At 43.8% G+C, this 70,979-nt stretch overlaps 3 protein-coding genes and 1 long non-coding RNA gene across 19 annotated transcripts; 2 read left to right on the forward strand and 2 right to left on the reverse strand.

The window, feature by feature from the left end:
- The first annotated feature begins 28,648 nt into the window (after nucleotides 1-28,648).
- LOC136500786 (uncharacterized) lies at nucleotides 28,649-32,358 on the forward strand. The gene is made up of 2 exons (XM_066496214.1): nucleotides 28,649-28,854; nucleotides 31,727-32,358. The coding sequence occupies exons 1-2, from the start codon at nucleotides 28,767-28,769 to the stop codon at nucleotides 31,924-31,926; spliced, it is 288 nt and encodes a 95-aa protein (XP_066352311.1). The 5' UTR covers nucleotides 28,649-28,766; the 3' UTR covers nucleotides 31,927-32,358.
- Nucleotides 32,359-37,992: 5,634 nt separating this feature from the next.
- On the forward strand, nucleotides 37,993-44,287 carry LOC136501188 (E3 ubiquitin-protein ligase MBR2-like). 2 transcript variants are annotated; one of them, XM_066496683.1, is made up of 6 exons: nucleotides 37,993-38,130; nucleotides 39,276-39,327; nucleotides 40,439-41,171; nucleotides 41,546-41,617; nucleotides 41,720-41,866; nucleotides 43,831-44,287. In XM_066496683.1, the coding sequence occupies exons 3-6, from the start codon at nucleotides 40,452-40,454 to the stop codon at nucleotides 43,975-43,977; spliced, it is 1,086 nt and encodes a 361-aa protein (XP_066352780.1). In that variant the 5' UTR covers nucleotides 37,993-38,130; nucleotides 39,276-39,327; nucleotides 40,439-40,451; the 3' UTR covers nucleotides 43,978-44,287. The 2 variants fall into 2 exon arrangements, with proteins under 2 accessions (XP_066352780.1, XP_066352779.1); XM_066496682.1 differs by lacking the exon at nucleotides 39,276-39,327 and having other exon boundaries at nucleotides 43,831-44,286.
- A 5,864-nt stretch (nucleotides 44,288-50,151) lies between these two features.
- On the reverse strand, nucleotides 50,152-54,371 carry LOC136502292 (uncharacterized). 15 transcript variants are annotated; one of them, XR_010770480.1, is made up of 6 exons: nucleotides 54,176-54,370; nucleotides 53,200-53,273; nucleotides 53,036-53,111; nucleotides 52,864-52,941; nucleotides 51,402-52,772; nucleotides 50,152-50,600 (listed from the first exon to the last, which is right to left on the reverse strand). It is a non-coding gene; the product is annotated as an uncharacterized lncRNA (long non-coding RNA). The 15 variants fall into 15 exon arrangements; XR_010770475.1 differs by having other exon boundaries at nucleotides 54,041-54,370; XR_010770482.1 differs by lacking the exon at nucleotides 53,200-53,273.
- Nucleotides 54,372-56,915: 2,544 nt separating this feature from the next.
- Nucleotides 56,916-61,282, reverse strand: LOC136500846 (putative glucose-6-phosphate 1-epimerase). Its single transcript, XM_066496301.1, has 9 exons — nucleotides 60,960-61,282; nucleotides 59,816-59,890; nucleotides 59,409-59,465; nucleotides 59,173-59,333; nucleotides 58,939-59,079; nucleotides 58,564-58,666; nucleotides 58,391-58,490; nucleotides 58,049-58,288; nucleotides 56,916-57,155 (listed from the first exon to the last, which is right to left on the reverse strand). The coding sequence occupies exons 1-8, from the start codon at nucleotides 61,107-61,109 to the stop codon at nucleotides 58,077-58,079; spliced, it is 999 nt and encodes a 332-aa protein (XP_066352398.1). The 5' UTR covers nucleotides 61,110-61,282; the 3' UTR covers nucleotides 56,916-57,155; nucleotides 58,049-58,076.
- Nucleotides 61,283-70,979: the final 9,697 nt, after the last annotated feature.

Below are 70,979 nucleotides of genomic sequence, written 5' to 3' on the forward strand. Positions count from 1 at the left end.
ATGCTTGTGTGTGTATGTTACTTGTAGGCTTGAATGATGAAATGAAAAAACTAGCATGCATAGGATGATAGTTAGATATGCCTTGTTTGTGTTTTTTCAAGTGATACTAGAGCCTTGCATATAATGTTGATCTCATGAGGTATCTAGTGTTTATGTTTTGCAAGTGATTCCAAGTGGTATCTAACTAACCATGGTGCTAAGGATGGTATTATTGGTGCACTTCGATTGGTAACACGCTTCAAAGGTCCATCTCTTACACCTTAGCATCATTCGGTAGACATTACTCTCTCACAACTCCAATCCATGCATATGTGCAAGCTTCTATCAAACTCTTAGCACATATGTAGGGGAAGCTAATGCTACCAATTTGGGTTCATGAAACTTGTCCAAATCCTTTACACATGGTAAAAATGCTTGGGCAAGCAAGATGAATTCAAAATGATTTCAATTCATATCTTTGTGAATGGGTTGTCATCAATTACCAAAAAGGGGGAGATTAAAAGCTCTAGTTTGGTTTTTGGTGAACTAATGAAACCCTAAGTGCTAACCCATTTCTCTAAGTGAATATGAGATAGGGTAGCTTGTCGATGTTTTACCACCGATAGCCTGCCACGGGGGTACCCGGGGTAGTTTGTTCGGGCTTCAGCATATGCAGAACTCGACAGTAAACGCAAGAGACAGTCGATTTATCCTAGTTCGGACACACGACCGTGATCGAGTAATAGCCCTACGTCCAGTCGGCGTTAGCCTTTGCGTTCGATTGATTGTAAAGTGTTGCAGTCAGTGTTATCTAGTTTAGGAACGTCCGCCTTCCTTTATAGTAGTCAGGAGGCCAGAGTCCTAGTCGGTTTATAATGTAGTTCCTAGTAGGATTATAGAATAATACTACTACTAAGTTTATAGGGAAAAGAAATCCTAGTTAGACTAGATCTTCTCCCTTCTTTATGAGGTATCCGATGGGTCCCTGTATCGACAAGCCCCTGAGCACTTCATGGTTGAGCTCTGGGAGCCTCATCTTGTTCCTTCAGGTCTTGTCGAGTAGGAACAAGCGTTGTCCGAGTGCTTTCCTAAGTGAAACCGTGTAGCGCTTCTTGGGATCTTCAGGTGGTGTGTGCTTTTTTTGAAGAAAAAATACATCCGTCTGGGTGTAGCCCCTGAGCCTCTTGCTATTTGGAACAAGAAGCTAGAGGGTCTTGTCTTGAAATTGTTCTGATTCCTCATCGAAGTTTTTTATCAAAAAGAACTCGGATATTCTCGGTCCGGGTTCTTTTTGACATGAGTCCTTGAACTGGTTTGTCTTGAAGAAATCTTCTTGGTGACATGCGCTTTTTTCAAGGAAAAAAGTGCACTCACTGAGTGTAGCCCCCGAGCCTCTTGCTATTTGGAACAAGGAGCTGGAGGGTCTTGAATCTTATGTTGTTCAAAAGAGCTGAAAAACCTCTTCTGTTGCAGCCCCCGAGCATATATCCGGGTTCTTTTACTAAAAAAGAACTCGGGTGTAGGGTATTGGCATATTCTCTAGTAGTCTGCTATTGTCAGATGTGGTTGTATGGTAGTGGTTGAGTGTAAATGCCATTTGCTCATGAGTTGTATAGTGTTGGTATATCCTTTCGAATATGCTTGTCCTTGAGTACTATTCCTTCACGCCTGAGTCCTCTTTCATTGAATTCTATCTTTTCACTGTGTCCTTTGTTAGGTTTGTTCCGTTGGTGCTCCTGGTCCATGTGCACCGCTTCTTTGGTCTATAAATACCCTCCTGGTGTGCTGTTTTGATTCATCGAGCATTTTGTTGCGTGGTATGAAATCTTCCGTAGCCATGAATATAATAGTTTCTGAAGTAGAGCAGCCCCCGGCATATCTCATAGTTCTTGTATATCTTGTCATAGCTAGAGGGAGTCTTGTGATAGAGATTAAAGGTAGACTAATCTCGCAGCGGCATTGTACCAGGAGGTACGTTGCGGTAGTTGGAGGAAGTCTTGTGATGTGGGATGTGGGATACGTTCCTTCATCTAGCAGTTCTAGGTAGATCCCCCTTGCCTGCCCTGTGACTGTTCGGTGCAGATCAATGCCTGATTTGGTGTCACATCAGACTTGGGTAGACAGATGCTTGCTGGGCTTCCCTGTTCCATGTTGTCCCGCCATGCTGCTGACTTCCGCCTCGGATGTTCTATGTCCGTCCTTTGAAGAAAATAGTGTAGCCGAGTGCGGTTTGTTCTACCGAGTAGCAATTTGGAACACGTAGTCGTTCTAGAGCCTAGTTGTGTCCTGGGTTCCTTTTTGCTACCTTGCTCGTCATAGTACCGAGTTTGTTGGGTCTTGTAAGATGTGAAATCTTGTAATTTTTGAAGCTATTTATAATGGAAAGAATCTTGTCTTCTGGGTTGTCATTCTTTTTTCTGCTGATGTCCTGGTTGTTTATGAGACAACCGAGTTCTTTCTATAAGAGCCGAGTTCTTGTGTTCCTTGTGAGGCAGCCCTTCATTGCTTCATTGTTAATGAGTTCTTTTTGTAGCAATATGATAACTCTGCCTTGGTGCTAGATGGATAAGTCTGAAATCTATCCGTTGAACTGTACCTTTGTGTAGAAGTGTGCCGTCCATCATTTCAGCTTTGTCAGTTGTGTTGGGAAATAAACCGTTGCGTTCTCACACTGTGTTTAAATGGGCCTAGTGGGGCCGCATTTTTATCACTGTAAAGATCTATTTAAAGTCCTTCTTTCTTCTTTTTCTTTGCTGCCCTGCTTTTGCCTTGAAACCCTAGTCCTCACTCCACCATCGCCATTGTCGCTATCATCTCAGCGCCACCGCCTGACCATCATCGTTTCTTAGTGCCTTATTGCTCTTTCTAGTATATGGGTAGGAAGAAATCAGCAAGCAAGTCCCAGGCAACCTTTGTAGACGAGGAGGCATCACTTTCTGTGATTGAAAATCAAGAATTCATGGCCATGAGGGCTGCTCAGAAGGTCTGGCCGGCTCCGACTATGACTGAGGATCAGTTGCAGTGAGCTGGTCAGTGATTGCCTGATCCAGGACAAGGAGATTGCTGAGTGGAGAGCTCTAGGCCAGCATTGGGTCCCAACTCTAGGCTCTGGTGAGATTGTTCTTTTTGTATCCTTTATCCGTGCTGTCTTTGTCTTCCTGCCTCTGCTTTTCTTCATCGCTTTCTCAATTATTTTGGGATTAGCTTGAACCATCTTACTCTCAATGTTGTCCTTCATCTTTCTATTTCTGTTCATCTTTGTGAAACTTTTCTTGGAATTCCTCCTTCTCTTTCTCTCTTTCGTTACTTCTTCCGTCTGAAGCCCCAACCCCGTAGCGATGACACCCATGTTCTTGGTGGCTGCGGGATTCAGTTTCGTCAGGGTCATAAGGGTAGATTCTTTGATTATGACTTGGTTGATTCTGTGAGGGATTGGCATGCCGACTGGTTTTATGCCACCAATATGATCCCTCCTCTTGCTGTCCATTCTTCTTCTGGTCCTGTGGTTAACGACCGATGGGAAAAGAATCCTATGATGGTGGATGAGCTCTAGGTGATCAAGCCATTTTTGGAGAGGATATGTGCTCTAAAACAGCAAGGCTTGACCGACTTTGGTATCATTTCTAGTTTTCTTCGTCACCGTGTTCAACCTCTGAAGGAGCGAGAGAACTATGGTTTTGAATACTCTGGAGCGGAGGACCCTTCTCGTATGGTCCCTGCCCTTGAGTTGACTGGTGAGGAGGTGTTCGAGTGCCTTCAGAAGATGTTGAAGGGAGTGAGCGTCATCCCGCATATTGTCCCTGAGTACTGTGCTAACAACCCGCCTCCTGCTGTGAGTTGTGTTTTCTTATGCTGGTACTTTTCATATTTCCTTTGATGTCTCTACTTTTCGCTTAATAGTTCTCGTCTAGTTGTTTTACTCTTTTATAGGAATTGGGGCGTAACTTTATTGACCCGATCCCCCTTGATGACTGCCCTGCCATTGTGGAGATTGGGGAGAATCTTGCTGGGGCATCTTTAACCAGTAAGTTTCAAACCACCATGATGTTTCCTGGTGTTTCTTCCGTAGTTCCTGACACCTATGTAGAGTATGTTCCTCGTCTAGTTCCTCGAGCTCCCTGCAGTGTCAGAAAAAGGGGGCGAGCAGATTGTTCTTCTTCTGGTTTGCCTGCCACCAAGAAGTCTCACCAAACGAGTACTCGTCAAGGTACTCAAGTTATAGGTAGCGTGCTCCTAGGTGAGCATATTAATATGTTTTGTCTTTTTGTTGTTTGCTTTTGCCTCTAATCGAGTACTTTTCTTATTTTTAGATGGTGTTGTGGTTGCCATGCTTGAGAGTGAGGAAGAGGAGGATGATGATGCGGCCCTTGTTACGCGTCGGTGAGTTGTTTTCCTATTTTTCTGCTGTTGAACACTTCTTTTTGTTCTGACTTTGACCTTGTTCTCTTGTAGTAAGCAGTCGTCGACCTCGAGTTCTTCTGGAGCTCTAGTTCCAACCACGCCACTCCCGTTGCAAGGTGGCGATGATATTTTTGCTTCTATAGTTCCCCCTCTAAGGTCTTCTGTTGGTCTTAGGGGGTTTTATGAAGAAGAAGATAGCTAAGTGAGTGAATCCTGGTTATTTTTCTCTGCTTCTGTTTTCCCCTTCTCTGATTCATATTATTATCATCGATTTTCTTTATCATCTTGTAGGCCTTTGCCTTCCCTCAATCCTTAGTCGACTTCTTATCAGTCTTCTGGTGCGCCCCTGCATTCTGAGTCTCTGGACTCAGAATGTGCGGTCGGTGAGGTGGCTGTGAGGGGGACAGGGTTCTCTGGTGGTTTCGTAGCTGTTGATTTGCTAGCTTCAGAGGTGACCGTGGCCGTGGCGGTGGAGTCATCTAAGGAGGCAGCCGGGGCTTCCCAGGGTATGGCCCTAGTCTTGTCTTCTTTGCCTTGGCTGGCTTCTCCCTCTGTTCCTCTTCATAGTGGCGTTCAGCATTTGGATGATGATGTGGTGCAACAATTCGATGCCACTCATTGGTTGTCAGAGCTGACCGCTGCCTAGGGAACCTTCACGACTTCTTTTGGGGAAAAACTCTAGGTAAGTTTTTTTCTAAAGTTCTTTCTTTGGATGTTCAATTTTCTTCTATTCTTATGTTTTGTTTTTCTCTTTCTCTTTTGCTCAGTCTTTTTCTCGGGATCATACCGGCTTCTTTTTCTCATCTGAACCGAGAAAAAGTTATCTTCTGAGGTTAGTGCCCTGAAAACATAGCTTGACCTCTTTCGGGCTGAGATGGAGACCGAGCGTCAAACGCACCAAAAGGAGGACAAAGCTCTCCATGCCTAGGTGGTTGAGGTAGGAAAGTAGAGGGATGCAGCTGTGGAGGCATTAAAGAATGAGTGCAATGGTATTGCAGGTTCTTTTTGTTTCCTCTTGTATTCGAATTTTCATTTCTGCTGACTTGTTTTTGGTGCCTGGTTTAGCTCTCCGAGTTGAAAAGCATAAGCTCTCGGAGGGTATTGAGGAAATGAAGACACTTGCTCGCAATAGTCACAATAGGGCTAAAGAGGTAATTACTCATGCTGAAGAAGAACTTGCGCTTGCCAAGTTGATTAGGCGTGGAGCTGACAAGGATCTTGTGTAGGTCCAAAAAATGGTTGAAGTCTTGACTGGTAAGTTGGCGACAGCTACTGAGAACTAGAATGCTTTGTGGAAATCATTTTGGTCAGTAGCTGATCTTCTCCGGACTCCATCAGATGATGGTCAATCTTGGGCTCAGTTTATTCCCCAAGTTCTGACTCATTTCCAGGATTTCGTGAAGAGGTACGCCCAACTATGTACCAAAAATGTTCTTGCCTAGGTCCTGGGTTCTTGCTCCGGAGATGCCCCTAGTCCAAGATTGTAGAGGAAGCCGAGAGTCAAGAATATCTTGATGTTGTTGAAAAGATGGAGCCTGAGGTCGAAGATTTGGCTAGGAGGATTGTAGATAATCTTGATATTGATATTTCTTCTCCTGAAGACGATGCTTGATGTATTTTGACTTTAGTACTCCAGCCTCTGTAATAAGGATATTATACTTCTTTTTGAATGAAGATCCTTTATTTTTCGTTGATGTCTTCCTTACCTGGATGTCTTTGATTTTGTCAAGTGCTTGTCATGCTTTTGTCTACGCTGTGTAAACAACTCGATATTTGTAGATCGTTGTCTTGACAAACTTTCTTGATTTGTCGAGTGCTTATCTGGCTTTCATCTGCGCCGTGTAAACAACTCGGTTTTTGTAGATCGTTGTCTTGACAAACTTTCTTGATTTGTCGAGTGCTTGTTTGGCTTTTATCTGCGCCGTGTAAACGACTCGGTTTTTGTAGATCGTTGTCTTGACAAACTTTCTTGATTTGTCGAGTACTTGTCTGGCTTTTGTCTGGTTGTAGAAACATCTTAGGATTGGTTTGGGTGTTAGCTTATTAGCTACCCTCATCAGCGGGCTCAAGCATCTTTTTAGCTCTTTTGCTCTCAGCCGGTATGCTGAGGCGTGATTTCAGCCATTTTGCTTTTTGGATCGGGTGTTAGCTTATTAGCTACCCTCATCGGCGGGCTCAAGCATCTTTTCAGCTCTTTTGCTCTCAGCCGGTATGCTTAGGCGTGATTTTAGCCATTTTGCTTTTTGGATCGGGTGTTAGCTTATTAGCTACCCTCATCGGCGGGCTCAAGCATCTTTTCAGCTCTTTTGCTCTCAACCGGTATGCTCAGGCGTGATTTCAGCCATTTTGCTTTTTGGATCAGGTGCTAGCTTATTAGCTACCCTCATCGGTGGGCTAAAGCATCTTTTCAGCTCTTTTGCTCTCAGCCGGTATGCTCAGGCGTGATTTCAGCAATTTTGCTTTTTGTATCGGGTGTTAGCTTATTAGCTACCCTCATCGGTGGGCTCAAGCATCTTTTTATCTCTTTTGCTCTTAGCCGGTATGCTCAGGCGTGATTTCAGCCATTTTGCTTTTTGGGTCGGGTGTTAGCTTATTAGCTACCCTCATCGGCGGGCTCAAGCATCTTTTTAGCTCTTTTGCTCTCAGCCGGTATGCTCAGGTGTGATTTCAGCCATTTTGCTTTTTGGATCGGGTGTTAGCTTATTAGCTACCCTCATCGGCGAGCATCTTTTCAGCTCTTTTGCTCTCAGCCGGTATGCTTAGTGAAAACAACTCGGGAAGATTCGTAATAAGACATCTATTGTCGAGGAATACCATCTTTATTGATCATGAACGTTTACATGCTTAGTGAAAACAACTGGGGGAAAGCCATAATAAGACATATGTTGTCGAGGAACGCTATCTTTATTGATCATGAATGTTGATCTCTTGTGGCTTGTATTTATGTTCTTCCTTGTGCTGTCTTCATGCGTAGAATCTTCTTAGTTGGCTGATGTGCCATGTATTGTTGACTTCTTTTCCTTCTTTAGTTATCAACTTGTACATGCCTGGCCCGGTGACTTTTGTGACGATAAAAGGATCTTCCCATAGACTGAGTAGTTTATGGCATCCATCAGTTTTTTGTATTCTTCTTAGTACTAGATCTCCGATTTGGAGTGATCGAGGTTGGGTATTCTTGTTGTAGTGGCGTCTTAAACCTTGGAGGTATCTAGCTGATTGAAGGGTAGCATTTACTCTGACTTCTTCCGTACTGTTGAGTTCTAATCTCCAGGTGTGTTCTGCTTCTCCTTCGTCGTATTATTCTATCCTTGGTGACGTCCAGATTAAGTCGGCAGGTAGTACTACTTCTGATCCATAAACTAGGAAGAAAGGTGAGTATCCGGTGGCTCTGCTTATTTGAGTCCATAGCCCCCATACTACTTTGGGTAATTCTTCAATCCATTTGGATCCATAGTCCACTAGTTCTTTGTATAATCTTAGTTTTAATCCGGCTAGTATAAGTCCATTAGCCCTTTCTACCTATTCGTTGGCTTCTAGATGTGTGACTGATGTGTAATCTATGCCGAAACTGCAATCATGTGCCTAACTTTGGAATTCTGTAGCTATAAAGGGAGAACCCAAATCTATGGTGATTCGATTTGGCATGTTGAATCGGTGCATAATGTCTTGGATGAACTCGACTGCTTTGGCTGCGCTATATTTTGTGAGTGGTTTGTATTCAATCCACTTGGTGAACTTGTCAATTGCTACGAAGATGTACTCGAAACTGCCCTTTGCTTTCTTGAGAGGTCCTACTTGATCCAGCCCCCAGCAGGAGAAAGGCCAAGCGGGAGGGATGCAGATCAGATTGTGAGCTAGTACATGAGCTTGTCTTGCGAACATTTGACAACCTTTGCATTTTCTGATGAGTTCTTCTACGTCTTTCAAAGCGGTTGGCTAGTAGAATCCGGTTCGGAAAGCTTTGCTGACTAGTGTTCTTGAAGCAGCATAATTTCCACAGCAACCTGAGTGTATTTCTTCTAAGATCTCTTTGCCTTTTTCGAACAAGACACATTTTAGGAGTACTCTTGATGATGCAGCTCTTTTGTACAGCTTGTCCCCTACTAGGACATAGTTCTTGCTTCTGCGAATAACTTGGGTAGCCTCTGCTTTATCTGTGGGCAACTTATTCTCTTTGATGTAATCGATAAAAACCTAGGTCCATGAGGTAGTGATTACCAAAATCTGGGTGCCTTTAGCTAGGAGTTCAGGGGTTATTTCACCGGGTTGTTTGATAGAGGGAGCTGATAACTCTTCTATGAACACACCGGGTGGTACCTTCGCCCTATCAGACCCGAGCTTGGAGAGGACGTCTGCCGCAATATTAGAGTCACGCAGGACATGTAGAATTTCCAATCCTTGAAAATGTTTTTCGAGTTTTTGTATTTCAGCACAGTAGGCGCCCATGTTTTCTTTGGTGCAGTCCCAATCTTTGTTGACTTGGTTGACGACTACCGCCTGAATCGTCATATACGAGTAATCGCTTGATTCTGAGGGTAATTGCCACTCGGAGTCCGTGGATGAGGGCTTCGTATTCTGTCTCATTGTTTGTAGCTTGCCATAATATCTGAAGGACATACTTGAGTTGCTTTTCGTCTAGAGAGATGAAGAGAACGCCTGCACCAGCTCCGCCTAGCTTGAGTGATCCATCAAAGTACATCTTCCAATGGTCGAGGATGGTATTTGACATAGGTTGTTGAATTTCTATCCACTCGGCAACAAAATCGGCAAGGGCTTGAGATTTGATTGCCTTCCATGTGGTGAAATCGATATTGAGGGCACCAAGTTCAACTGCCCACTTAGATATGCGCCCTGTTGCGTCTCTATTATGTAGGATGTCTCCGAGTGGGAAATCTGTTACCACGGTAATCTTGTGGCTTTCAAAGTAGTGGCAAAGCTTGCGTGAAGCGATCAGGAGGGCGTAGAGTAGTTTTTGCACATGCGGGTACCGGATTTTTGATTCTGATAGTACTTCGCTGATGTAGTATACTAGGCGTTGTACTTTATATGCGTGCCCTTCTTCTTCTCTTTCTATGACTATTGTTGTGCTGATCACAGTCGAAGTTGCCGCAATATATAGCATCATGTCTTCGTTTTTCTTTGGAGGTGTGAGAACGGGCGAGGAGGTGAGGTATGCCTTAAGTCTTTTGAAAGCTTCGTTGGCTTCTTCTGTCCACTCGAACTTGTCTGTCTTCTTTAGGAGTTTAAAGAAAGGTAACCCTTTTTCACCGAGTTTTGATATGAAATGATTGAGGGCCACCATGCAGCCTGTTAGTTTCTGTACGTCCTTGACGCTTCGTGGAGGGCCCATTTCTGTTATGGCTCGAATTTGCTTGGCGTTGGCTTCGATTCCAGGATGACTGACCAAGAATCCAAGTAGTTGTCTTGAAGGAACTCTGAATACACACTTGTTTAGGTTCAATTTCCACCTCCACCTTTTCAGGTTTTCAAAGGTTTGCTTTAAGTCTTCAATTAGTGTGTTCGGGTTCTTTGTTTTTACTACTACGTCATCCACGTATGCCTCTACGTTTTCGCCGATCTGATCACCAAGGCATGTTTGGATAGCTCTTTGGTATGTGGCACCAGCGTTCTTGAGTCCAAACGACATGGTCTTGTAGCAATAGGCACCGAACGGAGTGATGAAAGATGTCTTGCTCTGGTCTTGTTCCTTTAATGCGATATGATGATATCCTAAATAGCAATCAAGAAAGGATAATAGGGCAGATCCTGTTGTTGAATCAACTATTTGATCAATGCGTGGTAGCCCAAAAGGATCTTTTGGGCAGTGTTTATTGAGATCTATGTAGTCGACGCACATGTGCCACTTATTCGTATTCTTTTTTTATACTAGAACTAGATTTGCTAGCCAATCTAGATGAAGGATTTCTCTGATGAATCCTGGCTGCCATTAGCTTTGTCATTTCTTTTTTAATTACTGCTTTCTTGTCAGGTGAGAATCGTCGTAGTCGTTGCTTCATAGGCTTGGAGCCCTCATTGATATCAATTCTGTGCTCAGCCAACTCTCTTGGGACACCTAGCATGTCGGCCAGCTTCCAAGCGAAGATATCTTTGTTGTCCCAAAAAAAGTTGGTGAGCACGAGTTCCTATTTTACCGAGAGGTGGGCGCTGATGGTTGCCATTTTGGAGGGATCACCGGTGCCCAAGTCGATCTACTTGACATCGGCTTCTTTTGGTGGTGCGAGGATGCTGGGCTTTTTAGCTGGTATCTCCAGTTCTTCTGGGTTCGTTTCTGTGGCAATAATGGCTTCTTTTGGTGGTGCAAGGATGCTGGGCGCGGATTGTGCTTTGGCTGTAATTTGAATTGCCTGGACGTCGCAGTCAAAAGCGCGCTTCAAATCACTTCGTAGGGAAAGTACATCGTTGGGCCCTGGCATCTTAAGCAATAGGTACAGGTAATGCGATATCTCCATGAATTTTGCCAGAGCTGGGCGTCCGAGGATTGCGTGATATGATGAATCGAAGTCTGTAACTTCAAACTTAATGAACTCTGTTCGGTAGTTTGAGGGAGTTCCAAAAGTAACCGGAAGAGTGATTTGTCCAAGTGCCATGGCTGCCTTGCTAGGTACTATCCCATAAAAAGGGGTGCTCGTTGGTGTAATCATCCCGGTGAGTTGTTGTCCCATCTTCCTTAGCGTTTCTGAAAAAATGATGTTGAGTCCGGCTCCCCCATCGATTAATACTTTTGTGACGGTCATTCCGGTGATAGTTGGATCTAGAACAAGTGGGTAATGGCTTGTGTTTCCTACGCTAGTCCATTGGTCCTCTCTTGAAAACTAGGATTGGATATTGTGACCAGTTGAGATATTTTGGAGTAGCCGGCTCTACTGCCATGATGGTTCGTAGAGCTAGCTTTTCTTGATGTTTGCTTCTGGAATCTGAGGCCCCCAGCGAAGATCACTATTACTATCCCCCTGGATTTTTGGAATCCCTTGTCTTCGTGGTTGTCTTCATCTTTTTTCTAATTGTCTTCTTTAGTGTTTACCTTATTATCTTTTCTTGTGTATCGCTTGTTGAATGTGTAGCAATTTTCGGTGGTGTGATTTCCTTTAGGGTGCAAAATGCAACGCATGTTTTCAATGTCGTCATACCCTTTGGGTTTGGAAAACTTCCTTGATTTATCAGCCATCGCCACGGTGTTGTCTGGTCCACGTTTTCTTTCCTGATGTCTGGTGTTTCGATGATTTCGCTTGTCCGGGTTGTCTTGGTTGTTTTTATACGAGAACCTTTCTCGTGTCTTCTCCACTACAATAATCATCTTTTCTACTATACGCCTGAATTCTTCATTGCTTCTTGGGTTTTCTTTGCAGAAGTCTTAAAATTGCCACCTAGCCATAATTCCGTGAGAGAAAGCTTTGATTAATTCTCATTCGGTGATGTCATGTACTTGAGCACGTAGTTCGCCAAATCATCGATAGTAATTTCTGAGAGTTTCGCCTCCTTTCTGCTTGAGTCCTTTTAATTCTACGTGGGTGATGGGGTGCGTAATGATACCCGCGAAATTTCCACAGAAAACTCTTTGCAAGTCTTCCTAATTTATGATTGACCCTGGATTTAATTTGTCGAACCATTGGAGGGGCATGGTTTCTAGTGCCATGGGAAAAAATAAGGTCTTGATATCGTCGTCTCCTCTGGCTAGTTCAATCGACTGCGAGTAAATTCTGAGCCACTGCCTTGGTTCGGTCTTGCCATCATATTTAGAGTAGTTGGACGGCTTGAACTTGTGAGGCAGTCATATTGAAGCAAGTCTGTTTGCAAAACAGGGGAATCTATCATGCGTTCCGGCTTCTTTGTATTCTGATTTGGCACCTCCTTCTTGCCAACTGTCATTTTGGTGAGAGTAGTTCTAGTGGGGATGTCTGAATAGGTACTTCAGCTTCTGATCTTCCTTGGTTGTTCGATTCGGTAATTTTGACTATGGTCCCTTCTACTTTCTCTGTTATGACTTTTGCTTGGTCCAAGTCTCTCGAAAGTGGACTTCTTTTTATTTTGATCTTCCTTCTTATGAGATGTTGACTTGGCGGGTAGTCTTGAGTGGGCCCTTCCAGTCGTGCGTCCTTAGGGCTGCTGATTGGAGGAGGTCTCGGAGTTGTTCCTGTTTTTCACTAGGAAGTGATGTCGCTCTGAGTTCTTCTAGTGCTTCTCGGATCTTATTGTAGGGTGTATTCGCCGCATGTCTTTCTTCGACTTCTTGTTCTGATTTTTTTCTATCATACTCAGCCAGATCTGACTCATATTTGATCCAAGCTTCCTTGCGCTACCTAGCACAACGTTGGTGTCCTTGTTTCAATTTGTTTCTTCTTTCCCTGGCTTGCCTCTAACTCTCGGTCTCACCATCGTGCCCCTAGATAAAGGGTGATATGTTGGACTCAGATTCGTCCGATGACCTGATGTCGGGTGCTTCTGGGGGGACCAGAGGTGATCGAGGATGGCGAACCATAAATACTTCTCGTGTGTGAATTGTTCTGTTATTGGTGTTGGTTTCCATACTGTCGGAGTTGATGATTTTAGTAGAGGCTTCAAGGTCGCAGATCGAGTCTCCCTCTTGGTAGGGATAGAATTGTTGTCGTCGTCACGCCTGATTAGTTGGGTACTGCTGTCCTCAGGAACTGAATCTAGCTAGTGGACGATGCAGTCTTGAGATGTTATAGTTAGTACGAGACCTTCCTGAGCTCCTTTCAGTGGCATTCTAAGTACCGGATCGAGGGATCCTTCAGGCCGTGCCTGATAAGATTTTGTCATGTCATGGAGTTCGAACAGAAAAGGTCCTAACTTTTTTAAAGAACTCTGAGTGTACTCCGAGTTGTTTTCTTGATAGGCTGAGGCCGCCGTTCTGGAGCCCCGCCGAAAAAGAGCTTGGTTTCTCGAAAGAACTTGGTAAAGACTCCATCTCGGATGTGGAGCCTGAGTTTGAGTCGGGTGCGTGAAGCCGCAAAATCTGAGTCGGATCGAACATCACGAGCTGCGCGAATCTTCCGGTGAGTTGATCTATCGTAGTCGCCGAAATAGAAAGGTCTTCATGGTGATTCGAATCTTCGAGGAGGCGGCTTTGGAGCTTGCCATCGTTGCCTGCCTCGCAGATCCATGAACCGAAGATGAAGGTCGATCCCATCGAGAAGATCATGTTGTCTAGGTCCGTCGAGCTCTCGGATGCAGTTTCGCCGAAAGCCCCTACCTGGCGCGCCAGCTGTCGATGTTTTACCACCGATAGCCTGCCATGAGGGTACCTGGGGCAGTTTGTTTGGGCTTCAGCATATGCAGAACTCGATGGTAAACGTAAGAGATAGTCGATTTATCCTGGTTCGGACCCTCGACCGTGATCGAGTAATAGCCCTATGTCCAGTCGGCGTTAGCCTTTGCATTCGATTGATTGTAAAGTGTTGTGTCGCGTTATCTGTTTAGGAACTCTGCCCTCCTTTATATAGTCAGGAGGCCAGAGTCCTAGTCGGTTTACAATGTAGTTCCTAGTAGGATTACAGAATAATACTACTACTAAGTTTACAGGAAAAGAAATCCTAGTTAGACTAGATCTTCTCCCTTCTTTATGGGGTATCCAGTGGGTCCCGTATTGACAGTAGCACATTCCAAGTGATGGAGTAAATGGATGAAGATCATGATGATGGTGATGGCCATGGTGATGATCAAGTGCTCGGGCTTAGAAAAGAAGAAAGAGAAAAAACAAAAAGCCCAAGGCAAAGGTATATTTGATAGGAGCTCTTTGTTTTGGTGATCAAAACACTTAGAGAGTGTGATCACATTTAGGATAGATAGTTATACTATTAAGAGGGGTGAAACTCGTATCGAAATGCGGTTATCAAAGTGCCACTAGATGTTCTAATTCATTACATATGCATTTAGATTCTAGTGAGTGCTAACACCCTTGAAAATACTTGTGAAAATATGCTAACACACTGTACACAAGGTGATACACTTGGTGGTTAGCACATTTGAGCATGGGTAAAGTGATCGAGCTTGAAAAGAGAGGAAACAAGGGGCGTCGAACCTTGTTTCACAGAGCATCGGACTGGCCCCTCGCTAGGTCTGACAGTTAACCCTAGCGTGCAGCAGAGAGGAGGCAGCATCGGACCAGGGTTCGCGGGGGCATCGGACCAGGTCGTTGCACACTGTTCATTCAGTGCCACGCATATGAGTGCGTGTGAGCGTGACACATGGTGGCGTCGGACCGTGGACTTAGTCTAATGGTGGGCGTCAGACCTAGGTTCGGCCAATTTGGTGCTCTTTGGACCTCTCTAGAACGTGTTGGACCCTCCCTGTGTGGAGTCTGGCGATAGGTCCGAGGCCTAGGTCCGACGACACGATCAGCGTGTGGCAGTGAGCCGTTGCGCGGCAACGGTCACTTTGATTCAAACGGAACGTGTGGAAGCTCGTGAGGGGACACGGCAGGGCATCGGACCGAGCGTCGAATGGTCCAACAGGCCCGTGCCCATGAGTCCAACGGTCACTTATGTGACCCAACGGCTCTATTTTGTGGGAGCTTCTATTTAAGCCCTATGACTAGCTCTTGCTCACCCTCTTGGCCATTTCTATTGAGAATATATCCTAGTGAGCATAGCCAACTTCTCTCTAACTCACATTGCTTGATTAGATTATCATCTAGTGAGATTTGAGAGCATCCAAGTGCATTGCTTTGAGTGATTGCATCTAGAGGCACTTGGTGATTGTGTTTCGCTGCGGGATTCACTTGTTATTCTTGGTGGTTGCCACCACCTAGACGGCTTGGTGCTACGAGAATCGTTGAGCGGAGGAAGGTGCTTGTCTTCGGCTCCGATCGTGGTGATTGTGAGGGGTTCTTAACCTTTCCCCGATGGAGAGCCAAAAGGTACTCTACTGGATTGCTCGTGGCTTATGGATCCTCATCTTGTGTTGGTTGCGCGGCACCCAATTGCGGGTTAGGCGTGTGATGCCTATTAGCACGTGAACCACCAAGTGAGTGAATCAGCCACAACAGGGACTAGCTTGCCGACAAGCAAGTGAACCTCGGTGAAAAATCATTGTGTCATCTTGTCTCCGAGGATTTCATTAGTATTCATTGTGATTGATTCATCATCTTTTGCCACAGTCGGTATAACATTTACTACCTCTCTTACTTTTACATTCCTAGTGTAGCTAAGCTCTTTAGTGTAATTAGTTTTGAGAGCTAGCTTGTGTCGTGTCTAGTGGTTAGTGAGGCTATTTAGTTAGTCTTTGAGAGCTCACTAACTTAGAGAGTAGTGACTTAGCCTCTTATGTGAATTAGATATCATAGATATCTAGAATTGTGGATATGAGGCTTGCATTTTTAGTAGGCTAGCGCATCACTCGCTTCGCTGTTTAATTGTCTAATCACTTGGCTTAAGTGTTGTTGTAGAATTTTTAATAGGCTATTCATCCTCCTCTAGCCATTAGGACATTTCAATCTGCTTTTTCCACGTCACCCTTTCATTTGCACCGTCCGATCAAACGCTCGCATGCCTCCATCGACTCCGACGTGGCGAACAGGGGAAAATATCTGACGCCCACTTGAACCTTCTAGCTGGCACACCAGGAAAGGAAAAAAACAACTCCCGCTATGGATATCCACCCGAAGCTTCTGGCCGATGCTCCACCCCTATAGATGGCCAACGGGCTGGCCCAGCATGGCACGGCACGGGCCCGTGAAAGCATGGCCCGATAGCCAACGGGCCGGCACGGCACGCCGTGCCTCCCAGGCCGTGCCTCATAGGGCCATGGGCCTGGCCTTCGGCCCAGGCATGGCACTATGGGCCTGATTTTTGTGCCGGGCCGACCCGAGAAGCACAGCCAATTTCACAGGCCATGCCAGCCCGAGGCCCACTGGCTACCGACAGAGAGAGGGGGGAAGGGCGACGCCGCTCGAGAGGTGTAGGGGGTCGATGTCGCTCACCGCCGAGGAGATCGACGCTGGATCCAGAGGAGGCCAGCGCGCTCGCCACCGAGGAGCTCGATGTGGATCCGCTGGAGCAGGAGGCGTGGAGCGGTGGAGGAGGCCGATAGAGAGAGGGAGAGGGGGAAGCGCGAAGGGGAGCCCGAGAGGTGTAGAGGGTCCATCGATGAGCCCGCCAAGCCCATCGCGCGTGCACCGCCGCAGCTTGCCGGAATCCTACATCCATCGTCGCCGCTCATCGGATCCGTTGCACTGGTGTCGGATCCGCCGCTCCCGAGCCCATATCCATGCGCCACCGCCGCAGTTCACTAGATCCGCCAGAGAAGGGAGGGAGGGAGGACGCGAGGAGCGGATCCGCCACGGAGGAGGAGATCCGCGCCGTCCCGTGCTGGATCCGCGCCACCCCTACCCGGAGACGTCTGCGCCGGAGGAGAGCCTCCCTGCTCTGTGCCACCACCTCCTCAGGCCAGATCTCGCCGGCCGCTTGCAGGGGAGCATCACCGTTGTAGGGGAGCATCGGATCCCGCCGCCTCCTCGCTAGAGCGCCGCTGCAGGGGCCGAGCGAGCTCCGTCGCGGGGGGGCATGCGAGCTCCACCGCAGAGCGCCGCTGCAGGGGCCACGCGAGAGGGGCTGCCGTCGGGAGGGAGGGAGAGGGGCGCCGTTGTTGCGCCGGGAGAGAGAGGGGAAGGGAGTTAGGGTTTGTCGGTTCGGGGCTGCGCAGGGAGGGGGACGGGGAGGGGAATCGGGGGTCGGGAGTGGAAACTGGGAACTAGGAGCGTGGAGCTCGTGGAGTCACGGGGAGGACCGGAGGAGGCTGCGGGCCTTGTGGCCTGCGGCTGAGGCAGACGAGCAGGCTGGGCTACTAGCGGACCGTGCCGTGCCAGCCCACGTGCCTTGGGTAAGGCCTAGGCACGGCCTGCTCCTCCGTGCCGGGCCAGCCCGGGTCCGCTAGCCGCCAGGCCAGGCCGTGCTTGGGTCGGGCCAAAAAACAGGCCTTGGGCCAGGGACGACGGGCTCAGGCTGCATGGCCAACTATGTCCACCCCTCGCGCCATCGCTACGTTTCCGTCCGGCTCTCCCTCTGCCTCCTCTCCCACACGCGCTCTCCACCACCTCCTCTCTCTCTCTCTCCAGCACCCTCTCGCCCTATGCTCCCTTGCATCGTCCTCAGCCTCTCCCTCGATGCGCGACCTCATGCCTCCATCTCACTACGTGCTGTATTGTCCACGAATCAAATCCTGATTCCATCGGGTAAATAAATTTTCTCATGTTTCGTTTGTTTTTTCGTGTTTTGTTCTCTGCCGTTGTGGATTTTCCCAAAGTGGATTTCTACCTTTGCTGGATCTTTCTTCTGATTTCCTAGGGTTTGTACAGTTGGTGGATTTAGATTTTTTTACGGACTTCTTTTGCTATTCCGTGCCGCTTCTCTCCTCGACAGCGGACTCCACCTCGGGGATGGGCAACGCAGCAGCACCGCCCTGCCTGCGCCCTCCAGCGGCAGCGCGACGGGCCACGCAGCAACACCGCCCCGCTTGCGGCCATCTCCCTTGCACGGCACCTCTCTCCCGCCAACCCCGCAGCAGCAACGCCCGTGCGTCCTCCCTCTCCTGGAGCCTCAACCCTAGGTAGTCTTCTCTCTTTTTATTCTGTCATTTTTTTTGGAAATGAGATGCAGATGTAGATCCAATATATATTCAGTTAGATGTTAATAGCAATTATATTGTATCTTGTAAATTGCCGTTCCTAAATTTCTGTGCTTGCCTGTTGTTACCTAAAAATTTCCGCAGACTTTGTGTGCTCCTCTAACGTTTAAACACTGCAATTCATCTATGAAGTTCCTTTGCTGACTGGAGTTACATACCTATCACTGATGTTTACTCACGCGGATCAATTATTTGGAGGTCACACATTGCCGTGAGGAACCATAGATAGAATTTACTTTATCATTTTAACATCACTTTTTTATGTGTATATAACAGGCCCCTCATTGGTTTCAGTTTGTGGTACATGTGCCTCCAGCAATGAAATGTTTGTGAATGATGCTTCATTCATGTTGCCTTCTTATTTAGCAAATCGTATTTCGGAACATGTAGGTGAATGTAGTGCTTTTTTCTGATTTATCTTTCTTATTCACTAAGGAGTTTAAGTGGCTACTTCACCCAAGGTGAAGAATTTTCAAATTTTATCTTAGGCCCCTTACATCCTTCTGGCAAGTCTTACTCACTGCAAGTCCGAGGCCTGCCGACCAATTTGCTTCAATCTTCACCGCTCAGTTTACTGGTCAAACTGGTCGGTTTCAATCTTCACCGCTCGTCTTCATGATAAACTGCTCGGACTTGATCAAGACGGCGTCGCCAAGCGGATACAAAGCGCTTGGGGACTAGCCGTAGGGGTATGACCCCCGGTATCTACAGGACAAGACATGGGCTGCACCATCAGAGGTGGCTCAGCTCACAAGATTAAGGCGTGCGGCGTACTGGCACTGCTCGGCGTGCACCGCAAGGCTACAAGAAGATATTGTAATGCCAAATAGGATATTTTTCTTATAACCCTACCCCTCCAGAGTATATAAGGAGAGGTAGGGGTCCCCTAGTGGCATCTCTATATATCTCAATGCAATACATCGAAACACAAGATGTAGGTATCACGTCATACTGACGGCCGAACATGTCTAAATCTTGTGTCTCGGTGTTTGTATTACCATCTAGTTCGTATCTCACGTACCTCTACCAATTCATCTACTATCATGGGCATACCCCTCAATAGACTGTCGGCCGTATTTCGTCGACAGTGGCGCGTCAAGTTGGAGGTGTGCGTGCTGATTCTATAGTGAACCAGATGAGAATCTTTTCTTCAACCAACGTCGCCGGCAACTCAGCATTCGGCGGCAACTTGACGCTGGCACGCAGCGGATTGCTTTCCTCGGCGAACGGCCACACGTGCTGGAGTCCGATGCCTTGCCATACGCCTCTAACAGACGCAACACGCGACAACAAGATCGGAGTCAAGCAATCTAAGAAAGCTAAGTCAAGTTGCTTCCCAATTAAATATTATTATTATACTTCCAAATATATCCATATGTCTGCATGATTTTGGTTGGGAGAAATCTAATCGCATCTTGTTGTTGCTTGTGATTTCTGATAGGATACACTAAGATCGTTTTCACGGATCACGACAACCAACAATCAGGAAAGGCGACCGACAATAACGCGATGTGTAGCAGTGCTTCTACCAAAGATGTTGATCGGTCGTACAAGCTAATTGGAGTAGTTAAAAAATATAGAAGCACATATGCATCTGGATCTACACCACCATGCAAGCAACCTCACTTATCTCAGGCATGCAAGGAAGATCTCAGAGTGCGCCCTCGCCTTGGTTGGACACGCTCAAGCGCTTCGCCTCCCCACGTGGATTGATTCCGTCAGGCTCCAATTACACCCGTTAACCTACGACTCTGCGTACCTTTCTGAGCTGTCAAGCGAGCCGTCCGAGCTGCCAAGCAAACCGTCCGAGCTGTCAAGCGAGCCGTCCAAGTTGTCGAGCGAGCCATCCAAATCACACCCATCTACTCGGACATCATGACTCGCTGACTCCTCTACTCCACTCGGCGTCAATCAAGCTAAGTCACGCTATAATATTCTTCTAAATACTCTCTAATCTTTATACGTCTCCGATATCGCTCCATGTTGTTTTCTCCATAATTATTCTCCAAACGACTTTTTTCCGAGTATACCGTCTTAAAGATGACACACGCTTTCGACTCAATAAATCCCTGAACAGTCATGTTAACGCTCGAATGTCCCCAGAGACGGACCTGTCTTCGGCTTCTCCTTACACGTGCATGAGCGCCTGCCCTCTACGTTACGGGTGGTCAGCAGCGGCTCCTTGGTGACGCTTTGTTCTTCCTACACGCACACAGGGTCCGCGCTCTGCGTTATGGTTAACGAGCTAGCCAGGGCTGGAGGCTCAGCTACAAACTAACTGTTCGGATGGTTTATATGAAATATAAACACTTCATCCAAAAATGAACATAATGTTCATCTACAACTAATCGTCGAGTTGCATACGCTATTTCAACACTACGGATTTTTCTCCGGGTTTCATATATTTTATTTTTACATTATGAACTACCCATTCTACATATTTTTATTTCAGGGGCCTAGTTCAGTCAACGAGCTTACGCTCAGGGACTGGATCTGTCAGGAAGGACAAGAGGATCATCATCTGGGCGGTCGTGCCACCTGGTACTCGGACTTCACCGTTGACTAACTGGTCGGATCGTTCGGTTCATGGACTTCATCGTCGACCAGTTGATCTAATTGTTCGATGCTCACTTCCGCTCAGGCATTCACTTCACCGCCGATCAGATTGCTCGTCGCTTTGGTTTCATCGACAGCTACGCTGGGGACTTGCCAGCTATGCTAGGGACTCCTCGACGCTTGGATTCTTCATGCAAGAGTCGTCAGCTAAGCTGGGCACTCCCTTGGCATTTGGATTTTGCTACGTCTCATCGCTGTGCTTTCAAGTTGCTCCATGTTGTTCGGATCAGGGTGCTGATGTTGGACAGCATGTTTGGGGTCTTGATAAGTACATGACAGATGGCGTCGACAAGCTTTCAGATTTATTTTCTTTGACCCTGCTACAAGATTCATTTTTTCATCTTCCAGCAGGCTCGGGGACTAAGTTGCTACACTTCACCTAGTGGCGAATGTAGTGCTTTTTTTATTTACCCTTCTTAATTGACTAAGGACTCTAAGTGGCTACACTTCGTCTAAGGTAAAAAAATTCAATTTTTATGTTGAGCCCCTTACATCCTTCTAGCAAACTTTACTCGAGTAAGTCCGAGCCTAGCTCCCAGTTAAACTGCTCGGACATCTGCTTCAACTGCTCGGACGCCGTTTTCAACTGCTCGGACGCCTTGTTAACAGCTCAGATGCTTGTTTCAACAGCTCGGCTCCCAGTTAAACTGGTCGGAAGCCTGTCTCTGGTGATCAGTAGCAAGTTGGATAGCTCAAACAAGCTCAAGATGGCGTTGCTCAAAGGATACAAGGCGCTCGAGGATTAGCTGTGGGGGATATACCCTCGATACCCATAAGACAAGACATGGGCCGCGCTCCAAAAGTGACCCAGCCCACAAGACTGTGCATGAGTCGCGCCACTAGTCGAGGCCCAGCTTACAAGACGACGACACGTGGAGCACGGCACAGGTCGCGCGTGCCTCGCAAGACTGCGTGAAGATCCTCGGTGATCTAGGAAACCTGCTCGGATATACTAGATCATGTAATATCTGTAACTTCCTATCTTGTAAACCAATCAAGATAGAAACAACCGATCTGTAATCCTACCCCGGGCTATATAAGGCGGGTAGGAACCCCCCACATTTTCATCGAATCATACGCAATACAATCCACAAAGACACGGGATGTAGGGTATTACGTTAAGCCGACGGCCCGAACCTGTCTGATCACTGTCTCTTGCATTATGTGTCACCATCCGGTTTCCTCACGCGTACCTTCACCGATTCATCTACTACCGTGGACTACCTCTCGGTAGACTGCCGACCAGATTTCGTCGACAGAACCTGTTCTCACATTACACGCAGATGCTTTATGGATTACCTAGGTGAACCACAGAGGCCTCACTTGCTGTAAAAAAAAAGGTAATTTTTTTGTCTTTTCAAATTAGGCATGACAATGCTACGATTTTTCCCCCCTGTCAATCCCTTGGTTCTAACCTAGGTTATGTTTCAAGGTTTTTTCAAGGTTTCTACCTCTTACCTTCCTATGCAACAGATATACCATGACCAGGACTTTATGGTGAAGCACGGAAAAACGAAAGAACAGGAGGTAATCATTCATGTTCTAAGTAAAAGGATGGATAATTAGTTTCCATGCTATTAACATTTTTCTTCCTTCAGCCACCAAAGCCTTTGCTTCGCCTTCTTGGTGTACATTGATATTTTCAGTGATATAAGCCAGAGCAGTTAGCTGTACGTAATATTTAAGCATGATTCTTATATACAGTTTGTACTCTGATTATTATTTTCAATATATTTTATATCCACTTCAATTTAATTCTTTTAGCTCAGATAAAACGACTCCTGCCTAATGCTCTTCAATGATGTATGCATATTCAGATACTTTAGTTTCGGTTTCCTCCCCACTCAAAAAATATTGGCATGTGCACCTACACTGCCCAAAGTGCTCTACGCAAGACAACCATGCATATGTGCTTCTATATTGCGTTTGTCCACATATCTAATATTTTGAGTCAATGTAGAACACTGTTAGATATCATGCATTTATCTGCAGTACTGCCTTTGTGTAGTGACAATTACCATAAAGATATACTAATGTTTTCTTCGTTCAAAAAATTCAATGCAGGAGGGTGTCATATGCATACCACGTATGTGCAGTAATTGATCTCAGATATCAGCATTAGCCTAGGATGACTACAGCTGTGATCTGGTATCCTACATGTACGCGTGACATCTATAGAAAATGTATGACCATAACTGCTATAGTCATTCAAAAACAACTCAACCTGTTTTCTTTTTACTAAATTATATGTTTCACATTCTTTTTAATACCATTTATTTGATTGTTATTAGCAACGTGCGCACATTTTATCGTTGTTACCCCTTTTTTTTGTTCTTATTGTACATGATGTGCAATGATACTTTCTTAGCTGACGACCTAACGTCCTCCACTGAGCCTAAAGCCTTTCTCGCATGTCTAACTGCATATATACAGGCAAAACGTATATTAATACATCGCCATCTAATTTCATTTGGCTACTCGGAAGCTGTCATCCGTGATGAACACATTTGAGTTTATCTTACTGTAATGATGATTTATATTTTAATCCCGGCTACAATAACCCCCGCGGCAACGCGCGGGCTACTGACGCATGGTATAGGTTTTTGAGTGCTGGGGGCTTGCTGCGCGGCTTGGGGTCCGTTTGCAGGGTGGCTGTTGCGCCAGGCCGTTAGATTCTTGGCTAGCTTATTCTTTCTCACAAAACACTATTGAATCATCTGGAACTATCCGAAATCGGCTATCACCGTATCACGCTACGTCGACCCTTGTTCCACCGTATGAGCATCTACAGCTTTGGCGCGCGCGTGCTCCTGCGCGAGGGCTCGAGGCCGTCGTCACGGGCCTGCCGTGGTGGGGCTCCTGGGAGAAAAGGTTGCCAACGTACCTGCCCTTGTACATGGGCATGCCCGACGAGGCACACATCAACGACGCTGCCGTTCCGGCGCACGAGACGACGGCCATCACCTCTTCGTCGCTCGACATAGGCCACGGCACTGAATGCATACGTACATACGTGTCCAGCACCCCGGGCAGTAGCGATCGATGACGCTCAAGGCCGGACCACACCGTTCTTGTGCTGCACATGGATCGAGCAAGCAAGAGCAAATGCCAGTGATTTGCCTATTGAGCAGTGGTTCAATCGATTTCCGATCAGCGTCTGCTAATGTAAGTTTGAATTAATCATGTTACCGTTTTGTTTAAGATTTGTTTACTGTCCCTCGCTCTCAGTGAATCTTTTCGGTCCTGACGTCGGCACTTTCGCCGAGGATGGTCAAACTATCTTTCCTGCGCCTTGTTTAGATCACCTCCAAATTCTAAGTTTTTTCACTCTCTCTCCATCATATCAATTTTTAGCCGCTTGCATGGAGCATTAAATGTAGGTAAAAAAATTAACTAATTGCACAGTTTAGTTGGAAATCACGAGATAAATCTTTTGAGCTTAGTTGGTCCACGATTAGACAATATTTACCAAATAAAACGAAAATAATACTATTCATCGGGTTGAAATTTTTTGCAATCTAAACATGGCCCAGGAGTCTCCAACCGAAATACCAGAACCAGGGATTTCTGACACGAAACCTGCGTCGCCATTGGTGGCGCACTGGCACTGGCGCGGCCTCCGAGGCACGATAACCGCGCACATGATCGTCCATCGAGGAGATAACTGCCGTCCCTGACTGCGCGCAGGCTACCACGCCGCATCCGGTAACACGTGGGCGCTAACGACGGCTCGGGTGGCCCCGTCGGCAACCAACGACAACGGCTCAGTGGGCCGCAGGGCGAGCCCGCGGGCCGTCGCCATCGATCATCTCCGTCGCCTATGCTTGTTTTCCCCATTTTTGTATTTTATAATACCATTATTACTGTTCCTTTAATACACCTCTATAACAGGAAAACCGGACACTGATTATTAGATATAATCATCGCATCCTGCATGTCCCACAGATTATTTGTTCTTTATTATTTACGTACATACATACTCCTAGCGGACAAATAGTTTGGCAACTTTTCTCTTCCTAGTTTAAAAAAAACTTTTCTCTTCCTACTACTAGCTCACAAGATTTTAGCCGGACACTCAACGTAACATCTAACGCTAGGTTGGAGCTAGCTATTAGAGGTGTCCTAATTGCAAAGTAGTCATATTATTAGATTATTAGATAAAAAAAAAAGTGTTATGAGATTTAGTATGATTCACTTTGGAGCCAGGGGCCTCAGGCCACGAGATCCTTTTCGTTAAGCCCGCTCGGAGTCCAACTAATCATAAATAAATTATATAATGCGTTCTAGAGATTCCATGATAGATTAAGAAAGAATACAAAAGATGTATATATATTCTCACTTTGTTTCCTAATTAGACGCTGCCATCAACATAATTATTAGTGAATGGTTGATAAAAGGCAACTAACAATATAATACCTTCCAAATTTATGCAGCTATTTAATGCAAAACTATTTTGTCCCCCAAAAATCCCTTATATTTGGGTTTAATTTATGAATGTTTAAGCGCACCACATTTTTCAGCTTCGCTTCAACTTTTTCAGCCAAACAGATACAACTTCACAAACTCTGCTCTAGAAAAAGTGAGGATTCATGAGAGCACCTAAAGGTGTGCTCCTAAAACTTCAGTTCTTACGGAGCTGTTCCATGGTAGAGTTCATGGAGCAAAGTTTGTGGAGCAGTTCCAAACAAGCCCAGACTAATTTTTTGATGACATGGATCTGAAAGTCTTGACACGATGGATTCAAAAAAGTTTTGATGACATGTTAGGTTTTTTATGAGTTTGTCTACTCAGCACATGATTGAGGACAGAAACAAAATCCACCGGATCTAGATCAAATGAACCAAAGAAAAATTATCAAAATAATGCAAAAATAATAAATAAAAACCAACAAAATAGCCATATTATTTCTATAAAAGTCAAATTGGAAGATTTCAAAGAGGAATCAAATAAAACATACAGAAAATCAAAAAAGCAAAAAAAGATTAGATAACTGTTCGAGTAATTCTGTCCATTCTCATTTACGAACAATCAATTTACATCAATTGAATATAGAATTTACACCATAAGAGAAATAGTAAAATATGGTCCAACGAGATGTAATCCTGCAACTATCAGCAAACGACGTTGGCCATCCCTTCCCATTCTTCTCTTTCGCTCTAGAGGACTTGGCAGCATGCAGGCATGGGTCCATGGCATCTCCCAGTGGCTGCTGTTTTTTCGAAACCTGGCGTCATGCATGCAGGGGGCGCGATGGGCGGCAGCTGTGCCCCGGGCGGTTTAAGGGGCGGAAGACGCGGTCTCCAACACGCAACACCTACAGAGAGATGCGCATGGGACCCAGGGCAACGTGCTGGACTCCACTGAGCGCCTGGGCGTGGACTGATAAGCTCGGTTGATACTGGTTTATTGTGAGAGAAAAATACTGTTGACTGACTAATAAGCACTGGTTAAAACCAACAAGCGAACAGGTTGAAGATCAGAACGACGATCTAATGGCCGGAAATCAAGTGCACGCAGGCAGGAAAACACGTTGGGCCCATTTGGATCATTCCAATTGAATTCATTCTAATAATTATAATTTAAACGTAGATTAATTAAGCTAATATAGTTATATGTATGAAATATATTTATATATTTATTGTTAGGCGTATAAGAGACATACTTATACGTTGTATTTTTATTGTAGGAAAGTGAGTTGAAGAGTGTGTTATAAGTTAGATAATAGAATTATAGCATAATGATCTATAGAATCTATTTCCATCTCACGTCATATGAATTTGAGATATGCTTATTTGTGAGCTTGAAAAAGTTATGTAATGTGAAATTCAAATTCAAATAACCTAATCCATTAAGTAGAATTCAATTCCTCCAAAATGAAGGGATCCAAACGGCCCCTTTAATTATAACATTACATGGTAGGTTTGAATACAAATATATAATTCTAAGTTTTACTTTGCTTGTTGGACTAGTCTAGCTATTTTAGGTAAGGTTTATCTAGAGAATGGCTAAATTAGTAAATTTTGGAATATTTTTTTCTTCTAATAATCTCTTCGATTTAGAGCATCTCTAAGAGTTTGTCAAATTTTATTTGGCAAATCTTGTGATTTGCCAACTCCTAAAATTATATGCCAAGTAAAAAAACAATCCATCTCCAAGAGTTTGGTATTTTTGACTTGTAAAATAAAAAAACCTGTTAACAAAATGAAGAGGCCCGCTAAGCGAACGAAGAGCCCCGCTAAGCAAACGAAGAGTCCCGCTAAGAAACAACCATACCAAGCCGTATACGCGCGCGCATATTTGCGCGCGTAGAGAGAAGATTTGTCAAGTTGCTATTGATGCTAAGTTGTTTTGACAAACTGTTGGAGGCTATTTTTTTTATTTTGCTAAAATTATATGGATGCGAAGTTAAGATAGCAAACTTTTACGGTTGTTATTTCTAGAAGAAGGGAACGAAAAAAAGAATATCCATCCATCGTTGATAGAGAAAGGAAACGGAGATATCCATGGGAGGCAGCCACGTGTCGTATGACAGGAGCCGTCGCCTTCCGGGTCGCGATGAGGTATGATGGGGTTGTGGTCCAATATTGATCCAAACATGTGACCGGGCGTGACGTGTCAAGTTCCTGCTGCTATGTCACATTGTCAGGTAGCCCAGGTACGTGGCCACGGCTAGACGTGGGCAGATATTTTTATTAATTATTAGTAGGCTTATTCTTATAGAAAAAAAATTATGGAGACCTGAGTTGTGTGATGAATACGTATCTTCGTTTTCAAACTGCCAGATCACGTACTAGATGAGAGATTGCCGCACTAATTCACATTTTTAAATTTCAGATACGGCTTAGACGTATGAAATATGTCGGTGCTATATATAGCCGGTGGGGTTTACCCAAAATAAATCCATTACATAAATGCACAATCTTTTTCAAATCAATAGTCCCATGTGTCGATGCAGCCTCTCTAAACCAATAGCATGTTCACTTGCTCATAAACGATCGTAAATTTCCAGTCGGAAATAGTATTTTTCTCTCACACCAAATCAGGCAGCAGTAAATAATCCACGATACGATACGGCCTCCCGAACAGGCTGCAAATCTTCGTCGCATTTGGATAAGCAAAAAAAAAAGTGATACAGTATTGAGCAAGTGAGCAACGATGGGATGTAAGAGTCCCGAGTCACGACATTGATGTTTGATACTCCTACTAGGTTACAACACCATTTACACACTTCAGAAACATGGAGTCAGTAAGCATGGCGCCTATCGGTCCATATAAAAGGTTTTTTTTTTTTAAAAAAGAGATTAATCAAGACGTGAAGGATCATGGCGTCCATGGACTCAGCTCTAGAACAAGAAAGCAAGTTTAATATGGGCCAATTTAGGATAGTCAGATCCGTGTTTGACTCGTAGCCGTAGCACGCCGCGCCGTAGCTCTGGCGCCGTCCCAGTTGGCTGGTTCGTATCGTTGCTGGTTCGTGAAGAAGTACTGCTGGCTGGTTTGTGTGAGAGAAAAATACTATTCTGACTGAAAATTTACGATCGTTTACGACAAGCCACGGCCAAATGAACATGCTTGTGTGGCGCAGGAAACGAGCATCAGACTTTTTTTTGTTGGCGCACAACTTACAGGAAACGGCGCCGTAGTTTGGGCACACCCCCCAATCTGCGGCAGCAACCAAATGCAATTTGAACAGGCCGCAGTTTAGTTGTAGCGAAGTGCAGTTACCAGCCAACACGCGCATAGTACCGAACTACCGGTAGACTCGATTAAAAAAAAAAAAGAAGAGATATTTTGGGAGGAGGGAAACTAGCTGCTCACTGGGCAGCGTGTGAACGAGTGGGCGCGGCGGCGGCAGGCGCCAACCACGTGCGCCTGGAAACCAGGCAGGACGCAAGGCCAGTAGGCCACACAGCCCGCGGCGGCCCAACCCAACCCACACAACCCCGCCGACCGCAACGAAACCCACCGGATAAAACCGCCCTGCGTTACTGCGTCCTGCGCTGGTGCCTGCCCTGCCGCGCCTCCTCCTCCTCCTCGCAGACCCCGTGGAGCACAGGAGAGAGGAGAGGAGCCTGGCCGGCTGGCCCCGAGCGAGGGCGTCGGTGCGGATGGTGGTGTGGTGGCGGAGGAAGGTGGTGCCCCGCGCGCGCCGCGCCTGGGCCGCCGTCGCAGCGCGGATCCGCGCGCGTAAGCCTGGTCAGTTACCATCATGCCCCTCTTCCCTAACCCCGGTCGGTCGTTTCTTTGTGCTCCGCGGAGGATCATCGGACTGAGGCGATCGTTGTTTCGCTTTGGAATCGCTGGAGATTAGATTGGGAGCGACGGTACATCTCGTTCTCCTGGCCGTAGCAGTAGGTTGCTCGATTTTGTTATCCTTTCGAGTTTGCCGATCGAATAGTGTGTTTGCTCTGTTTCTGTTTTTTTTTTGTGCTGATTTCAAACCCTGTTCTTCTTTTCATCGAAACAAGGGTTTCATCTCAAAAAATATGCATACATGATTCGATAATTAGAGTACGCTCGTCTCTACTAATTTCCTTTTTAGCGATTCAGTTCTTACGACTCTGTTGCGTTTACACGATTGCCTTACCGTACCGGTGATTCACCATCTGAAATGTGATTCACTAGGTAGTAGTAGTAGGTTCACCTTTTATTTTAACGCTGCGCTTACCGGTGATTTATTACTATCTGAACTGAAGTTCGCCCATTGTTTTTTTCTCAATATAAAGTAAATGACCTGAACTCGAATTCGTTAACCCTCTCAGAGTCTCAGCAGTCAGCAGTAGAACCCATGATATTCTCCTTGAAAATCGATCTAGCTGACCAAGTAGGCCAATATCACGTTTGCAATTTGCACATTTTATTAAAAAACAACCAAAGGGAGATAAAAAAACGTTTGATTGATCACGGTGATTGGTGAAGGGTACAGGAGACCATAAGCCCGTAACAGTGGCCTGCAGAGCACTGGCGCTCGCAATTGCTGGGGAACAGAGGACGGCACGGCAATCTTGTTGCTTAGCAGCAGCACGAAATCTGGACGATCTCGACTTGAATGGCCGCCGCGCCGCGTGGCCTCACCACGAGGCACGCGGGGCATACCCTACCCACACACACACAGGCCACATGATGGTGCCTTGACATAAGCCCCTGCTGCCATTGACCTCTAGCGCCACAGACAGGTGGGCCATGGCAGCTGCTGCTTCAGTGTCTCGAGTTGAATGTCACCATCGGGCCACATGCTGGCTTTAAATATCTTGTGCCTTGGATACGTAGCGCTGCCGTGGGTATGGAGAGCGCCTTGGATACAGGATACGTACTGCCATGGATATGGAAAGAGCACTGGAACTGTGCAAGCTTGGAAGATTTACCATAATTTTGTACAGGATCCATATCCTGTCCTGAGCAATAGATGAGAAATTCAAGACCGATGGTGGACCCATCCTCTGGAAACCAACATCGCGAGCCAAAGTGAACCACAGGGGAAAAGATACTCGCGAATTTTAGGAATTTGGCTACTGTAATACTTTTGTTTTTATTTATTAATTATTGTTCAATCATGGACTAATTAGGCTCAAAACGTTCGTCTCGTAATTTCTGACCAAACTGTGCAATTAGTTTTTTTTTCGTCTATATTTAATGCTCATCGCAAGATTCGATGTAATAGCTCCTGTAGCACTTTTTGGGAAAGTTTTTTTGAGAAGTAAACAAGCGCTCAGTCTAAATGGACACCGTACCTCGGCAGTGAAGGTGCGGATGGCACTAGAGCATGATTACTCATCTGCAGGAAGTTTCTTAAAAGCTATGACTCGTACCAACCTTTTTATGACGTGCATATTCATGTTGGACTGATGAGCTTTTGCATCTTCTTTAGTATTTAGGATGGCACTATTCTTGTCCCCAGCCGTCCATTGGATTGATTGTTTAATTTCTGGCGCTTTTTCTTCAGCTTTTTAAATAGGAACTAGGAAGTGCCTTATTCTTCAGTTTGGGATGGGTCTAATGTTCCTGTTCCATGATGACATTTTTTGATTTAGTCCTAGGGAAGTGTCACATTTACATGATGACAAAGTCAATATGTGAATATTTTCCTTTCTTCTCCCCAAAAGATGTCTTTACATACCAGTATACCACCTTCATTTTCCTTGTTTCTTTTTTTTTCCTCTTAAACTTGCTCTGTAAAGATTATTTGTTCTTTGATATATCTTTAATCAGTAGGGGCCCCTCCTCCTGTTTCATCATAAAAAGTTCATAGCACCTTACTTTGTTGATTTATGTTTTCTTTTGGTGTTACACTTCACATTGCAATGGAGATGAATGTAGACACTTCCTTCAATTAGTTAATAAGCAAAGCTAAGCCTCATCTTCAATAACATTCTTTATTTAGTTTGACACAAAGGCTTGCCCTCCTCTTCCAATTGGGCCTTGTTATGTTTGTTAGGGAAAGCCTTTACTTAAAACAATTACAACAGACCTAAAAGATGCACTAATTTAATATATACCAAACTAGCAAAGTCATTTCTTTTAATCTTTTAGATTAGAAACCAACCTTTTGATTAGATAACAACTTTGTCTTCAACTGTCTGTTTGATGAATGAAGTCTTAAAGGGAGCACAATCCAAAGGGCCCAAAGCAAAAGACACACATAGTACGGTCGGCTGCTTTTTCTTCACAACATTTGAGGCTTGGTCCATACAGTGAAGTCTGTCTGTGCTCATTAGCTACCAAGTATTCTTTCCTCCATATATCGTACCCACCCTTCCACCCACCGTTGGTAATTAGGTTTTTTATGTATGATATGCTATTATGCTGAGATTTTTTCGCTTCGCTGAAAAAACAAGCCGAAACACTATTCCGGTTGATTTGTTGTGAGAGAAAAACACGGTTCCGGCTGAAAAAATAAGCTAAAAAGTACGAATTATAAGACAAGCGAACAGAGCCAAAAGAAATGCTTGAATAAATGCCTTTTCACTGTCCCTGTCCTGGCACCTGGTCAGGCAGGAGTTTAATTTTCGAACCACAGTTCATCTGACAGGATTTCACCTGGACACCATGGATCGTGTGCTGTGTGCAGGCAGTGGTGGCATTCTGAAGCTCCACGAGGACGTGAAGACTTGCGGCTACAAGGACGTCCAGGTCATGTTCGACATGTTGACATCGGAACTCGAGGCTGCCGCTCAAGCCCAGAAGCCGCCGCCGTCGCCACCCCGCAAACAGGCGCTACCGCCTGCGTGGCCCGGCCGGTCCTCCTCGACCATCGCCGCTGCGCAGTAGGTCCTGGCAAACAGTGTTATGACAGAGGCGTCCGCCCCCTGCCCTTCTTCCGTCAGAAAGAGCGAAAAATTTGCAGCAAGAACAATAAGATGAAGAGTAAGCGCGAGAGATACAGAGAGGCTCCCAAACATCATGTTTTGAGGTGTGTAGATAGAGGGATGATATGAACCAGTGCTGAACACTTTTTTTTTTCGCCAATTGGAAGAAGAGGGAGCAAGAGGGGTTACTTTCAATCCCAAGGTGTATTTTTATTTTGTTTCAACATGCTGGATGCTGGTTTCTGGTTTATGGAGCTCGATGTTTGCTTTTGTTACATACAGGGCCAACTGAACAAACAGGTTGTTCAACCGGCCACCATTATACACCGTTTTCATTTTGGCGTTTTGGAGAACTTCCAGAAATTCTAGCGAATTTGTTCTTGGTTGAATGTGATATTCTCCATCTTGCTGTTCTGGATGCCATAATAGAGCAGAGGGCCGGCCGTGATATATATTCTCCATCTGGGTGAAAGCAATGTCAGCTTGTGGTCTGCGGCCCAATTTCTTTTCTATCTCGTGACAGGAGCTCGGCGCTGGTTTGCTTGAATGTGAAAATACCAACGCAAAAGTCTAGCAGGCAACCAGCCCGCTACGGGCAGATCCGCAAATGTGTGGCCCGCGCTGACGACGGCCTGGCTTAGCCTCGTCTCACCTGGAACCAATTCATCATATGGGAAATTGTAACGTGATAACGATTATTAAAGGTGAAGATGTGACTAGCACATACTCCCTCCATCCATCCGAAGAAGAATACGATTCTGGAAAACTTTCAATGAGGCAATTTTTGCCCCACATCTGTATCTTGTATTTAAGCTTTGAATGAAATTTACCGTTTCAAAAAAAGAAGAAGAAGAATACAATTCTAGCATTTGGGTTAGATTCCACGGCATTAATCGAGTTATTCGATGTGTATGTCTCAGTACTCAAAATACAAGGGATTTATCCTGATAAGAATAGAAAAGTTTTTTTAATTTGAGTTTTTTGAGCTAAAGTTCTTTTAATTTGATTCGTGTGAAATTTCCTTTTTCGGCTTGTAAACCTTTGTCCTCCCGCGTGCTCCGTGTGCCTGGACTCCTCTTCCAACTTTGGGCCAGTCGTCTCACAGCCCATACGGCCAGCACTGCTGCAACCAAGGCCATGGCTCGAGCGGTCGAGCGCTCTAGTGGAAGGGCCAATTTTACATACCACAGGTATGAAGGGCCGAGATTCACAGACGGATTGTCCAAAGAGAAGCCCGAGAAAATGCAAGTGCGTGGTGACCATTCACTAAAATATTGGTATTGCTAGAAAAACATAAAAAGATTAGTTCCACATCGTTAGAGCATCTTCAACAGTATTAAAAAATACTCTCCAAAAACAAAATACTCCCAAAAACAGGGTTTTCAACCTTTGCAAAATATATTGGAAGACATAAAAAAAGCTACAACTTCAACAGTTTCCAAAATTTAGCGTCTAACCCCGTTCGTTTGTCTTATAATCCGTACTTTTCAGCTTGTTTTTTCAGCCGGAACCGTGCTTTTCTCTCACAACAAATTAGCCGAAATAGTATTTCGACTTGTTTTTTTTAGCGAAGCGAACGGGGCCAAAATATAGAAGGTAATTTTATATTAGGAACCATAAACTATTTCTAAATCATACTAACCATTTTTATACTTTATTTCTCTCTTGTATATTTGCATCTGGAATCATGTCTCGCTTTATTTTCTTCCCCACGTCCTTCCACCTTAGATTGGGGCGACGATACGCACGCGTAATTTTACGCGCGTGGGGGTGATTTTTTACAAGTGCCAAAAGATTGAGAGGTGGGTTTAAGAGTTGTGGGAGATGAGTTTTTTTTTTCTATCGTGCCAAAATTCTTGGATTAGGAGACTTTTTTGGTATTCTGGGAGATGCTTGGTGAACTCAAGACAATTTAAGGAGCATATTGCCATGTCTAATTCAACAACTGTTGTCTGATTATTCTGGTAATGTCACCATCAATTCTGATTTCGTCGTCACCCTCTAACTGATGTGACCATTCGCACATCTTCAAAATATACAGTGGATTTGCGTATTTACCTAAACAAGGGGGGAAAACTATGCGAAGTCCAAATGGAAGCAAGAGAAGCATCTCAGAAACGGCCACAGCTGACTTCTTGTTGACCGGAATTTAGCCATCCTAGCTTGAATGGAGAGTATTTGTATGCAACAACAGTATGTATGGATTGATTAAGGTCACTAGCTTGTTGACTTGGGTGGCCCTCCACTATTTGACGGAGTAATAAACATGTTTTTTTTTTGAACTTGTAATAAACATGTCATGGCATCACATTGATTGCACGTTTAGACCCAAAAAAGGATAAAAATGTCGTATTATATTTCAAGTAATTGAAATGGTCATATTATGTAAGGCATATTTTAATATGATCAAGTATTAAAAGGTGGGTTTTGACCATTAGTCTCTCTTACAACAGAATATTTATGATTCATCATTGATGGAATCTGCACCGATCACACCCCGTTGCGGTGCCCTCGACGGCCTAGTTGCTAAGACCGTCACCCTGTTGAGGATATTGTTCTAGTGGAGGATGCGTCCGATAATGATGAAGCTATCTCACAAATGACAATTGAGGACCCCATCTTTCTCATCACCATTGAAGACAACCCTATGCATTCTATGACTGATGGCAAGGAAGAAATCATCACCATTGAAGACAACCCTTTGCATTCTATGACTGAGGTCAACGAAGAAATCCCCAGGTCGATAGAGGATCCATCAATTAATGCATCATCTTCTTCAATGGCCACAACTATGGAGGAGAACGATTTGGCATGTCCTCCTAGACGTCCACCTTCACCATCGGCTACACCTGCAAGACGTCAACGCAAGTTCTATGATAGAGCTTCGCTTCGTCGAAGTGGCCGTATTGCACAACGCAAACGTGTTAAAGGATTTGGACGTTGTTGGGAAGGATGGGAAGCTCAATGAGGGTGCAATGCAAGATATTGTAGTTTGCCTAAAGAAATTGTTGCCACCAGACCTCCTCAAACCACTGAAGAGTTAAAAAACTCGTGCTTTTTGGGACTTTGTGGCTGAGGCCTCTCTGCCTCTTCTTGAGGGGTCATGAACGACAACACAAGTGTGACTTTGTTGTTCCGACGACGTTTGTTGTCCGTGTGATGTTGTCACTTGGCTGGCTATTGCAGAGGAGTTTATGTAGGATCGGATCCTTGGTGTGCAACAGTGTTTGTTTTAGTTGTTTCGGTCGGTTCAATTGTGTTGTTGTTGTTTTGTTGTGTTGTTTAGTTGTACTACCCAGTCTGGGTTTCTTCTTTTTAACATAAACGGCAGCTCTCCTAGCTGATTCGTTTAAAAAAGGATTAAGTCCACTTTTGGTCCCTTAACTATTGCGTTGGTCTAATTTTAACCCTCAACTATAAAACCGTCTAGTACCGGTACCCCTAACTGTCAAAACCGTTCACTTTTAGCACCTGAGAGGGAGCAAGGCTGTTTTGACCGACGTTGAACAATTTTGACCACGCCATGCTGGCGTTGACCATCACGTAGGACGCTGGCCTGCATCTCAGCAACACGTGAGGCCCACGTGTCACCCACTCATTCTCTCCCTCCCCTTCATCTAGCTCCAGCAGCATTCGGATAGGCAGTGAGACGCAGCTCCTGGCGGTGACGAGCCAGTGAGGCGCAGCTCTAGTCGAGCCGTCGTCGGGCTCGCGCGTGCGCGCTGCTCCGCCACCGGATGAGCAGGCGACTGTGCCATGGCCGCCGAGCTCGAGCACCACCAGTTGCGCCACTATGGCCGCTGCTCCCCTTGCACTCGTTCGCCGCCGTTAGGCTGCCATGCCGCCGCCGAGCGAGCGCGCGTGAGGGCTGCCGCGTCGGTCCAGCTAAGCAGCCGCCGGGCTCGCGCGCGGGGGCCACCGGACAAGCAGGCGGCCGTGCCATGGCCGGCAAGCGAGCGCGATTGGGACGCATGGGCACGTGAGCAGGGTGACGATGCCAAGTTACAGCGGTGGCACGTGAGCAGGGCGACGACGCTCGAGCAGGCTGCGGCGGTGCGTGAGCAGGGTGGCGCGCGAGCAGGCTACGACAGCGGTGTGTGAGCAGGGTAGTGGCGCTCGAGCAGCACGATGCGTGTGACGCGCGAGCAGGGCGACGGTGCGAGCAGCACAGCTGGCCGGTTGCCGGCGAGCCATGGCCATGCGGGCCCGCCGGCCTAGGCCCACCGTTGCTCTGCTCGGAGCCACCATTGCCGTCGCACGCCACACCACTTCGACGTCAGGTGTGCCACGCGCGCCGGACGTCCTTCGATGTACGCGCTCTGCAGCAGCCATGCATGCCCAGGTGTTGAGCGCTCAGGGCCCAGCCAAGCTCACCAGCCGCTGTGGTGCCTCGCCATGGTGCTCTCCATCACCCAGAGCTCGCCCATCCACCCCAAGCTCCACGTTGCTCACTCTCTCTGCTGCTTAGCAAGCATACTGCCCTCGTCGATCTCTTCCCTCAAGCAGCCAACAGCCGAGATGATTAGCCTACAGGAACCCCCTCATCCTCCTCTCCCTCCCCATGCTCTTGGATTCATGAATGGTGGTCGGAATCGCCGGATGATGAAGCTTCAGTAGTCGTCCATGGCGGATGAGCCTTGGGAGCACGACGACCATGCCTCTGCCTCCCCTCTCTCTGTTATTTTATTTTATTTCCCACCAGCAAGTCACGGCAGCCACATATCCATCCATCTCTCTTATGGGCCACACACATACACACCACCAATAGCCGAACAGCATGGCGTGGTAAAAAACGCTCAACGTCGGTCAAAACAGGCTTGCCCCCGCCCAGGTGCTAAAAGTGAATGGTTTTGACAGTTGGGGTACCGGTACTAGACGATTTTGTAGTTGAGGGTTAAAATTAGACCAACACAATAGCTGAGGGGCCAAAAGTGGACTTAATCTTTAAAAAAAGAATATTTATGATTTGTAATTGACGAACAACATCTTAAAAGCAATTTTATTACAAATACTTTTATATATTTATACACTATATAAAAGTGTGTGTATATATCTTGACTAATTATTGACCAAAGCTTATAAAAGTTTGACTTTTTAAAAAAGATGAACTATATAGGAACAGCGAAAATACTTGTCCAAATCAAGGTCAAAATGACTGCTAATACGGTACGGCTGAATTCTAGTTTATAAGAAGAGCTTTTTGCTCATCTGACCATGTGGATCAAGATCATATAACTAATAAGAAATGTCATTGCTGAAGATAATTAAGAGAAACATATGGATCTGGTTAGAAGAAGGCGGTAATTCGTCAGGTGTACTATAAGACAAAACTTTCCTGCATTGTTCGGTACGTCGTCCTAGGAACAAGGAAAAAAATTGCATTCTGTGAGCATTTCGAAACAAACACCGCAACCGTGACATCTCGGATTATTTGAGCAGCATTTATTTCTCCGAGAATGGTATATTAAGATATTATTACTTTTTTTGGGGAAATATTATGATATTATTACCGTCGTGTGTGCATTTGTACAGATGAAAACCAAAGCATCGGCAGATGCTAGATGTCGACGAGAATACGGCGTGCAAACCAACTAACTTGTTAAATTTAGAAATTATTAATAAGGATCACTAGATGTTGATCCAATGGTTAGTGTGGAAGATGAGATTTTTTTTTTTTTTGCTTAAACTCCTCGCCCGCTGACTTTTTTTTTTTTTGTGTTTAAGCCCTCTCACACTATATATTGGATAGGTATTTAGTGATCTTGATCGGTAGTTAAGCACAGAATGGTTGATTTGCGTCTGAAAATGCGGGCGACTCACACAGCACTATGGATCCGTTTGACATGACGTGGCGGGCACGCCGTCCGTGGCCTCAAACCATCAATAAGCGACGGGCCCGCCCGGGGTCCTACCTGTCAGTGGGCGTCCCACGGTTCCCCGTCAGCGCTCGGCACCGCCGCCGCGACCCACCTTCGTCCTTCCCTATGCTTATTTAGCTTCTTCCCTTCTTCCCTGTAATGGCGGGAAGGAAGGAAGACGCAGACGCCTCTCTCTCGCTGTCACTCTCTCTAAATCGGGTCGAATTGCTTCGTGTCTCTCCTCACCGAGGACGGCGGAGAGAGAGACAACAGACGAGGAGGAGGAAAGGCCCGGCGCGGCGGAGAAGGTTCGGATATTTCTCTCCCTCCTCCTCCCCCGTTCTCACTCGTCGTCCCGAGTTCTTAGATTAGATTAGAATGATGACTGCAGCTGGAGATCGATCGATGAGGGACGGACGGACGGGCGCTGCTTTATTTAGCCGCCGGCCGATCGTTCTCTCCTTTTCCCGGCATTGAATCAGCCTCGCGGAACCCGTCAGGCCGTCCGTCCGTCTGTCCTCGTGTCGTTGTGGGTGGGGTTTGTTGATCTGATTCTAATTGTGCCGGTCCGTATCTCAATTCTGAAATTGGGGGGTCGGCGATGCGAACAAACTGATTATTGGGTAGACGACGAGGAGTTCCCTTTGTATCGGGCGATCGATTATCGGGGTCCAATTTGTTTGGTTGTCTTTTTCTCCTTGTTCCTTCCGTCTGTTAGACGGAGCTGTATTATATATATATATATATATATATATATATATATATATATATATAGGGATTCTGTAGCCACCTCTATTTACCATAATTTTATATACTAATTTACCATAATGTCAATACATATTTACGATAGTTGGGTTACTATAACACATGGGAATATTTACCATAATGTTATAGTAAACCACTTAGTAAGGAGTTACTGTAAATCTCGTAAATTAACATAGTAATTATCGTAACTCAAAGTGGCTACAGAATAAGTTATTCTATGGCCAGCTACAGAATAGTAGTTCTATATATATATATATATATAATGTGCGATCATATTAGGCTGCGTTTAGTTCCAGGAAGTTGGAATTTGGGGCCACTGTAGCATGTTCATTTTTATTTGACAAATAGTGTTCAAACATGGATTAATTAGGCTCAAAACGTTCGTCTCGTAATTTCCTACCAAACTGTGCAATTAGTTTTTTTTTCGTCTACGTTTAATGCTTCATGCACAGGCCGTAAACATTCGATATGACAGATAGTGTAGCACTTTTTTGGGATATTAGGCTGGAACTAAACAAGGGCTTATTTTCTGTAATCAATATACCACTGTTGACCGGGCGATTTTTGGAGTTTTGGTTGACGACAAAACAGCGGCGGTCATTTCGATCCATCAGTCCTTTTTGCTGTCCGCTTTTATTTGTCCCTTTGGTCGTTTGGCCACATAAACTGTTTCTGGTCTTGCGATCAGCGGAGGAGAAAAGGACCGATCATATGCGTTCTCGTTGATGAAGTAACAAGAGGTGCTCAATTTCGACTCTTACTTGCATTGCAATCCCCAATTTTTTTTCTGACGATGAGAACTATTCCCAGAATCGGGCCAGGTTTGATAGTTTTACAATTTTGTTGGCTTCTTCTCGTATGAGTACTAAATTTCTGTTAGTTTATTTATGTACCCTTATCGTGGCAACTAATATTTAGATTTCCTCTGCTTTTTTGTGCATCTTCGTCGTAGTTTAGATGTATCACATACTCTACGGATCACGTTCCAATTGGTCATCCACAGTGCTTGGCGTGCTGGTGGGTGTATAGGTGGATTCACCTTTCAGCAAAAGGCAATAATGTCAGCTAGAAAGGGAGGGGGGGGGGGGGGGGGGGGGGGCACCAGGCTACCAGTAACTTTATTTCTGGTGGTTTTTCATCCTCCCATAAGCTTTACGGTTGTGGGAAGCACCTCAATACCTAATCCATGTGTAGGAGTCGATATTCATAGGATTTACCTAACTGGGGATACTTTTGAATCTATACGCCATTGATTAGGCTAGATTTCCCATTTGTACACGCGCAGCAGACGTCAACGTCAATTTGGTTGTGCTGGTTCAGTTTTGTCAGAGCTCTACTTCATTCTTGCAAGCAAATTTCAGCAACTACTGTTCGATGGTTGCTAGCTTGTATTTTTCGTTTCTTATATATTTGACCTCTGGCCTGCACTCTTTGATGCCTTGGTCTCTATGTGGGAAATACCTTGTTTCATCTAGTCGTTTATTCTTCCTTGTAAGGCTGCCAAGTTTTGCACACAAAAGTAGCATTGGTCAGATACTTCTGAGTCATGTAGGCTTAGGAATATCTCTTCTCCATCATTATTGGTTATGCATCATTCGCAGTTTTGCACCTTTTGATGTGTGCCTATTGTTTCAGGCTCAAACTGTAGTTCAATATCTTCTATAATATGCGCAGGGAAGATGCTTGTTTTTCTTATGCTGATTGTGTGTGCAGTCGTCTCCATATGCCATAATCTTGTCCACTGTAGTCAATCTGTCCAGAAAAGTTTTTGTGTTGTCAGTTCAATTGAAGTGTGACCTGGCTGACTTCAAATGTTCAACTTTCACTAATTTAATCTGCTTCTTATTTCAGTTGAATACCTGATATGGATGAAACCATGGGAAGGAGAACAGTCAGTGGCCTTCTTGTCACCAAAGGCGGCTCAATTCTTGTATTCAGGGAGGAAAGCCCACGCCACAAGGCCACTGCTTGTTGTACCCGCCTCGGGTGCAGCAGTAAGCTTTTCCCAAACAAAGACAGGAAGACACGCAGGGCATCCATGGAAACATCGGCTCTTCAGAGATCACAAGTGTTGAGGAAATCCAACAGGATATCCCCTCAAGGAAGTATTTCTTATGATAGAAGCACCAGTAGGAATACAGCAAGTACTTTTGGTGAGACTGACAATGTACCAAGACGAAAAGAAAATCCCGGGTGTGATCTATTGGTTCGGTTGAAAGAAAGGGTCAATGCATCCAGGAAACGCTCATTGGGTGGACTGGTTAGTCCTAAAATATCATCAACAAACACATCAAGCAGTAGCCGATCGATTTCAAGATCTATATGTCGGCCAGCTTCGAGAATGAGAAAGGATGGAGGAAGGGGTGCAGAAGCTACGAGGATGCATAAAGCCAGAGAGAGTAGTGGTAGCTCTAGGGAAGATGTGTTGACAAGAAATTCTAACCAAGATCCTTTAGACAGGTTTCTATCTCGAAGCTTGTTGAGGCGCAGGAGTAGACTTCAGCAAGGGCCAATATCATCATTCGAGGATACTTTAGATGATTCTAGTGAATACTGGCACTTTGATATGGATGACAGTGAAGAGGTATGTCTTTTTATAGATATCACCATAAACAGTGTTGATAATCCAACCATTTGAATTATGTATTTGATAAGTGGTGGTATGTCGTCTAGTCCAGTGTCTCCCTTGTTTCAAAGTTTTACCTTGTTCATCAGTAAACTTCGTCATCACTGTTTCAATGATCCCTTCTTCCATTTTTCCTACTATCAACCTGTCTGTAGGAAGTAGTGTTCTGACTATTCTGATTAAAATGATTCATTGAGTTAGTATCAATGCTTTTCTAATCTGTCATTTATTAATAATGTGAAATGTGAATGTGATGACAGTTGACAGAAGCAGTTCATGTTGCTAGTAACACTGATCTGTAATGTTCTTTATAATGACATTACGCCTTGCAGGTTGAGGATTACTATGTCTTTAATGATCAGCATAGAGGAATGAGAATGGACATTGATGACATGTCCTACGAGGTACATCTATTCTTTGGTCTGTCAATGTGTTACTGACATCCCTCCATATTTATGTAAAAATCCCGTTTGTCTGCTGATCGACATGAACACATCATGCGATAGGACTTGCTTGCGCTTGGGGAGAGAATAGGTACTGTAAGCACTGGCCTTTCAGATGATGCGCTTTCTGAGTGTCTGAAGAGAAGCCTCTATGTGCCCACAACTTCAAGCAGCCATGAAGATGGTGACATCAAATGCATTATTTGTCAGGTATTTTCGTATACATTGTGACAGTACATTGCTTACTGTTACCGTTAGTTCGTCTATACAACTGTTTTTATACTAAAGCTCTATACTCCTAACAATGTTAGAGATGTGAATTATAAAAGTACAATCCTATCACTTGCCCTATCAAAGTACCATTAGGTGCCTCAGAACCTATTAATGTATTGAGCATTTGGATTTCTGAAGGAATCACTCTAGTCTGGGCATTCATAATACAGAGAATAATTTCCTTGGGGCTTTGGCCCTAAAAAGAGTCACTTCCTTTCTTTTTCTTTTTTTTTGAAAAAACACTTCCTTTCTTGGCCCTTTTATTTTTGAGGTTACCTATTTGACCCGAAAGCTATCTTTAGTTCCTTATATGGCCCTTCCGCTAGTTTTGAGACTTAACGGTGTTAAGTCAGGGACAAAATGAAGATTTTACCCCTGGATGAAAAATAATATAAAATTTCAGCACCATATTTTGTCGCGTGATGAGACTAAAATTTCAAAAAATAGAAAACCCTTCAATACGATGTCGGATGAAGATAAGTTTTATATGTAAATTGTAGACCTCGATGAGATCTACAACTTTGTAGTTTTGAGTTTTTTCATTTGAGGACAGTAAGATGCTCGAAAAAATAATATAAAATTTCAGCACCATATTTTGTCGCGTGATGAGACTTAAATTTCAAAAAATAGAAAACCCTTCAATACGATGTCGGACGAAGATAATTTTTATATGTAATTGTAGACCTCGATGAGATCTACAACTTTGTAGTTTTGAGTTTTTTCATTGGAGGACAGTAAGATGCTCGAAAAAATAATATAAAATTTCAGCACCATATTTTGTCGCGTGATGAGACTCAAATTTCAAAAAATAGAAAACCCTTCAATACGATGTCGGATGAAGATAATTTTTTATGTAAATTGTAGATCTCAATGAGATCTACAACTTTGTAGTTTTGAGTTTTTTCATTTGAGGATAGTAAGATGCTCGAAAAAATAATATAAAATTTCAGCACCATATTTTGTCGCGTGATGAGACTCAAATTTCAAAAAATAGAAAACCCTTCCATACGATGTCGGATGAAGATAATTTTTATATGTAAATTGTAGACCTCGATGAGATCTACAACTTTGTAGTTTTGAGTTTTTTCATTTGAGGACAGTAAGATGCTCGAAAAAATAATATAAAATTTCAGCACCATATTTTGTCACGTGATGAGACTCAAATTTCAAAAAATAGAAAACCCTTAAATACGATGTCGGACGAAGATAATTTTTATATGTAATTGTAGACCTCGATGAGATCTATAACTTTGTAGTTTTGAGTTTTTTCATTTGAGGATAGTAAGATGCTCGAAAAAATAATATAAAATTTTGGCGCTCCTAAAAATATCAAAAGTTACTGTTCACCTACAAAACCGCCCAGAAGGTTGAAAGTTGAACTTTTTCGAGAGTTGGAGGGCCAAAGTTATCCGGTTTTGAAGTTCGAGATTGAAATCCGGACTTTGGTGAAAATTGGAGGGTGTAAATTGGACTTTACCCAAAATAAAAAGGCCAAGAAAGGAAATGGAACTTTTTCAGGGCCAAGGAAATAACTCTCTTCATAATAATATTTAGGTGAAATACACTCGACTGCAGGATAGTTTTCAGTTAGAGTTTGCGTTCAGTAAGACTAAGGATACAGACCAGTAGTTTTATACTGGTTTTACCAGCAGCTATAGAAACAAAAGGATAATGTTTTTCTTAAATGCATGATATCAATAAAGTAATAACGAGTACATCACCAAAATTAGCGGTCAAATCAGGCTGAAAATCTAGAAACTGGTGGGCCTTCAATAACCTGTTGCTGAGACAAAACAAAAAACAAAAAAAAAACAGGTCATATCATACTTTGTTCAAGAGATATACATATTCTGCACCAAGTGGTATCTTATTGTATTTCCTTGTGGTGTTGTTTTTTCTAGGAGGAGTACTCCTCTGGTGTGGAGGTGGCCAAGATGGCATGCAAGCATTACTACCATACCACTTGCATCCAACAGTGGCTTCAGCAAAAGAATTGGTGCCCGATTTGTAAATGTGTCGCTTCTGTCATCAGCTCAGAGTGTTCTTGACAAAAAAAAAGTATCAGTTCATTGTATCAAATAGGACTACACAATTTATTTTTTTTTTGGTTCTAGAACAAATTATTCACTTCAATCCTAAATTGCTCTTCAGTTCACACTACACTTGCCAGAGCAAAGCTATAGGAAGCAGGAAAATAAGTCCTAGAAGAAAAAGGATTTTCACAGTTTTGATGTTGAAGTTGAAGACTTGAAGTCAGTTGAACTCTGCTTTTCTTTATCTTTATATATAAACGTGAAAAATTCAGCACTACTAGTGCAGTTTTTGGTTGCCATTTCTTTCTCTATTTTTTGTAGCTTTCTGCGCTGGTTAGCTTGATTTGTTCATTTGTGGATGTGGTGTACAGATTTGTTATTTTTAAAAGAAAACAAGAAACTACTTTTGCGTGTCATGGAGTACCTGAGACTACCTGCTCCTCCGCTCCGCGCATAAAAAATCTAACTTAAAACATTTAGATTTGGATAAGGTACATATATTGAATGTCTAGATACATTTACGAATTATTAGCTCGAATTGGCAGCACTATGCACTACTTCAGTTGCAACTGCAACAGTGCTCAGTGCTATTGTATAGAAAGTAACATGCATCTTTGTGGGGAGTGCAGCTGCAGCTGCAGCTATAGCTAGAGTAGTGTAGCCGATGGTATCTATTCTTAGTATCCAAACACTTGTCAGACTGACAAATATCAAGAGTAAAGTATCTGATTGGTGGTCCAAACTTGTTTAGTTGTGTCATATCAGTTTTTGTACTCATAAATTGTATTGTTTTGGTTCTCAAACTTGTCTGGAATTCTAGATGTGTTATGTCAGTCCTTGTAATCACACATTGCATCGTTTTGGTTCTCAAACTTGTTGAAGTATGTCACGCTAGTCCTCGTATTCTTAAATTTCATCATTTCAGCCTTTAATCTCTTTTTGGTCTCAATATATTGAAGATTTCAGATGCTAAATTATTTAAAATGAAAAAAAGTTTCAACTACAAAGTTTTAGGACTCACCAAGTTCTACAATTTTGATAAAGGGTATCAAGTTTGTTTGAAAATAAAAAATAAAAAATGAATCTCAAAATGGAAGAAGCTAATGCACGGCCGGCCGTAATATAGTCCCCTGCACGACCATGCCATTTTTAGTAAAGTGCAACTTATTATATTCCTTTTTCCGGCAAGCATGCTAATCACGCTGGCCCTGGCTTGTTGGCGCACGGAAGAAAATTTTCCCGCCGTAACCGAGACTAGTCGCGGCGTGCGCGGCCTAGATACCGACCATGGTTTATGAGAAAAAGGCAAATCAGGCCCAAAACATATGCTTTTAGGTACTGCATGTATACTTCAAAAAAAAGGGCAATATATTCAGAAAAGAACACATTTACATCTGCAGTTTCTAGAGCACAATATTGTACATCTAGTCCTTAGGAAAGCTGTAGCATCCGGTTTTAAGAACAAAATTAGATACACATCATATGTGGGTCTAGGATGTCAAATCTCACATATAACCACGAATAGAGATAATATCAATAGACAATGCTTAATATATAATATACTTAGTATAAAGAATATAACCTTAGACAGCAAACAACGAAAAGATAACTCCGATCTTCGGATGAAGACTTTAATTCCACAGGGACAACTGACTGGCTGATCACAAACCTAATTCTTCCAAACTCTAGCAATCTGATACCCATCCAAGATTTTTATCCAAATAATTGTAAAATTAAGCAACCGTAAGTACATGTCGTGCTCAACAAATATAACATGGGGTTTATGAGGCTCAAAAGGCTAATATTGGTTTAACTGTGATTAGCTTTTAATGTATCATAATTTTAGCAATTGAGTAGCAACAAGTTTATCACCAGCCCATGTAAACACATGATCAGGTAAACATGAATAATGAATAATATAAACATTAATCATTAGTGAGCATCTTCATCATTAGATCATCAGTGTTCATCATCTATTCCGTAAGGGTCCAAGGCCGGTCGTGACCGTGAGCACGGCTGATATACCAGTTTTACACTCTGCAGAGGTTGTACACTTTCACTGTGAGTCATTATTTACCCTTTCGCCCGAGGTAGCTAATCTCTTGACCCACTTCTAAGGAAGATCGACAGGGTTCACTATAAACCCTTTCAAATGTTCGTCTAATAAGTTAGGGCCATTAGATTCACTCGGCAAACAGATATAGGAACCTCCTGTCGAATGGCACAATTCCATCACGGCTATACACATAAGAGTAGAGACTGTCATATACCCGATTCGGCAAGCCATTCTTACACCATAAAGGTAACATCTAACAAGCTAGAAAAAATCCTCATACTAAGCTAAAGCCAGAATCGACAGCAGCAGGAGCTAGAACAGAATATCCATAAGAAGCAGGTGCAAGACAATAAATTAAAGCGAAACTACATCCCTAAAAGTCTGAACAATGTGGATATGATTACCACTCATGGAGCTAAGGAGATTGTTTATGGTTTGATTGCAGTAAGCTCAGCCACTGTCATGGTTTTGTTTGACCCTAGTGCGTCACATCCGTTCATATCTTGGGAATGTGTAGAAGATTATAAGATAACTATACTTCCAATGAGAAACCCCTGATACTTAACTCCTGAAGACGAGAAATGAAGGCAAACCACATATGCCCAAAAGTTAGTCTTAACATAAAAGGGAAGAACTTTGAGGCAAACCTTATAGTTGGAGTTGATGGACATTGATGTTCTCTTTGGAAAGGAATAGTTATCTGCTTGTAAAGGAGTAATTAAGTATGCCCAACGTTCGGTGCTTCTAATAACATCGTTAGGAGAAAGAATTGAGTATGAGGGTATTCAACCTGCACCTGAGGAATATGAGAATGACCTACTGGAAAGTGTCCTGTGAGGATAGTAAGGTGGATTGTGAGTTTTCAGATGTCAGTATAGAGGAACAAACACCTTTGGAAGGAGATATTGAGCATCTATAATTGGTTCTACGTAGGCTCAGAAAACATCAATGTGACATCAAGCCAGACAAGAACTTTATATCCACTATGATGTACCTTATCAAGGTGTGGGATGTGTCCTTAGACAAGAAAAAAGGTAGAGGTTTATGCAGGAAGGCATGAGATGGAACATCTGACGAATGATCTGGAGTTATCCATTGTGGAGCATTGAGGTACTATCTACTTGGGCATGACAAGTGACATCTAGGAGGATCACAAGAATCTACAGGACATCTTCACTAAGATGGTCTTGAGCTTGTGATATCCTCGTTGGAATGAAATTGATTATGACTTGAAAAAGTGCTATCACTTGGAGAAGCAAAGTCGTGGCCGATGCCCTTAGTAAAGGAGAGTTATGCTAAGAAGATTCGGACGACACCATGGATTTAGAATTGTGTTTGAGAGTTGAGCAACTTAACCTGGGCATATATAGTCATTAATGTTTTGAAGTTGGGAGATAGAACCTACTTTGGACCAAGAAGGTAAGGAAGCTCTGTTGGAAGGTGAACATATGAGGAAAGAGATTTGATATCATGGACTAAAAAGGAAAGGTGGCTTAGTGATTGGAGTTACCTAAGTATTGTTTTGAGTATTTGTCAGAATCTTGAAATCAGTTTGGCAAGATACTTAGAGTAAGGTTAAGTGGGATCCTTATCAAGGAGATGGAACTACACGAGGAAGTAAAGAATAATCCAAAGACGAAATATCCCTATCTCCTAGTCGACGTCTTTCGAATCTCGGGGACGAGATTCATCTTAAGGGGATAGAATTGTAACACCCTAAAATTTGCTCCATTTGAAATAGATGTAAATTGAGGTAATTTCAAATTTTTGTGCTTAGGAAAACATAGGAAAATAAATTTTTTTATCAAATTAAAATTAATCATAGGGTTGAGCAACTTGTTTGATGCATACATGCTGGTGCATTTGTTATATTTATACTGAGTGGTTTTGGTTCAAATTCAAACCAATTGGAATTTGCTTTCAAAGAGGATTTGAAAATGTCTTTTGAACAAATGAAGAACTCTCTCTTCCTGTCCCTCTCGGACTGGTAGCCAACCCAGCCCGGCCTGCTCCTCTCTCCTTTCCCGCGTGACCCGCTCGTCTTCTTCCCTCCTTGGGTCGGCCTACCTGAAAGCCACGTGGACACGCCCTGCCTCCTCCTTCGCTTGACTCACTGACAGCCCGGCCCCGCCCTTTCACTCGTCATCTCGGGCTAGGCCGACCCGGACTCTGTTTCCACTGCCGTCAGAGTCCGCGCCGCCTCCGATTCCTCACTGTGCGGCATGTGCTCCACGCTCCCCTGCCCCATAAATACCAAGCCCACATCGTGCCGCCTCCATCAAACCCTAGAGCAAGCGTCGTCGCCTCCAATTGAGCTCGCAACCGCCGAGCCGCAACCCTAGCTCGACGCTGTCCGCCATCCTGAGCCGCGCGCTGCCTTCGTCTGCTCCACGCCACGGTAATTGGTCGTGGTGAGTTCGTCTTGTTCTTCTCTTTCTTCCCGTGCTCTCGGCTCATCTAACCAAGGCTCATAGGCCGTTTTCTATGTGCACCGCTCGTCACCGGCCATGGCGTCGTCGCCAGGCTCGCCGCCGGCCACACCGTCTGTTTCCGTTCCCCTTCCATCTGATCTCCACCGTCCAATCTCGATTCGATAACTCAGATCCAACCATACCCCTTCGCCCTTGCCTTTTTGCCAAAACCCCCCTTGGATTTTTAATATAGAACCTGTCGCCCTGTAGTTTTTCTTAAGAGCCCCTGCCCTTTGATAAAATAGTATCTGCAGTCCCTGGCCCGAATTCAAACTCTGATTTTATTTATTTTAAATCAAAATTGAGTCTGTTTATTTACAAAAATGCCACTGATCTTGTTTTAAACCTAAAATCTTCATTTTAACTCCGATTTGATCCGTTCAAGTTGCGCTAGATTCGTAATGGCGTAATCTACATGTTTATACTACTGTTAAATATATTTTCAACTTTTAAAATTCAAGGTTAGATTTAATCTATTATTTTATTATAAAGGAAATCTTGTTTAATTCATATCTTCCTCGTTATAGCTCCGATTAGCGTGTTTTTCACGTCTTTGTGCTCGTAGCAATGCGTAGATTAGTTTTTAAACTTCCTTATTATCTGATGTACTGTTCTAATTTAGTTTTATTGTTCACTTTATGTATGATTGCATGGATGTTTATGTGGTGTTTTATGAATATGTCCAGTCGGTGAGATTTGCTTTGGTGATATAAAAGAAGTTGGTGATCCAGAATAAGTCCTTTAGAGGTTACAAATCAATAGAAGAATCTGAGTTTAAGATAAGTATAGCATGTGATCTTCCTTGTTGTCCTATACACCTTTAATCATTTAATTCATGTTACATGTGTCTACCTTGGGAACCATAGTAATTTTCCTAGCTAATTGATATCCTGGATTCTTTGACACCTTCGGGTTATTGCATTGGGTAGTATGATGTTAGTGCTCCACTGAAACTATGATCTTTTAACTTAACTAATGATATATGCAATAAACACTAAAAGATATTTTTTAGCAATATGAAATAAGGGAACTAGAGCATTGGACTATTATTATGGAGCTCTAGATTTTACTACCTAATGACTTATCTATAAGCAATCATCCGATACTTACAGTACAGCTGTGAGGGCTACATGGCTCTGGCTTTAGCTCAATATGAAGACCTTTTCTAGCTTGTTAGAGGTTACCTTTATGGCGTAAGAATAGCTTACCGAATCGGGTATATAACAATCCATACTCTTATGTGTATAGCTATGATAAAATTGTACCATTCGACAGATGGTTCCTATATCTGTTTGCCGAGTAAATCTAATGACCCTAACTTGTTAGACGTATCTTTAAAAAGCTTCGTACTGAACCCTGCCGACCTTCTTTGAAAGTGGGTCAAGAGATTAGTATCTCAGGCGAAAGAGTAAATCAACTCACAGTGAAAGTGTACAACCTCTACAGAGTGTAAAACTAGTATATTTAGCCGTGCTCACGGTCACGAACGGCCTTGGACCCTTTCGGAATAGATGATAAATACTGATGATACTGATGATGAAGATGCTCACTAATGATTAATGTTTATGCTATTTATTATTCATGTTTACCTGATTATGTGTTTACATGGGCTGGTGATAAACTTGTTGCTACTCAATTGCTAAAATTGTGACACATTAAAAGTTAATCACAGTTAAACCAATGTCAGACTTTTGAGCCTCATAAACCTCATGTTATATTTGTTGAGTACGACATGTACTTACTCTTACTTTATTTTACAATTGTTTGGATAAAAATCTCAGATGGGTACCAGATTACTAGAGTTTATAGAAATTAGGCTTATGATCAACCAGTCGGTTATCTTGTGGAATTGGAGTCTTCACCCAAAGATCGGAGTTGTCTTTCCGCTGTTTACTGTCTAAGGTTATATTCTTTATACTAAATATGTTATATATTAAGTATTGTCTATTGATATTACCTCTATTTGTGGCTATATGTAAGATTTGACATCCTAGTCTCACATATGGTGTGTATCTGGTTTTGTTCTTAAAACCAGGTGCTACAAAAGCACACATTTCCGCATCTTTTGTGTACATGGCCTCCACCTTGCTTCTCGGTACATAGCCTGTATCCTGCATGGTAAAAAAAGATAACATGTGTCATAAATTGTTGCTGGATGGAGATAAAAAAAAGGATGCATATGTTAAAAATTTGAAAACCTTATGTTGCCTATTTGAGAAGATATTTTTGTTCCTAGAGCCTAGGTTGCTGCTGGTAATACTGTAGTAGATTGCATTTGCTTAGGCAATTTAAGTATAATTAGTTACTCCCTCTGTCCTGCAATACAGTGCTTTCTAAATATTCTAAGACAACTTAAGGAACACTCAAATGACACATGTACCCATAGATTATTCCAATTATAGAGTTTCTCCTCAAATTATGGCTTCCTTTTTAACAAACCTTGCCAAATCTAAACATGATCATTATGTAGAATGCATTGTATTTCAATACAAATTTTAGAAGTCACAATACACTCTATTTTAGGACAGAGGGAGTAGACAACAATGTCTTCCTAAATAGGCAATTTATCCTATTCTTACTAGTAAAAAAAAATTTGGCGATCACTTACCAACTCTTTTGTTTAAAGATATATAACTGTAATTTAGTCTATTCTTACTAGGTAATTTAGCATATTCTTACTAGGATATTATAGATGCATAATACATGCAAGTCATGATAGCTTAAAGGTACATCACTATATCATGAAATTCAGAACACTGACTGAAACTAAAACAAACTGCAGGCTAAGTTACAGCATGTTGCTAGTGAATAAAAATGATTAAATCTTAGCTGAGAGTGATCACATAAACACATCAATTTTGGTCCACTGAACTGCTGTTGGTAAACAAAAAAATTGCAGAGAGAAACATTACCTGAAGTCCTGAAATTGTTGTTGGAGAGCAAATGTTTCTGCAGAACTGCTACTGCTGCTACAAAATTACCAAGCACTCAAAAAGAGCTAGTAGGTCAGGAAAACGGATAAATAAATCAATACAAACAGCAAGCAGCTGCAAAGAAGCTAGGGAGAACATGGTAAGCGGCTACTCAAACCTGAAGAAAACAGAGCTAAGCTATGCAGTGCCAAAAATGCTGCTTATGCTGCCCAATAGTGGCCTAACTGAGGCTGCAGATAAGAACAGAAGCAACCAATCAACAAAGAAAGCAGGGATCCGAGAAAGCACAGCAAGCTGCATTTTCTTAGACAATTTAAATATCGTTCATTAGGCGACAATGTCTTCCTAAATAAGCAATTTATGTATTCTGAAAAAGCAAGTTAGTGTCTGGTTCATTTGCAACCCACAGCCCCACCCCCACCCTCTGGTTTATTTGCAAAAAAAAAAAAAACACACAGCTTTGTTTTCATTTTTCTATGCATCGCACCTATTTGTGTAACGGGCAAAAAAACAGATCATACAAAGGCAAGGTGATGATGTAAAAAAAAACTAGTTTTGTACAAAAGGCAGACTAGTTTAATGACTGAACAGAAATTATCAGCACAACAGCAGAAAAAAGGAAAAAAATGATCTGTCAGCAACAATATGTCACCTGCATTAGTCAGCACCCCCTCCCAATCTCTGCTTCCCTACTCGAGAAATAGAATCTCAGGCTTCCCCTTGTCACCTGCGCATGATGGCATTAACAGGACAAGGACAATTATGGCCGCAAACTAACATTCCGTAGGTTGATGTACTGAACTTTGGGAAGGCTAGTTTTTAATCCTAAAGTAGACAGGCAGGTAATGGAAATTATGGTTATGGCTGAGAGCAATAGGAGGAAAGCTGAAGGAAGAGATCAACTACAGGAATGAAAAACTAAAGAACTAACGAACAGGAGTGCACAAATGGAAAACTAAAGAACTAACGAACAGGAGTGCACAAATGGTGGACGCACAAAATTTAGAAAGTTCACCTAACTGTGTACATCCAGAGAATAATTTAGAAAAGTTCACCTAACTGTGTACTTCCAGGGAAGAAACATGACTGTTTTGATCAACACCACTGCACAAAAATACTACCAGAAAAACAGAATTCAGATATTAGCTTGCCTGAGGGAGAGCAGCTTTCAGGAACAGAACCAGTAGGGGAACCATGATGGTCCTCAGTTGCTTGCATAGAGCCATCCAGCTTTCTGTTACCTTTTGGTTTATCGGAAGCATTTTCCCTATTGGTAGCAGTGACTCTATTTTGGGGGCAGCTGGGGAAGGTTGGTTGCCCTCTAGCTTTGAAAGGTGCAGGTCGAGACTCCTGAGTAATTTATGTGGGGTATTCAAGGCACTGATATCTTCAAAGATTAGGATTTCGTAGTTCACTTAGGCGCGTAACTAAAGATACTTACAGCTGCTGATCCCATTGAATTGTCTTTGACAGATGGGTGCTCCAACAATGCTGGCCAGGTTAATTTACTTTGAGGCACCTATTACATACGACGTAGCATTAGAAAAGAAAAAGGCACAGATGAACTCATTAGATGTGATCTGGTGGGGAAATGCCAGTAATGAGCTTATGACCTTGTTGAGTAAACCCTTTAGGATTCAGGAAGCTCTTAAAGTTTGTGCTCATATTATCTGGATATTTTACAGGATCCTAACATATCGATGAAATCATATAAATCAGTTCTGACAATTTAAAGATGCAAGCATAACAAATAAAATAACTAAATAAGCCTGGTAACCTTGACAATGTGCCAGATAAAGTGCATAGACTGAATTTGTATAAAAAGGGGGCTGTCCAACAAACAGTTCATACCTGCTCAACCAAACAATAAATTTAGCTTGATAGATAGATTATCAAACACAAAGCAGAGTAGATGGCACCAAGTTGAACCATGCGCTAAGGCTAGCAGTATATTATTAAGATTAGAACTGCACAAGGAATGTGATACAATAGCATCCAAAATGTAGTAGCATGAGAAGATTGCAAAAGTAACCAGGTCTAGATAGAAAAAGCGAAGATGTAAATACAAGATGACCCCAAGGGACCATAAAACTGTTGTGTAGTTATATGGCTGTTCCAGTGGTGCAGAACTAGCAACAAAATATAGGGGGGGCATTTTGCCTAATATGTATCAACACACGTACACAAGTCCCATATAAGTCATAATATAATTGATGGGGCTCCCTGTTTAGCCATTTCACCTAAAAATACACCAAGGTTTTTATATGTAAAATTAGAATACGAACTAGGAAAAATTAGGATAACAATCACAACATCTTAATTTCTCTAGCTATACCATCCTACTGGTGCTGGACGCCTGGACCTACTCGATTCAGCATTTGGTAATCAGAAATTGGGCAAAACTGGAGAACTGGAAATTCGATTTAGCACTCACGGATTCACAGGATGGATCGGATGGGGTGATTGGGGATTTGTTTTGAGAGTTGAGACTAGAGATGGAGAGCAGGGCAGCCGTACAGCCGCCAATCAGGCAGCCAACGACAGCCGCTGTTCCCTCACCAGTTCAGGGACCAAAATCGATATGCATAACAGCAAAGTAGGTCCGATTGAAAACTCACTTGAATCTGCGGTCAGTGACGGGGCTGCGCTCGTGCCGCGGGACAGGGGCGCTGCCGCGACGTACGCGATAGGGGGCTGCGATGCGGAAGGTGGTCGGGATCCAGGAGGAAGAGGAGGAGGAGGAGGAGGCCTACCTCGCTGGCGCCGCCGCCGGAGGGGCGAGAGGGAGGAACTCGCCGGTGTGCGTGGGGTTGCGGTCGCGGGGAGGCGCACGCGCGGGGAGGAGCTCGCCGGAGAGTCGTGAGGGGCGGGTGGGGAGAGAGAGAGAGAGACCGTGTCGAGGGCGAGACGAGTGGACGAGAGTGCGTTGCGTGTGCGTGCGTTCGGCTAAAAAAGTGGCCGGCCATTAAAGTCATTACCATTTAGGAAATTAAAACAATTATTTAAGACTCTAAACAACCTGAGATCAAAAATTTATCAACAATAAACTTGTAGATTAGGTCTGTCACTGTAACTTTAGTATTAACTGTAAACATTTAAGGTGGTCTAAAAATTCTAAATTTCAAAGTTCAAAATCTATGACATTAAAACACATATGAGACTCTAAACAATTTTAAATAACTAAAAAGTTATAGATTATATAGAGGACAATAAATTTTGTAGGTATCATGGCAACATCCGAGGTAGTATGAAATTTTCTAAATTTGAGAACTAAAAACATTTTTGGGCTCTAAACAGATTCAAATAAAAAAAAATTCTCAAATACAAAGTTATAAATCATGTCGAATACAATTTTGATATAAAGTTTGTATTCGATTTCAAATATATAAAAAAAAGTTAAATGCATCGTAGGTTCATTAACTTTTGGTGGTGTGTCATCTAGGTCTATCAAATTTTAAACTGTATTTTTTGGTCTATTAACTTTTGATGGTGTGTCATTCAGGTCCATCAACTTTCAAACTGTATTTTTGAATCTATTAACTTTTGGTGGTGTGTCATTCAGGTCATCAAATTTTAAATTGCATTTTTTTGGTCCCTAAACTTTTTAACTGATTCACCGTAGGTCCATACCACTTCGTTTAGGATATACATCTGATATGGCACGCCAAAAAAACAGCCACCGTGGAGTACAGGATGAGATCACCATCCGGAGATAATCTTCAATACGAATAACCTGATGGGATCACCATTTAGGTTTTCTCGAGCGGCGGTTCGACGGGAAATAAACTCCACAATAAAATCCAGTCTAATCTATCCGGTACCAGGCCGAAGGCCACAGGTATAGACATGTAGGCCACCTGCCTCAAACAAAACTTGGACTTCACCAACCCAACTAGGACCGATTGATCCTGAGTTCCTGATTCGGCTAATATGCATGGCACGTCCAAACGCAACCATTAATTTGATTTACGTATATAGGTGCATGCTTACACTAAAAGCTAGATGCTAGATAAAAGATCGTGTATCACAACTTGATAGAAAACTAATGCATGAAAATAATAAAATACTACAAGGATGCTAATCACGTTGGGAAAATTTCATCGATAATCTCCACCTCTTTAGAATTAGTACTGATGTATTTTGTTAGGCACCTCTATAAAATATCTTTGATGATAGTCCAACAGTTGTAAATTTCTCCTTTATCCTTAAAAATAATAGTCCCAAATTTAAGACCAGATGATATTAACGAATTATCAGCTATTATATTTGAATTGTTGCTAGACAAGTCTCCATGAACATTTTGAGGAGCTATGGACTCATTACCTACTCCACAGTAGCTGCTTATTTGGCGTGCCATGTCAGATCTATTCGTTAAACGAACGGGTATAGATTTACGATGAACCAGTTAAAAAATTTAGGGACCAAAAAATATAATTTGAAAATTATAGAACTGGATGACACACCACCAAAAATTAATAGACCCAAAAAATACAGTTTAAAAGTTGATGGACCTGGATGACACATCACCAAAAGTTAATGGACCTAAAAATACAGTTTAAAAGTTGATGAACCTAGATAACACACCACCAAAAATTAATAGACCTATGGTGCATTTAACTTCAAAAAAAGTTATATATTATTTGAGGTACAACTATTTCTAGTTTTTGTCGGGCCAAGTTCAAAGATTGGAACGATGCAATTTATGAGTAACGAGAACCAGTACGACACACCCTGGCAAGTTTAAGATTCCAAAGCAATGCAATTTGTGACTAAAGGACCGCCATAACACATCCAAACAAATCTGAGTACAAGGACCGCCATAACACATCCAAACAAATCTGAGTACAAGGACCGCCATAACACACCCAAACAAATATGAGAACCAGCCATGTACTTTACTCATATAAAAAAAATGTCTTGCTTGCATCTCTAATCTCGACCATACCAGCTTGTCATAGTATCGATCCTTTATAAAGAAATTAATTCAAAGTAACAAGTTCGCTTGAGACAATATCAAAGTGGTCTATAATAACTGTTTTTTTTTGAACCGTCAGTGATTTGAGCAACAATTTACTTAAGGCACAAAAGAAATTCAACAATAATAAAATTGTTGATATAAATTTTGAATGGAAAATATGCTAGGAGTATCTCAAAAGCGGAGACTACAATCATGCAAATTGCAACAACCTGAAAACTTTTTAAGAAATAAAAACACTTGGCAGAAAAATGTTTAAAGCACATAACCTCAAACAATACTTGGCATTTCGAGTGGGTGCTGAAAGTGGTGAACGCTTGTGCAGTTGACGTTTCCATTTCCGAAACATGCATACTGCTAAGTGCAAAGGGCTAACTGCATCAGATAACCCAATCGAAACCTCATCATACAGGATAGTAATAGAGGGAATCCAACTTAAACTTTGCGGTGTCCTACACTAAGGTTGAGGATACCAGCTCCCGAACTTGATCAACTGTGAAGGATGCACAAAAACATAATGCTAGAGAATTTATGCGGCCCAGAAGTGATTTATAAAACTGACACGTATGCCAGTATTTTGTCCAGAGGTACCGTTCACCGATGAGATGACCCAATCCTAAGCTCAAAGCACAGACTGTTATTCGGAATCAACCTATCACTCAAATTCTAGATACAAAAAAGGATAGGGGGTGGAAATGGCAAAAGGACAATGCGGCGTTGACACCAGCCCAGCATCAAATAGTAAGGGCAATGAACTTCTGCAGAAAGCAAACATGCCACACGATTAGTGAGGATCATAAACATAAACACTATCTAGCAGTAACAAGTTGGCTTCCATAAACACTATCTGGGAGCCATGCTTGGCCTAGGCAATTTTTTCAAGTATCAAACCAAACAGGCCCTTGTTGTCTGGGAAGGTAGCACCATCACAAAAATAGGTATGACCCACATAATAAGCAAATAAGAATACAGCATAATTGAACATATTGTTCGCAAAGACCCAAACCAAACAAAACTCTATGTTTTCTATAGACTCGGTCGAAGGCTATAATTGACTTTTCAAGCACATTCTGCAACTCAGTTTTTTGTGTGTAACACCATAGTCGACTGCAACACCAGTCATGCCCTATTTGCAGAATGAAACATTTATGCAACAGCCATGCTACATTTTGACTCGAATTCCACTTTAGCTGCTCATCTGAAATTACCAAATTTCACAAATTCATGAAACTCTGTTCAAAATGTTTGGTCAAATGACCTAATCAAATTTGTAATGTAAAAAATAATTGAAGGACAAATAACAAACTTCTTTGACACAAAGATATGATCCTAGTCCTAGCCTACTGAATGTGGATAATGTTGCTGCTTTGAGGAAGGACCTCGAGTATGTGCCCAGGGCTTGGATGAGCTTCCCACCATGAAATCAACTTTTATTTCTATCCATGCAGCCAAATTAACTTAAATAGTCCTAAAAGAATTCAGATTCAGATAAATTCAAACAAAACCAGAAAACCAGATTGTTGTTAACCAAAAACATGTCTAACCGTAATTAAAATCCCTCCTAGCAGGTTATGCATGGCATCCACAAGGGCAGGGCTTCAAGCATATGCAATGCCTCCAAATTATTACAAGCAGAGTATAGTATTATCACCTGTACAAGATGCAGAAAGTGAGGATTTTCAACCCTGAAGGACCTTCAATGGATCTAACTGTCCACTACAATAACTCGAAGGAACCGCTGAGAGCACAAGCCTTCCTTTCCACTCTTCACCAGGTTTCAGAGTAATAGGCCTCTCAACAGCTGCAGGCTCCACACACAGCATGCTCTTGTATTCTGCATCCCCAAAATCTTGCATTGCTTTTGCCTTCTTGTCCCAAGGGTTCCAAACAACTATAGAAGCCAGCAAAATATTTAAGAGAATGATGTACATTGCAGCAACCGTGGTGAATTGGTTCACCATAAAAAGAAGGTTTGACATCAAATCTTGCTTACCAGCATCAGGAAGCCCTTCTTTTGTCACGACAAATGTTCTTTTCTTCTCATGATCAATGATAGCAATTTTGGAGGGTGCAGCAAGATAAACTTTATCAACCTTGACATTGAAAAATCAAAACAGTTACATATTGATTTGAAATATTAATGTTTAACATGAGCTAATTAATTACTTCTGATTCAAAAACAATAGCATCGCCTTGCTCTGTGAAACGCTCCTTTGCCTTCAAGTTGTCAAGGTAGTCCATTGTTTCCAGTCCTTCGACACGCACCTCACTGATATATAAAATAGTAACATCAAACAATAATAATAATACTAAATTAAAACAGCCACTGGAAGCAGCTTCGAAAAGAAACTTCCATAACAAGTTAGAAAAAGTCAGACCCATCAGAAATCTGACAGGTGCACAAAGCCATAAATCAAACCCAAATTAACATCGTTTTTTAACTTCCACTTAAAAAAATGCCAAAGCATATTGAATGAAACAGTTCATAAGGAAACCAACTATTCAAAAGAAATTAAGGAGAAGGAGAAACATCAAGCAGACCTTATGTCAGAGACAGAGAAGTATGTGTGATATGCAAACGTATAGGAGAAAGGTCTTCCATCTGTGTTGGTATTCCTGATTCGTGATGTGAGACTCAAATCTCCAGAAGGTCCAAGAGCAACTCTCAAGCGAAATTCAAAACTGTTTACAAGACAACAAGCAGACATCACAACCAGATGTGTGCTATATCAGATTAAGACAAAACCTAGTGATCACCCTGTGATGCAAACAAACCTGTGAGGCCAGATCTTTAAATCCTCTTCAGAAGGCTTCAAAATCAGATCAACAAAAGCTTTAATAGCAGGGTTTACTGGTAAAGGAGGTGGGTTGTTGTCAATAGTCCAAAACCGGTTCCTAGCAAATCCATGTTGTTCAAGATTTCCATGTGTTCCAAACTGCATTTTGCATTTCAGTGAGGACCAGAAGACGGATGGACACAGATAAAGCATTACAGATAATGGTTACCATACTTGGGGAAAGCAGACTGGTATACCACCACGAATAGCTTTTGGAGGTTTGAAAATAGCCTGCAAAAGAATTCTTTCAAAATTCATAGGGAATCAAGGATGATATGTAGGCATCAATATATGTTAACACTGCAATAATACAGCAAAACTAACATAAAAGCTAAAGAAGAATCAAACTGGCCTCAAACTTGAGATATAACTCGACTATTCCCGGGTTTAAGTTGAAGTAACACAATGTAACAAGGACAGCAATACAGAAAATCAAGGAGACAACCAGTGAACCTGATGACATGTGTTAGGAAAAGATTAACTTCCAAAACAGATAAATATCTGTATGAGATATGCACCAACACAACTTTTGATCCATGTAACTGATAATGTCATTTTCAACCATAAAAGGGAGTATGTACCTTGCTGCTGAGAAAAAGCAGCTCTTCCCCATTGTCATTCTTCCATGATGTTACTTGACCTCCATAAAGATAGATCTAAAAACAGTACAGAATTTATTATCTAGTAATACTACAATCGAATTGAAAACAAAGCATAATTAAGAATAAAAACATAGGACATGGTAGTCTAACACAAGTTGCATGTTGTACCCGATGGCTATAGTACTCACTGTTCCATTTTACCTTTCCAAAATAGGCCCAAAAAGAATGTAAACACTATCAACCATTCACAGAACTGTCATATTCAACTGATCTGTAATGCAGATTTTACAGGGTTCAAAAGATTTGACTATGCACACCTTATATCATATATAAAAAAACCAAACCAACCAAGGAGAAACTAAAGGGCGTACCCAGTGCAGAGAGCTCCCGCTCTGTGCGGGGTCTGGGGAAGGGTGTCAGTGGCAAGCCTTACCCTCGCCTATGCAATGCGAGGAGGCCGCGACTCGAACCCGGGACCTTCCGGTCACAGGCGGTAAGACTCTACCGCTTGCACCAGGCCCGCCCTTCTAACCAAGGAGAAACTAGGTGGCATATATTTTTCAGATAGATCATTTTGCTGATATAAACAACAATAACATATACAGATACTTTCGCCCATAATGTAAGTACAACATGGAAGAACAAATTGTAATTGCCCCTACAGGCCTATAAAATCTGGTGTTGCCACTAAAACGCGTCCTTCAGTTCTACCTTCCTAACACTTAATTCCCTATTGCTGTGAAACGCTAACCACCCATCCTCCCAGCGCTATACTGCTTCCTAAAGCAAATTCGGAAGGTTAAAACCTGCGTGAAAACTTAAATCCCTCGATTCCAAGTCCCCAACACGCGGATCATGCAATGCGCTAATAACGATCCGACCAGGATAGGGTACGGACAGGCGAAATCGCACACCGGAACACCAAAAACCTCATCAATTCCGCCCAAACCCCCCGCGGATCAGCAGAATTCCCACCGGATCTGCGCCAACTGCACCAAAATAGAAACGAATAGCGGCGCCGCGCAGACGCGCCCCAGCACACTGCAGTCGTATGCACACAACCAGACAAACGACGAGAGGTATCGGAGGAGGCAGGTGGGCGAGGCCGAAATCGTGTACGTACCTCGGCACAGCAGTTGCGAGCGCCACGAAGCACGATCTTCTCGAGGCCGGAGGGGCCCTTGACGAGCTCCGCGAACGGCGACGGCAGCTGCATCGGCGGCGACGGTGAGGCGGCGGCACTGGCTGCGCCGGCGGGGAAAGGGGCGGCCATCTCTCGAATCGCCCAGGCGACGGCGGAGCTGGGACCCTAACCCTAGGCTTCCACCTCCGGGTCTCGCCTCTCCTGCTTTTCGTGGGTTAATTTGGCGGAGAAAGGGAGCTGAAGTGGAGGAAATAAATGGGAGAAGAAATGGGTACGGGACGAGGATATTTATAAGCGACGAGACGGAGAAGAAGGAAGGTGCGGATGCTGTGTTATGGAATTCGGCAGTGATCCGGGGGTACCTGTAATCTGTATATAAAATACTAACTAATAAACATTAGTGTTACTGTATTAGTTTCTTTTATTTTTCCTTTTTGATTGACAATATAGTTGTTTGTTATAAAGGTAGGTATACATGTAAATAGAAAATCCTTGGTGAAGATACAGAGTATATCTATTGACAGCAAAATATGGCGGGTCCCAAAAGTTACATCAGAAATAAGGTTAGTCGGTTTGTCAAATCGGCTAAGCTGTTTTTGGTACTTTATCAAAATGCATAATAGACTTAATCATTGTGTTCCTCTCGTCGTGACATATAAAGCATATATAGATCCTTCCATTTGGAGTTTAGATGGAAAAAATGCAACTTTGGAAAGAAATTATCTAGCAGCCGGTTTGCCAAAATTGCTAAGCCGATTTTGTAAAGTTTTCCAAATTGAAGAATAGACTCCACCATTGTTTTTCTCTTGTCAAGATGATCCAAAAACATGTAAAGATAGTCTAATTGGAGTTCGGATAAGAAAATTATGCCTTTTGAAAACCAATTTATACTGTTTGGATACCCCTCTGGTTATTATACTAATTAGATTATATAATCACATTTAGGTCCAAACATGATTGATTATATGATGGATTATTATAATCAAAACTCTTGATTACTATAATTCCATAACCCAGGCATGACCAAGTTATAATCAAAACTCTGATTACTATAATCACATCATGAGGCGAGGGAGCAGTGTCCACTGGACTGGGTCGGTGCGAGAAGAGAGGGAAGCAAGGATCCATTCGTGGGAGAAGAGGGAATAAACGGGGTTAAATACAAAATAGCATACAATGATGGCATATGCCACATCACATGGAATGCCCACATGACTAATATGGACCTGCGGTGCATCATTTTATAAGTTTAAGGACTTAGAAATACATTTTCAAGGTTCATAGACCTAAGTAACACATTATTACAAGTTTGGGGGCTGCAAGTGCATTTAACTCTTCAAAATATGCACTCATGATGAGTTCTTTGTGAGGCGGTTGTCTTAGAGCATTGTGCACTTAGGGATTTTATGGGTCCACTCACCCATGATTAGTTTAGGTCATTTAAAAATTCAAAAAAAATTGATTTTAAATTATTTGTACTAACGATAGGTTAGGAAAACCACCAGTTTAAAACATATCTATTTAGCAGTTTTCTTAAGTTTAATACTAGTATAAATTCTATATTTAGACTAGTAGTAGACGTAAGAATATCACCGGTGTAAATCCAATTTGCACCGCCAGTTATCTTAAGCCTACCGCCAAGGTAAAAAGAAAAAAGTACTGGTGGTAACCTTAGAAAATTCACTAGTAGAGATGTAACTCGCCTGGTGATTTGTAGCCATGGGCCCACAATTCTATTTCACTGTCGCTTGTTCTTTATGAACCGCCAATGAAAAAATCACCGGCATCGACAAAAACCATTTCGGTACTTAGTGAGATAAACGTGTTCATTAGATGATTAGAAAGAGCCCTATTGCAGTTCAGCGTGCACTCCGAGAGTTCTACTAATTATAATCTACACTATAATAGAACAATCAAAACAAAGCTTGATACACCCCATGTTTGTGTCCCTACTAGGATAATCCAGCTGTTATGCACCAAAGATTTTGTACCTAGATTTCAACATCATTAATCTACACTATAAGAGAACAATCAAAACAAAGCTTGGTACACCCTAAGTTTGTGTCCCCGTTAAGACAGTCCAACCATTGTGCACCAAAGATTTTGTACCCAGGATTTCAACTCATCAAGATCAATGGCTCCTAATCCTTCGTCAAATGCTTCAATCCAATCTAAGGGCCAAGATGCCAGGTGATAGGATCTAGATGGCTAGAGGGGGTGAATAGCCTATAAATTTTTTTCTACAAACTCACAGTTTCACTAGAGCAAAGTGGTTAGTATAAAAGATGGCGCTAAATGCAACTATTTGCTCTAGCTCTATATCACACAATGCAAGACTCCTACACAAGTCTAGTAGCTTGATCTCTAGGTTGATCCACTCAAACAAACAAGCTACTACTACCAACTAGAGAGAAGAGATCTACAACTAGCTAAGCTACTAACAAAAGCAACTAGTTATAACTACAGTACCACTAGCTAAGCTACTCAAGCAACTACCACACAAGACAAGTATATAAATGTAATTGCAAGGTGATAGTGATCAAACCACACGGAGCAAGTGAGATGAACACAAAGATATATTCCCAAGGTTCGGTTGCTTACCGACAACCTATGTCCTCGTTGTGGAGAGTCCAAACTAGGTAGTTTGCACTCTAATTGGCACCACATGCCAAGTCCACAACATGAGCGCCACAAGACCCACGCAAGAGAGGCACTCCTCAACTAGCCGTGATTACACTAGAGTTGCTCTTTGGGAATCTCCCATAGGGATGAGCACAAGAGCCCCATACAATGCCTTCATTGGAGCCAGCAACAATCATCAAAGCTGCTCAATGACCCTCTAATCCACTGGGCGGGCTAGGTGATGACAATCACCAAGAATAACAAGAGCCCAACCAGCCCAATGCGTCCAACTAGTGCCAAAAGATGCAACAACGCTAAGCAAATGCACTAGAGGCTCTCTAATTAATCTCACCCAAATGAAGAATCAAAGGATGCAAGTGAGTGGAGTGTGTTTCTCAGCCCTCAAGAGGTGTGCACAAGTGTATGGGATGCCAAAAGAGTGGACAAGGCCAACCACAAGGTCTATTTATAGACCCAAAGAAATCTAACCATTACCCTCTTGGTGGGCTGACTGCGGGTGCACGGGAAAGCCTACAATACCACCGAACAAGTCCAGTGCGTGTTCAATGGCTATATCAATGGTTGAAAAAACTAGTCATTAAGGCAGTCAGAGCATGTCCGGTGAGCGAACATTTGCCACTAGACATGTCCGGTGTGCCCAGTGCCCATGTTTGCAAGTCTGCATCCTCTTTGCTCGAATAGGATGGTGTGATGTCTAGTGTCACACTAGACACATCCGACGCCCTTGTCTATTGTACAACGGACATAATGTGCTCGACTATGAAATGGCCAAGTGTTTAGCCCCCTATGTCCCTGTTTGGTGTGCCACCGGACTAGTTCGGTGCCTGTGTTCCAGCCACAGGACTGAGAGCAGTTGTCCACATCCTTGTAAGCATGCTAACCCTCAAATGTTTTCGCAAACATGTTAGAGCCAAGTTCGCATTTTTCAAAATGTTTTTTATTAATGTTTTCACTTGCTCTCTAATGTGTCACTAGGCCTAAATGCATATGCATAGCGTTCCACATCTAGTGGCACTAGATGATTGAACTATCCAATTGGAGCTCCCCTCTTAATAGTACGACTATCTATCCTAAATCTGATCATACACTCTATTGTGTCTTGACTGGCAGAAATGCCCTAACTTATACCTTTGCCTTGAGTCCTTGTATTTTGTTTTTCTCTTTCTTCTTTTCTAAGATCAGAGCATTTGATCACCATTTGGCCAAAACCATCAACATCATGTGCGCCATCCTTGCTCAACCTTGGATGTGGACCTAACCTATCTTATTCACAACCGAGTAAGGGTTAGTCGAATTGGTTGTCTTAATTATACAAAACCAAACATATGGCTTTTCACCAGGGTTCTTTGTATCAAATCCCACACTAGGCTTCAACGCTGCTGCCCCCCTGCACCCACCCAATGCCTCATCCTAGGTTTGATTTGCTACCCTGCTCTCTCATGCCACTTTTATTTTCTTTTGAAAAGAAAATAGAAATTGTCTATGATCCTATGCCACCTACCTTGCAAAAACAAAGATGGTGCTTTGTCTACCTCCGCTGAAGCACGCCACACCAGCGACTCCACGCTTCTGAAGATGAAATTGACAAAGTGGACAGAATAGAGAAAGATGAAATTGACCAAGTGGTGAAACTTCTTCCCTCACACAAGGCCCTAGGGGCTGATGGTTTTAACACTAATTTCATCAGAAGGTGCTACAAATCATTTGTTAAGATTTTTATTGCCTATTGAAAGCCCTAGTTTGGTTTTGGATAATTGATGAAACCTAGTGTGCTAACCCTAGTTCCTAAGTGTTGTGATTGAGATATGGTTGTACACACCAAGTGGTGGAGCTAGATGATGGTCATGGTGATGGTGGTGGCCAAACTTGAAGATCAAGTGCTCCAACTTGGAAAAGAAGAAAGAGAAAAACAAAAACAAGTGTTGATCAAGGCAAAGTTATCAAATAGGTTTTTGTTTTGGCACTCAAGACACCATAGAGGGTGTGAGTGTGTTTAGGATTGATAGCCGTACTATAAAGAGATGAAATCTTTGGCTAAGTAGTTATCGAGTGCCACTAGGTGACATGATTCTTGCATATGCATTTAGGGATCTAGTGTGCTAACAATTAACCATTGTAAAATGCTTTAAAAATGCTAACACACGGGCACTTGAGTTGTACACTTTATGGTTAGCAACTTAGAAGTAAGGCGAAGCAGTTGAGGAGTTAGAAATAGAGAAGGGGTCACTCACATATGATCGGACGCTGGTCTCAGCATGATTGAATGCGTTCGGTGCTTGACCCTAGGTGGAGCAGCCTTGGTCTTATGACTAGACTTTGGTGAGGAGGTTGGACTGGACGCGATGGTGATGAGTCCGGTTAGTGTGACATAAGTAGGTGCACGTGGCTGGCAGTGACTAGACACTAAGGCAAGTCTGGTCAGCGTCCGGTCACAAAAAACCCTCTCTAAAACCTCTCTGGACTTGACCGGACTCCCTGTGAGCCCACGTCTAGTCAGTTGACCTAGCGCGGGAAAGGAAGAGACCATTGAGATTCGATGGCTTTGATTGAATGGGAGAGACATGTGGATGGCTGTTGTGGGGTCAGAACTGCGGCAAGCATTGTTGTTTGAGTCAGTGTCAGAGTACGTGTCTCCGGTGGCTCAGGTGGACTCAAGAACATAAGAATCACAGAGAGGACGCAACAGTTTATCTTAGTTTGGGTTGGTCAATGCCCTACGTCCAGCAGCTGATGATCCTTATACTCAAGAGCACCCCAAATCAGGGGGGGTTACACCAGAGTATGCAGGAGGTAGAGAGAGATTTGGTAGGGGTTAGCTTGGTGCTAATCCTGAGGTTGCCTTGCCACCAGTGGTGCCTTCCCCTTATCAGAGAGGAGGAAGACGACAGGTGCGGTGGAGGAGCTGTTGGTGCCCCTCTCTAGGTTGCTCTGCTCTCAGTGCTGAGCAGGAGCGGATTGGTGAGGAACAAAATGATATGTCTTGGATCGTCCCCCCTAGGGTCCAACCTTATCCCTTATATACTGAGATAGGTTGGGTACATGGTGGTTTTGGGGGGTTGAGCCTATGGTCTACATACGTTAGAGTCCAGGAGGGTCTTGCAGCGGCGCTCTATGGACCATGGCGGTGTTGTGGAGTTGAAGAAGCCCTAGGCATCGTCTAGTTGGCCTATTCTAACACACTGAGTGTCAGGCTATGTCGGCTTGGACCAGCCTCCCCCAGACCCACCTTCTAGAGTGTTCTTGGTGGTGATAGAGGTCGGCTTGAGGGGATGACACGTGGGCCTAGATGCCCTTGAGCCCCTAGAGGCCAAGGAGAGCTTGTCTTCTTATGTCACGCCCTATGCATGACCTTATTGGGGGAGAGGCTGGCAAGGGCGTGCCCAAAGTGCTGAGTCACAAAGCATCCAAGCCTTGATGGCTCAGAGTGTATCTTCTAGTGCCTGGGCCTTGACTGGTGTCTTAGGTCTCCCGTTGATCGGGAGCCTGAGGCTTGGGCAAGCCCTTGAGCTCTGAGTAGAGGCAATGACATCCTTAGGCTTAGGCAAGTTTCTTGGTCTAAGGGTGCGCATGAGCGTACTCGATGGGTATAGCCCCTGAGCCCCCATTCGATCCTAGAGGGGTTGGTCGAGGGGTCTCTTCGGTCGGGAACCATTGATCCCAAGGCTTAATGTACCCATATGTTAGGATTTCATTAGGAGCCCCTGAGCCCTTTGTGGCCTCACTTGGCCTAGTTCATGGTGGTGATGAAGGGCTTAATTCGATCTTCTAGTGACCAGGCTAAGCATGGTGGGGATGGCTTCTGCTGATGAGAGTGTGATGCCATGCATGGGGCCCTCTCCCCAAGTGTAAAAGGGGGGTGCTCGGCTATTGAGGCTGAGCGATAGTGGTGCTGACCCCTTCTATGGTCCTATGTCATATAGGTCTATGGCCTGAGTGAGGGTTCGGAGAACTCATCTAGGAGTTACCAACTTCAGGCCTTGGGCACCCTTCTTTTTGATTAGAGACTACTGTGGGTCGGGTGATTGAGATCGTCTGGGCTCTAGCTCAGGGCCACCTAATCACTTGGTGCGCCATGCCCTTCTAGGGCTTCGGTAGCAGGCCTTGATCCTATTGGGTTGGCCTTCTTGGGCCGACCTTATGCAGCCATAGGTTGGGGCACGGGGAGCGCATTGAGCTCAGGCAGGGGACCCTCATTGGGCCCACCACTCAGCGGCTCCCGACCCTACTCTAGGGAGTTCATTGGTTTTGGGGGTGCGCCATCGAGCGCCCATCTATTGGGGGGTTGGGTTACTCCATCTGGAGAGCTAGCATAGCCCCCGAGGCTATCGTGGGACCTCCTTATCAGCGGGTGTGGTGGCTTCTAGGCATGTCCCTTTCATTGATGTTCTACGTAGGCGGTTGATGGCACCTAGGGTGCCACGCCTAGCGGAGGAGTTATGGCGTGCACTCCTGCATGGTCCCACTTCATTTGGGAGATGGGACATTGGGCCACGTGGAGCAGATCTGGTGGAGGAGAAGCCACACCACTTGATGCTCATGGATCTAGGACATTGATGGTGACCAATGGACCAGAAGGGAGATGGACCCCCTCAAGTCCCACGAGGAGGCACATGCGGAGTGGGTGGCGCGTTTGATGGAAAGTGGAGCGGGGACTTGACTCATTGTTAATGCCCTCCTAACTCCACCTTTACTATGTAGCCACCATCACACAACCACTCTAAGGCGTGCTGCAGGGATTAAAGGGGCACCTGGCCGGTTCGTCGGGGCCTTTTTAGCTGTCGATGGCTGATTGGAGGGCCTAGAGTTGCTCACAGCGCATCAACTAGGGCTATAAAAGGGGCCCCAAGGACACGGTGCCTTCTATCCCTCCTTTGGCTCCTTCTCTTCTTCCTCTTAGATCAAACTCGTAGCCATGGTGATGGTGAAGTGCAACGCCTCCCTCCAAGTGAGCCTGGCTCTCTCCGCTGGGCAATTGCTCCCACAAGAGTGGAAGGATCCTAGCGAAGGGAAGTCAATGGTATGGCATAGAGGGGGATGTCGAACCATGACATTGGGTGGGAGTCCGATGCCTCCTATGCGGCCAGTGGCCTAGGCGGCCACAGAACCACCCTCGAACACTACCAGTGCTTATGCTTTCCCTGCGTCGAGGCCCACTGAGTCCCTATCCCACTGTCCTTCCCTAGAAAATGGAAGGATCTGAGCGACGTGGGTCACTGGGGTCCTTCTATTTATTAGCAGAAGAGCCAATGGTCTAGGGACTCCCTAAGTCTTCGCATCGGTAAGCTCAGCCAGGGACCGTCGGCTCTAAGTGAAGGTCGACCAGCATGGAGATGCACCCCCTAACCTTGGTGTATTCTCGAGTGTCGGAGGAATAGGAGGCTGATCTGGCCTTCACTGTGCTACGAAGTCTCAGCCAGGAGCTCTGATCGACCAGTCACGGCTTCCACCGTCGTGGAGGTGGTATTTGTAGCAGTTTTTGCTAGCATATATTGTAATCGGCCGTTCCTAATTAATGAAATGAAATTACTTTCATTTGTATTCTCATTGCTCATGAGTCATGCTCGGAGACTTAGGTCCCTCACTAGGATGTGGCTGTTATGATAATGGCCTCAGTGACCAAGATTTCCACGCCCATGCTACTAGCGGGTGAGTCTATGAGAACCCTAGGTTTACGGTCATTCCATGTCCTAGTCAGGTCCCCTAGAGGGGAGATCCTTGGCTTCCTGACCGAGCCGCTCATATAGTTCCCAAGCCCATCTATCGGTGCTCGGGGGCTCGCTGCCTCCCTCATTGGGTCACCATGAGCGGCTCAAGGTTGGTACTCAGACATCGTTCGAAGGTTGGCCAGTTTCTGGTGCCCGACCTTGAACATCCCTCGCACCTTTGGATGCTTTGAGCGACCTTAAAGCCCGGTGGGCTAGCCTTAGAACCCTCAGTGATGCCCCTTCTGGGGGCCCCATACCATCATGCGGCTGGGAGATACGATTTGATGAGGGATCGGGAAACATAGAGATAGCTGCAAATGAATGAAATGGACACATGAGAAGGGAAGGATGACATAGATGGTAATATGATGGTCAGGGCCATTCCATTAGTGCTTTGTGAATCTCTCACTAGGTCCTCCCATTTCATCCATCCCGTACTTGCCTCACTCAGGGGCCTTCTGCTATAGTCCACCTTCAAAGAGGGCAACGATTGGTTAGCTTAGTTGATCCTTTGGCACAGTAGAGCTGCTGCTAGAGTCGCTTGGGGTAAAGGAGATAGTAGAAAGACAAGAAAAGCAAGAAGGTCGAGAAGACAAGACTTATCTTGGTTTTTGTTGTTGGAGAAGAAGGCTAGCGAAGGAGGTCGGTAGGCAGGTACTGTCTCGGGAGGCGGTGCTTCTAGGCGGATGGCTTGGCAGTGGCCTTCCCTCATGGGGAAAAGTTAGAACTCACCTCGATTGGGTCAACCCCTTCTAGGGGCTGAGCGCCTAGATGGAGGGCCAACCAAGCCATTGCTACCGCCAAGACCATCGGTCGCCTCGCCGATGCTTGGTTGGTCGAGCACCACCGCTACCTTGGCCGCTTCCTTTGTTGGTGCCCTTCCTATGTCACGACCGGGGCTGTTGGGAGCATAGGGGATGACCAGAGCGGCTGCTTGGGTGATGCAATCCTACTCACAGCAGTAGGCTTGCTCGAAGCTACCCTTGACGGTGATGACCCCCTTAGGGCCGGGCATTTTCAACTTCGAGTAGGTGTGGTTGAGACAACCATGAACTTGGCAAAGCATGGTTAGCCTAGGAGAGCGTTGTAGAAGACGAGGAAGTTGACCACCTCGAAGGTGAGCGGCTCCTTATGAAAGTTGTTTGGCTGGTCGAAGGTGACGTTGACCCGGATGCGCACGAGGGGCATGACTTCCTTCCCCGAGATGATCCCATAGAACAGTGCCTTGCTGGGGGCAGGCTGCTCTGCAAGATGCTCATCTTGTCTAGGGTGCATGCATAGAGTATATTGAGGCCACTACCCCATCCATCAGCACCTTGGTGAGGTGCGTGGTGCCCACGATCGGGCTAACCACAAGCGGGTAGCATCCTAGGTGAGGAACACTAAAAGCATCTAGGCCCTAGTTGGGTTTCGGTGATTAATGACAATATGTGATTACTATGACTAACGTGTGCTTTGTAGATGCACTTAAGTTAGGTCATGGTAATGGCAATTGATTGGGCAATCATGGTTGTCATGCCCCTACAATGGAAATCGTTTTGGTTTTCAAAGGATGGATGACAAGGTTAAGGATAGACTAGTTCTAAGTGTCGTTTGGAGTTGAAGAGACACTTAAAGTAGTTTAGGACTTTATTTTTTCTTTGGCTATACT

Source organism: Miscanthus floridulus, chromosome 13 (genome assembly GCF_019320115.1).
Source record: "Miscanthus floridulus cultivar M001 chromosome 13, ASM1932011v1, whole genome shotgun sequence".
Classification (NCBI taxonomy): domain Eukaryota; kingdom Viridiplantae; phylum Streptophyta; class Magnoliopsida; order Poales; family Poaceae; genus Miscanthus; species Miscanthus floridulus.

What these genes read in the sequence shown, in the direction of transcription:
- LOC136500786 (XM_066496214.1), top strand. Translation starts at nt 28,767, where the DNA reads ATGGTGGTGTGGTGGCGGAGGAAGGTGGTGCCCCGCGCGCGCCGCGCC. An exon ending in GATCCGCGCGCGTAAGCCTG is followed by an intron (nt 28,855 to 31,726) that starts GTCAGTTACCAT and finishes TGCTGTGTGCAG; the next exon opens with GCAGTGGTGGCATTCTGAAG.
- LOC136501188 (XM_066496683.1), top strand. Translation starts at nt 40,452, where the DNA reads ATGGATGAAACCATGGGAAGGAGAACAGTCAGTGGCCTTCTTGTCACC. An exon ending in ATATGGATGACAGTGAAGAG is followed by an intron (nt 41,172 to 41,545) that starts GTATGTCTTTTT and finishes TACGCCTTGCAG; the next exon opens with GTTGAGGATTACTATGTCTT. An exon ending in TTGATGACATGTCCTACGAG is followed by an intron (nt 41,618 to 41,719) that starts GTACATCTATTC and finishes ATCATGCGATAG; the next exon opens with GACTTGCTTGCGCTTGGGGA.
- LOC136500846 (XM_066496301.1), bottom strand. Translation starts at nt 61,109, where the DNA reads ATGGCCGCCCCTTTCCCCGCCGGCGCAGCCAGTGCCGCCGCCTCACCG. An exon ending in TTAAAGATCTGGCCTCACAG is followed by an intron (nt 59,080 to 59,172) that starts GTTTGTTTGCAT and finishes TCTTGTAAACAG; the next exon opens with TTTTGAATTTCGCTTGAGAG. An exon ending in CTATTGTTTTTGAATCAGAA is followed by an intron (nt 58,491 to 58,563) that starts GTAATTAATTAG and finishes TTCAATGTCAAG; the next exon opens with GTTGATAAAGTTTATCTTGC.